General features: G+C 45.9%; 2 protein-coding genes and 1 long non-coding RNA gene across 4 annotated transcripts; 1 reads left to right on the forward strand and 2 right to left on the reverse strand.

Annotated features, from left to right (window-relative positions):
- Window positions 1–7,342: 7,342 nt before the first annotated feature.
- On the reverse strand, window positions 7,343–34,085 carry LOC123086855 (uncharacterized). Its single transcript, XR_006441147.1, has 4 exons — window positions 34,021–34,085; window positions 29,867–29,994; window positions 29,520–29,635; window positions 7,343–7,620 (listed from the first exon to the last, which is right to left on the reverse strand). It is a non-coding gene; the product is annotated as an uncharacterized lncRNA (long non-coding RNA).
- LOC123086853 (uncharacterized) lies at window positions 27,838–34,306 on the forward strand. 2 transcript variants are annotated; one of them, XM_044508671.1, is made up of 6 exons: window positions 27,838–28,091; window positions 30,909–31,070; window positions 31,430–31,602; window positions 31,719–33,735; window positions 33,820–33,957; window positions 34,042–34,306. In XM_044508671.1, the coding sequence occupies exons 1-6, from the start codon at window positions 27,963–27,965 to the stop codon at window positions 34,105–34,107; spliced, it is 2,685 nt and encodes an 894-aa protein (XP_044364606.1). In that variant the 5' UTR covers window positions 27,838–27,962; the 3' UTR covers window positions 34,108–34,306. The 2 variants fall into 2 exon arrangements, with proteins under 2 accessions (XP_044364606.1, XP_044364607.1); XM_044508672.1 differs by lacking the exon at window positions 27,838–28,091 and adding an exon at window positions 28,272–28,503.
- A 986-nt stretch (window positions 34,307–35,292) lies between these two features.
- LOC123086856 (uncharacterized) lies at window positions 35,293–36,446 on the reverse strand. The gene is made up of 2 exons (XM_044508673.1): window positions 36,013–36,446; window positions 35,293–35,914 (listed from the first exon to the last, which is right to left on the reverse strand). Exons 1-2 carry the CDS (start codon window positions 36,154–36,156, stop codon window positions 35,423–35,425), a joined length of 636 nt encoding a protein of 211 aa, XP_044364608.1. The 5' UTR covers window positions 36,157–36,446; the 3' UTR covers window positions 35,293–35,422.
- Between the last annotated feature and the right edge of the window lie 35,643 nt (window positions 36,447–72,089).

Here is a 72,089-nt window from a genome sequence, read left to right on the forward strand (position 1 = left end):
TGGTCAGCACCGCACACAAGCAGCATGTGGCGATAGCAAGCGGCGGCCGGGCTCCTCCAATGGAAGTGACAAATGAAGATGCGCTCCTCATCTGACTACACCACCACTCACAGTGGCGTACCTCCTCCAATGACAGCAACGAATGGCGTGCCGTATCCACAATGCCCCCAAACTGCTTCCACTGACCTCTCCAAGCCGTCCCCAAATTGTCTGCCCCTCTATACAGAGCTGCCATGCCACGTCGCTGCACACACCATGTTGGTCCAGATGGAGAACGCTCCTTCCTCTGACCAACAAGGCAACAACCAGCCAGCAGCGGCGGCGGCGACCGCTTGGACGGACAAGACGCACACTCTCGCACCCACCGGCCCCGCTGCAGCAAACCCGGGGCCGGTGGCGGCGACCGCTTGGTTGGCTCGGACGGACAAGCCCGGTGCAAACCAAATCCCTTCCCAATAGACCCCTTCTCCTCTGTAGACAACATTGTTCAGGCAATGGGGCGACACGTGCTGGGCGCCTTCCTCCACGCCGCCACGCCTCCTTGACGAGGAGAAACATCGACCACCCACTTCACACTGACCGACATCCAGCGTCCATCACACCCACCGCTGAAAGAAAGGGCCAACAAAATGGGCCAACTCACTTGGGAGGCTCAAAAACAAAACTTGGGCCGCGCTTGGATCCTTGTTTTCAAGCGATTTACATGCGTAACATATAAACAAAAAAACCAAAAAATAAAACGGCTGCATTTCATTCACCCGATTGGTTATTAGTCATTTTTGCATGTAGGAGTATTTTTTCACTTTTATTTTCCGGTTACACCTGTAAACCAAGGGTATTCCACCGGTTTTGAACAAGTCTATAGCGATCAGACCTCAAACGGTCCAATCTCTGTGCTCAGGTGTCATCTCTGGATTAGTAATGCTAACACCACACAGTACTTGAAGGATTTATAATAGATTAGCAATCACACACTTACTATATCGAGTGTCTCAAAATTGAACTTATCACAATAAATATGGCTTAAGGCCATCTAATAACGATAACAGTGGAAGGCTTGGAAGATAAGTGAGTCCATCAACTCCAACGGCATCACTGAGTATAGGACCACAACCTAAAAACTCCTTAATCATCGTCTGAAAAGTCTGCAACATTAACGTTGCAGCCCGAAACGGGTCAGCACATGGAATATGCTGGCAAAGTAACACATAGAGAGTAATGGGATGAAACAGCTATACTATATGCATATTTGGCTGGTGGAAAGCTCTACGGTTACAGTTTTGCGTAAAGTCAATTTTTCCCTACTGCAAAGGAATAAATTTATTTAACTATCATGGTGGTTGTTAAACATTGAGAATGGTTGACAGCATTCTCAATCCCAATTAAGCATCATCATTAAACAAAACCCAACGAATTAAATTTTAGAGTAACATGGTGAGATTCAGATGATAATCCAGGTACTAGATACTCAAGATGTCCATAACCAGGGACACGGCTAACCATGATTAGTTTATACACTCTGCAGAGGTTTGCACACTTTTTCCCACAAGACTCGATCTCCTCCGTTGGATTTCTCGCACTACATGGTGTTTGAGAAACGGATGACCGATACATAGTCTTTCAGAAGCGCTAGCACCTTACGAATGGGTAGACCGTACCAACCTACATCCCCTACATCTGCAAGTCTACCACTATAAGAGTTTGTATAACTTAGTCAACTATGCTAGAGCCCATAATAACTTGTGGCTGCACACGGAGTTTCTAGCATGAATAATCTCATGATCCCTTTGAGTCTGGGTGGCGGTCCATAAAGAAAAACAGGCAATCGTTGGAATACCCACGTGCCTCAATCCACCCAGATGTGTATTTAAGTTGCCACCTTAGATAAACCATTAATTAACAATCTCACATCTGTCATGGATACACTCACCCAATCCATGTCTACTAGCATAGTATGGCATAACAAGCAAACGTAGAAGTAACTCCCAAAGGTTTGTTAATAACAGGTAACAGGTACTACCTCATCTACTTCTCAAACCCACAATTTAATTAGATCCTAATCATGTAATGTGTGAGGATTGATCTAACGCAATAAAACTGGGTAGAGGGAAAAACATGATCAAAATATTACTTGCCTTGCTGATGATCCGGGAAACCTAGCGATTCGAAGTAGCAAGCGGCGCACTCCGGGTACTCTATCGCAAACAAACAAGCATACAATAAGTACTCAGCTAATGCACAGGTAAAACTCAAATAAGAGAACTAACCAGAAAGTTTAATTTAAGAACTCCGGTTGGCAAAAAGAATCAAATCAAACGAAGCAACGGAAGACAAACGACAAAAGAAACAGACTTTGTTTACTATTCTGGATCTAAGGCAATTTTTACAGTAGCAAAAACTTGTTTAAGTTGGCTAAGCAGAAAGAGGGTTTCGAGACGAAACTCCAGGCGCTTGAATCGCCTAATTCCGATAAACGAGCGAAAAGTTAAATTAAAACAAAAATCGGATCAGAAATCGCGATCAGAAAATCGCGGATTTAATCCGAGAAAAAGAAAAAACAACGAACAGTTTAACGAACGAACGTTCGTTAACTGTATCTAAACAAAGAACGCGTTCGTTAAAACGAACGAACGAGCGAACGCTCGCTAATTAACCTAAACCGAAAAAACCGATCTAAAGAAAAAAACGGAAACTAAAAAAAACCGAACGAAAAGCGGAAAAAACCGAACGGTTTTTTCGGGAAAACCGGCGGCGGGTCAACCTCGGTGGCTCGGGCGGCGGGACGGGCGGCAGCGGCTCCGGCGAGGCGGCGGCGTCGGCGGCGGCGGGGTCCGGCGGGGCGGCGGCGTCGGGCGGGGCGGCGCGGGGTTCAAGGCGGGCGGCTAGGGTTTCGGCCCGGGACGGGCTGGCGGCTTATAAAGGCTGAGGCCTGGAGGAGTCCGGACCTAGCACGGCTCGTAGGTCGGTTCAGTTTTTTTTAAATAGTTACGCTTAGAAAAAAACAAAAAGACTACTAAACGGACTCCAAAAATTCCGAAATAAATTATCCCCGGCTTCTAAAATCAAGCCGCACAGGATGAACATCTATTTGGGGCATAAATGCAATTTTAAAAAACGCACATTTTTCCTAAATTCAAATAAAATAGCAAATAAAACCAGAATAAATCTTATTTGATTTTTTTATTAAATCCTTAATATTTCTTTATTTTGGGAAAGTCATTTTATTCCCTCTCTCATAATTTTTGTAATAAAAATAATTGAAGATAAAATAAATAAAATCAAATGATCCTATTTTCAAAATTTGAGACAACTTAAATATGAAAATAACAAAATCCCCAACTCTCTCCGAGGGTCCTTGAGTTGCGTGAAATTTTTAGGATCAACCAAAATGCAATAAATATGATATGCAATGATGATCTAGTGTATAACATTCCAAATTGAAAATTTGGGATGTTACAGAGTCGTGGTCCGGTCAGACGATATGGCGCCGTAAGCGCGTTACCGTCGTCGTGCCGAAGAAGCGCCACCGCGGCTGCCCTGTATGCTTGCTGCTGCCGCTGTGGTGCCAGAGATGCGACACCATCGCTGCAACGTGGGAGGTGGTCTTGAGGGAGGCCCACGCCACCCTCCCTCCTTATCCCGTACGCCCTCCTCCTGATTCGTCGCACTGCGTCCTGTAACCCGCGACGACTAGCATCCATCGCCATCACCATGCTCCCCCGACTATCTGCGGAAGGGGGTCTTGGACTGCAGCAGCTGGCCACCGATTCGAGCCTCCTCATGGTCCTACGAGCGCAACAAGAAGGAATGGCGTGAGGCAGAGGCTTCCGTGGGGTGTCTCCTAGTTGTCTCTTCTCTGTATCTTCTATCCAAGCACGTACGGGATATAGCGTGACAAAAGGCACCCTTGTAAAATGCTGGTCTATTTTATAAGATGGTAAAATACATCGGTATATTTTTGATAGGCGTATCAGGTTACAAGGCTTCCAATCGGGGCCTTGCGAGGGACGAGTCAAAATTGATGTCAGAAATCGAATTCTCTACCTGAATTGTTCCCAGAAGTGGGATGAGTCAAAATTGATGTCAGAAATTGAATTCTCTGCTTGAATCGTTCCCAGGAGTTTGAACCCAGGAAGCTTACTGATTTAGGAGATTGTGATACATGATGGTTGAGGCTCCCACGAAGCTTAGTGATTTAGGTGATCGTGTTACATGATGGTTGAGGATAGTCAGTGAGGAAGACCTTTATGTTGGCTACATATGAACTCACTTTTTAGTGCTAATCCATTCAACTATTTTTAAGATCTTTACAATATAATTTTTAGCAACTTCATTCTAGAATCAACTGAAGACAAAAGTCTTAACTGTACTCTCTCATAAGTAAGATATGTTGCAGAGCACCTTGACGGTATACTTTACAATCAGAAGACATTCAGAGCAGGATCATTGCCCGAAGACAATCCCATACACTGTCGCAGATAAGATATGTTGCGTATCGTCTCAACGATACAACAGGGCAATCAGAAGACTTTCTACAGCAAACATACATGTATTTATTTTGGGCTGGAAGTCGATTTGGAAGGCATCTCTGCTTTCGGCAATGGCAGCCCACCAAACACACCCACCACTAAGAGGTGCTTAGACGATGAACTCATTTTCGGTACCGATGGCAAAAACAATGACTCTACCTGATGTTCATCACTGCGTATATCCCTCACCATAAGCTAAATGACCAGAACTATCTATACGATGCGTCTCTGGCTATGTAGCTTGCTAAGTGGACAAACATTGTCCAGGCAAAAAAGATTAAGAAATTTAACATATTTGTCTTTGTTTTTTAAGGCAAAGAAGGCCCACTATCAGCCACTGTCCATAGCCTTTCATAAGGCCAGTCAATCATTATTTTTCTTATGCCTTTTAAATATATAAACATCGCCTGACACCAAGTAACACCGAATAGAACCAAGCTATAATAAACTACCGTCATCACATTATTTCTCCTTCAATTGAATACTGCATGTTTTTTGTAATTGTCCCAAAAAATTATAGCTCCTAAGTTGCCTGTCATCGAAGCCAGTGGGAAAAATATGATGTGTCTTAAGATAATCATATCATAACTGAATATATCAAGCATGCTAATGGCATTATATTAACTTTCAAGCAATGTGACACAAGGTTTAACCTTCAATATTTTAGGCTTTCCTCATTTTCTGGCACCTTATAGTAGGAGACGATATCTGGTACCATGAATAGGTTTAAATGTCGCATGGCTTCCATTGAACAAAACCAAGATAGAAAACAATTGTGCATAAACTTATAACATAAACTGCTGCTGCTTTGTTGGTTTTATCGAGGATGTTTTCTTCAAGCATGTGCTAATCACATGCTATCTTCATTTTCCACTTTCATTATTCCTCCTGCTCAAATGATAGCCACATTATGAAAGGAGCAAGGGTTGACAACCTAATCTACAACAGCGACGATCCAGGTATGTACATATGTACTAAGCAACACCGCCATTGTCTCTAAATTGTGTTGATGACATGTATACTAAGTTAAATATTACATAGTGTGTCTGCAAGCAATCCATCACAACATGCTATTGCATAGTGTAAATCCCTCTGCAACTTCTCTGGTCTTGTGTTCAACTCTGCTTATAAAGCCTTGTGAAGGAGAAATATCATCTATCATGTATTTCTGAGTTGCTTAATTGATCGACTATAGTATAAAGAAATGTATTAGAAGAGCATAAAGGTAAATATATACAAGTACCTGTCAAAATATAATTTAGTATACCATTACGAAAGGTATATACCTGTACGTAGCTCAAAGGGCCAATACTTCCGTTCCTCCATTAGATGGTTTTTAGTATAACTGAATTAAAGAGTTAATAGGTTGCTTATTGATCTGCTGGTAATTAAGTAGGAAAACTAAAGGATTCTGTTTGTATTGGCTCGGTTAATATTTTTTGTCTTGGTCATTGTTGGAGTAAAGTAAATTAATATAGGTGCATGGCGAATGTACATAAAGATAGTTTAGTGTGGGCTGTAAAATTTGTTATGCCATCTGCTCTATTTTTTATTTGTAGCATATGATCAAACAGGTCATCTCCATGACGAAATTTGGGAAGATCTACTTTGTTTTAAAATTTTGTAGGCATAACATCAAACAAGTTGTGTGCATTACAAAATTAGCAAAGCAAGAAAAACTTGGGACCTATTTAGTTGAGTTTACCACACATAGTTTAATTCCCGTGAAAAATACATGCTTTCGAGCCTAATCACCGAGACCGAATAAAATATTTGCATAGCAAAACAAAAGAGCCGGAGAAAGCAAGGTGTAGGCAATCAGCATGAAGAGGATAACCGCAACTCACCTGCGCTTTTCTTGATTGATTAGTTTGATGATATTCAAATCTTAGGTGGAGTTGTAGAACAATCACTTGATTATATTCTTTAAGTTGGAGCTTATGAATTCCGTTCATATGAACTTTCCCATATAATAAGGCATTTAGCTAATGCCAAGTCTGTTTAAACTTGCCTATTGTCCACTAGGTGTAATTGCTTAATCAATTGACTATCGTATTTCCTAAAAATAGATGCGATTGTTTCCATCGCAGTTTACATTTAAAATTAGTTATTTTCCTGTACCTATCATTGATCGAGTAAAATCTTGGAAACCCGGGTTTTCCTTTTCTATTGCCAGTGTTATATACTTATTCGGTGCCTACTGTCCTCTATACCTGTTGATCCCCTTGTTTTCATAACCTGATATTTACATTTAAAGAAAAGAATGGTTGTACCTTATATTTTTAAAAAGAATGATTGTACCCTATATTTGTTTCCCATAACCTGATCACATAAATACTACAACATGAAGAGTGAGAAAATGAACACATGTTGATCCCCTGTTTTCATAACCTGATATTTACATTTAAAGAAACAAGTGATTTTACCTTATGTTTAAAGAAAAGAATGATTGTACCTTATATTTGCTACAATAACCTGATCTCATAAATGTTGTAACATCAAGAATGAGAAAATGGAATTTGTTTCCTACTAACAATGTGCATACTTACCCATACCTGTTAAATCCCCTGTTTTCTTGGTGCTTGACAAATAGTAAAACATGTATACTCTACAGTTTAGGAAAGCTCATGCCCTACTATTATCAAAAAATAGCTAAGCCAGCACATATCATTCAGTTACTATGAACATTGTGTATCTTGCTCGAATTTGATACATACACATATAATCATAAACTGCCCTAAATCACTGTATCTTCTTCACTGTCATCAGTCAGCCACAATGGAAAAAGTCAGGATCCCAACAAAGGACCTTCTGGACGCTATGATGCAGCAGCTTGGCCTTCCAAATGTAGTGTACTCAACACAGAAGGTAAGGACGGTTGGTCTTGACGCAACAATTCACTATCCATCAAGGCACCAATTGGACAACCGAATTCCAAGAAAATCAATATCCATCTACGTGTACGGTAAACTCAAAGAAGCTGAAGATCGACCGGCAGCTGAAGCTCTCAAGTAGTGTAAGTGAAGTGAAGGAACTTTACCGCATAATAGATACAAACTTCACAGCAAGATCAACACCCAAAGCCAACAATCTGAAACATATTTTGTCACAGATAAGATATATTGCTAATCGTCTTAAAGATATAAGTTTACAATCAAAATTCGTTATACAGAAAACAAACAAGTGTTATTGGAGCTTGGACGATGATATCGAAGGAATTTCTGCTCTGAGCAATGCAGGCCCTGAAGAGCAACATTTATGAAGACTTGCCTCAAAGAAATCGTTCTAAACATCCAGCGATACATTTGTCTAACATAGCTCTGCCTATCTACATGCCTTACTCATAACATTGTAAATGATCATTCGTAAGCTTTTTAGAAAACATGTATCATCAGCAACCATCTATCTGTCATCAATTCGTACTTATTTTCCATGTGTTTCCTTCTATGTCTACATATTTTGATGCACACTCTTTCAAATGTTGGCTTCCTTTCGGCCTTTGCGCCATGGGCGCAACGGGTCATCTAGTATTTCTTCAAGAGGAAGAGCGAGACCCAACAAATCGTCATCAACTTTGCAAATGAAGCTCAACGACAACACAATGCAAAGATCTTGACTATAAGAAGTGACAACAACTCCGAGTTCAAGAACTACACCTTGGATGAGTTTTTGAGTGATGAGGGGATCAAGCATCAATATTCCGCACCTTATACCCCTCAACAAAATGGTGTAGCGGAGAGGAAGAACCGGACGTTGATGGATGCGGCAAGGACCATGATGGCGTTCATGTCTCCCTACAACTTTTGGGCGGAAGCCATGAACACCGCGTGTCATGCATCTAATCAGCTCTACCTCCGCAAAGGCTTGAACAAGACTCCATATGAGATACTCACCGATAACAAGCCCAACCTCAAGTACTTCCGGGTGTTCGGGTGTAAGTGTTTCATTCTCAAGAAAGGTGGCCGTTTGTCTAAATTTGAGGCTAGAGCTTATGAGGGCATATTTGTTGGCTATGCTACAAACTCTCATGCTTACCGTGTTCTCAATAAGTCCACGAGACTTATTGAGGAAACGTGTAACATGGATTTTGATGAGAATAACGGCTCCCAAGTGGAGCAAAGTGGTACTTTTGATGTAGGTGATGAAATTCCTCCCCAAGCCATTAGAAGAATGGGTATTGGTCATATCCTACCCACTGAGGAACCCCTTGTGGCCGAAGGAGAAGGACAATGTTCCACTCAAGTGGAACCTGAAGGAAATATGCCCTAGAGGCAATAATAAAGTTATTATTTATTTCCTTATATCATGATAAATGTTTGTTATTCATGCTAGAATTGTATTAACCGGAAACGTAATACATGTGTGAATACATAGACAAACAGAGTGTCACTAGTATGCCTCTACTTGACTAGCTCGTTAATCAAAGATGGTTATGTTTCCTAACCATGGACAAAGAGTTGTTATTTGATTAACGGGATCACATCATTAGGTGAATGATCTGATTGACATGACCCATTCCATTAGCTTAGCACCCGATCGTTTAGTATGTTGCTATTGCTTTCTTCATGACTTATACATGTTCCTATGACTATGAGATTATGCAACTCCCGTTTGTCGGAGGAACACTTTGTGTGCTACCAAACGTCACAACGTAACTGGGTGATTATAAAGGTGCTCTACAGGTGTCTCCAAAGGTACATGTTGGGTTGGCGTATTTCGAGATTAGGATTTGTCACTCCGATTGTCGGAGAGGTATCTCTGGGCCCTCTCGGTAATGCACATCACATAAGCCTTGCAAGCATTGCAACTAATGAGTTAGTTGTGAGATGATGTATTACGGAACGAGTAAAGAGACTTGTCGGTAACGAGATTGAACTAGGTATTGAGATACCGACGATCGAATCTCGGGCAAGTAACATACCGATGACAAAGGGAACAACGTATGTTGTTATGCGGTCTGACCGATAAAAGATCTTCGTAGAATATGTAGGAGCCAATATGAGCATCCAGGTTCCGCTATTGGTTATTGACCGAGACGTGTCTCGGTCATGTCTACATTGTTCTCGAACCCGTAGGGTCCGCACGCTTAAGGTTTCGATGACAGTTATATTATGAGTTTATGCATTTTGATGTACCGAAGTTTGTTCGGAGTCCCGGATGTGATCACGGACATGACGAGGAGTCTCGAAATGGTCGAGACATAAAGATTGATATATTGGAAGCCTATATTTGGATATCGGAAGTGTTCCGGGTGAGGGATTTTATCGGAGTACCGGGAGGTTACCGGAACCCCCCGGGAGGTATATGGGCCTTAGTGGGCTTTAGTGGAAGAGAGGAAAGGTGGCCAAGGCTGGGCCGCGCGCCCCTCCCCCTATTCCGAATAGGATAAGGAGAGGGGGGCGGCGCCCCCCTTCCTTCTCTCTCTCCTCTTTCCCCCTCCCGAATCCTATTACAACTAGGAAAGGGGGGAATCCTACTCCCGGTGGGAGTAGGACTCCTCCTGGCCGGCCGCACCCCCCTTTGATCCTTTATATACGGGGGTAGGGGGCACCCCTAGACACACAAGTTGATCCTCGTGATCGTTTTCTTAGCCGTGTGCGGTGCCCCCCTCCACCATAATCCTTGATAATATTGTAGCGGTGCTTAGGCGAAGCCCTGCGACGGTAGTACATCAAGATCGTCACCACGCCGTTGTGCTGATGGAACTCTTCCCCGACACTTTGCTGGATCGGAGTCCGGGGATCGTCATCGCGCTGAACGTGTGCTAGAACTCGGAGGTGCCGTAGTTTCGGTGCTTGATCAGTCGGGCCGTGAAGACGTACGACTACATCAACCACGTTGTGCTAACGCTTCCGCTGTCGGTCTACAAGGGTACATAGATCACAATCTCCCCTCTCGTTGCTATGCATCACCATGATCTTGCGTGTGCGTAGGAAAATTTTGAAATTACTACGTTCCCCAACAGTGGCATCCGAGCCTAGGTTTTATGTGTTGATGTTATATGCACGAGTAGAACACAAGTGAGTTGTGGGCGATATAAGTCATACTGCTTACCAGCATGTCATACTTTGGTTCGGCGGTATTGTTGGACGAAGCGGCCCGGACCGACATTACGCGTACCCTTACGCGAGACCGGTTCTCCCGACGTGCTTTGCACAAAGGTGGCTAGCGGGTGACAGTTTCTCCAACTTTAGTTGAACCGAGTGTGGCTATGCCCGGTCCTTGCGAAGGTTAAAACAACACCAACTTGACAAACTATCGTTGTGGTTTTGATGCGTAGGTAAGATTGGTTCTTGCTTAAGCCCGTAGCAGCCACGTAAAACATGCAACAACAAAGTAGAGGACGTCTAACTTGTTTTTGCAGGGCATGTTGTGATGTGATATGGTCAAGACATGATGCTAAATTTTATTGTATGAGATGATCATGTTTTGTAACCGAGTTATCGGCAACTGGCAGGAGCCATATGGTTGCCGCTTTATTGTATGCAATGCAATCGCGCTGTAATGCTTTACTTTATCACTAAGCGGTAACGATAGTCGTGGAAGCATAAGATTGGCGAGACGACAACGATGCTACGATGGAGATCAAGGTGTCGCGCCAGTGACGATGGTGATCATGACGGTGCTCCGGAGATGGAGATCACAAGCACAAGATGATGATGGCCATATCATATCACTTATATTGATTGCATGTGATGTTTATCTTTTATGCATCGCATCTTGCTTTGATTGACGGTAGCATTATAAGATGATCTCTCACTAAATTATCAAGAAGTGTTCTCCCTGAGTATGCACCGTTGCGAAAGTTCTTCGTGTTGAGACACCACGTGATGATCGGGTGTGATAGGCTCTACGTTCAAATACAACGGGTGCAAAACAGTTGCACACGCGGAATACTCAGGTTATACTTGATGAGCCAAGCATATACAGATATGGCCTCGGAACACGGAGACTGAAAGGTCGAGCGTGAATCATATAGTAGATATGATCAACATAGTGATGTTCACCAATGAAACTACTCCATCTCACGTGATGATCGGACATGGTTTAGTTGATTTGGATCACGTAATCACTTAGAGGATTATAGGGATGTCTATCTAAGTGGGAGTTCTTTAAGTAATATGATTAATTGAACCTAAATTTATCATGAACTTAGTACCTGATAGTATCTTGCTTATTTATGTTTGATTGTAGATAGATGGCCCGTGTTGTTGTTCCGTTGAATTTTAATGCGTTCCTTGAGAAAGCAAAGTTGAAAGATGATGGTAGCAATTACACGGACTGGGTCCGTAACTTGAGGATTATCCTCATTGCTGCACAGAAGAATTACGTCCTAGAAGCACCGCTGGGTGCCAGGCCTGCTGCTGGAGCAACACCAGATGTTATGAACGTCTGGCAGAGCAAAGCTGATGACTACTCGATAGTTCAGTGTGCCATGCTTTACGGCTTAGAATCGGGACTTCAATGATGTTTTGAACGTCATGGAGCATATGAGATGTTCCAGGAGTTGAAGTTAATATTTCAAGCAAATTCCCGGATTGAGAGATATGAAGTCTCCAATAAGTTCTATAGCTGCAAGATGGAGGAGAACAGTTCTGTCAGTGAGCATATACTCAAAATGTCTGGGTATAATAATCACTTGATTCAATTGGGAGTTAATCTTCCAGATGATTGCGTCATTGACAGAATTCTCCAATCACTGCCACCAAGCTACAAGAGCTTCGTGATGAACTATAATATGCAAGGGATGAATAAAGACTATTCCCGAGCTCTTCGCAATGCTGAAAGTTGCAGAGGTAGAAATCAAGAAGGAGCATCAAGTGTTGATGGTCAACAAGACCACTAGTTTCAAGAAAAAGGGCAAAGGGAAGAAGAAGGGGAACTTCAAAAAGAACAGCAAGCAAGTTGCTACTCAAGAGAAGAAACCCAAACCTGGACCTAAGCCTGAAACTGAGTGCTTCTACTGCAAGCAGACTGGTCACTGGAAGCGGAACTGCCCCAAGTATTTGGCGGATAAGAAGGATGGCAAGGTGAACAAAGGTATATGTGATATACATGTTATTGATGTGTACCTTACTAATGCTCGCAGTAGCACCTGGGTATTTGATATTGGTTCTGTTGCTAATATTTGCAACTCGAAACAGGGACTACGGATTAAGCGAAGATTGGCTAAGGACGAGGTGACGATGCGCGTGGGAAATGGTTCCAAAGTCGATGTGATCGCAGTCGGCACGCTACCTCTACATCTACCTTCGGGATTAGTATTAGACCTAAATAATTGTTATTTGGTGCCAGTGTTAAGCATGAACATTATATCTGGATCTTGTTTGATGCGAGACTGTTATTCATTTAAATCAGAGAATAATGGTTGTTTTATTTACATGAGTAATATCTTTTATGGTCATGCACCCTTAAAGAGTGGTCTATTCTTATTAAATCTCGATAGTAGTGACACACATATTCATAGTGTTGAAGCCAAAAGATGCAGAGTTGATAATGATAGTGCAACTTATTTGTGGCACTGCCGTTTGGGTCATATCGGTATAAAGCGCATGAAGAAACTCCATACTGATGGGCTTTTGGAACCACTTGATTATGAATCACTTGGTACTTGCGAACCGTGCCTTATGGGTAAGATGACAAAAACACCATTCTCCGGTACTATGGAGAGAGCAACAGATTTGTTGGAAATCATACATAGAGATGTATGTGGTCTGATGAATGTTGAGGCTCGTGGCGGATATCGTTATTTTCTCACCTTCACAGATGACTTAAGCAGATATGGGTATATCTACTTAATGAAACACAAGTCTGAAATGTTTGAAAAGTTCAAAGAATTTCAGAGTGAAGTTGAAAATCATCATAACAAGAAAATAAAATTCCTACGATCTGATCGTGGAGGAGAATATTTGAGTTACGAGTTTGGTGTACATTTGAAACAATGTGGAATAGTTTCGCAACTCACGCCACCCGGAACACCACAGCGTAATGGTGTGTCCGAACGTCGTAATCGTACTTTACTAGATATGGTGCGATCTATGATGTCTCTTACTGATTTACCGCTATCGTTTTGGGGATACGCTCTAGAGACGTCCGCATTCACGTTAAATAGGGCACCATCAAAATCCGTTGAGACGACGCCTTATGAACTGTGGTTTGGCAAGAAACCAAAGTTGTCGTTTCTGAAAGTTTGGGGCTGTGATGCTTATGTGAAAAAGCTTCAACCTGATAAGCTCGAACCCAAATCGGAGAAATGTGTCTTCATAGGATATCCAAAGGAAACTATTGGATACACCTTCTATCACAGATCCGAAGGCAAGACTTTTGTTGCTAAATTCAGAAACTTTCTGGCGAAGGAGTTTCTCTCGAAAGAAGTGAGTGGGAGGAAAGTAGAACTTGACGAGGTAACTGTACCTACTCCCTTATTGGAAAGTAGTACATCACAGAAACCTGTTTCTGCGACACCTACACCAATTAGTGAGGAAGCTAACGATAATGATCATGAAACTTCAGAACAAGATACTACTGAACCTCGTAGATCAACTAGAGTGAGATCCGCGCCAGAGTGGTACGGTAATCCTGTTCTGGAAGTCATGCTACTAGATCATGATGAACCTACGAACTATGAAGAAGCGATGGTGAGCCCAGATTCCGCAAAATGGCTTGAAGCCATGAAATCTGAGATGGGATCCATGTATGAGAACAAAGTATGGACTTTGGTTGACTTGCCCAATGATCGGCAAGCAATTGAGAATAAATGGATCTTCAAGAAGAAGACTGACGCTGACGGTAATATTACTGTCTACAAAGCTCAACTTGTCGAAAAGGTTTTCGGCAAGTTCAAGGGATTGACTACGATGAGACCTTCTCACCCGTAGCGATGCTTAAGTCTGTCCGAATCATGTTAGCAATTGCCGCATTTCATGATTATGAAATTTGGCAGATGGATGTCAAAACTGCATTCCTGAATGGATTTCTGGAAGAAGAGTTGTATATGATGCAACCAGAAGGTTTTGTCGATCCAAAGGGAGCTAACAAAGTGTGCAAGCTCCAGCGATCCATTTATGGACTGGTGCAAGCCTCTCGGAGTTGGAATAAACGCTTTGATAGTGTGATCAAAGCATTTGGTTTTATATAGACTTTTGGAGAAGCCTGTATTTACAAGAAAGTGAGTGGGAGCTCTGTAGCATTTCTGATATTATATGTGGATGACATATTACTAATTGGAAATGATATAAATTTCTGGATAGCATAAAGGGATACTTGAATAAGAGTTTTTCAATGAAAGACCTCAGTGAAGCTGCTTACATATTAGGCATTAAGATCTATAGAGATAGATCAAGACACTTAATTGGACTTTCACAAAGCACATACCTTGACAAAGTTTTGAAGAAGTTCAAAATGGATCAAGCCAAGAAAGGGTTCTTGCCTGTGTTACAAGGTGTGAAGTTGAGTAAGACTCAATGCCCGACCACTGCAGAAGATAGAGAGAAAATGAAAGATGTTCCCTATGCTTCAGCCATAGGCTCTATCATGTATGCAATGCTGTGTACCAGACCTGATGTGTGCCTTGCTATAAGTCTAGCAGGGAGGTACCAAAGTAATCCAGGAGTGGATCACTGGACAGCGGTCAAGAACATCCTGAAATACCTGAAAAGGACTAAGGATATGTTTCTCGTTTATGGAGGTGACAAAGAGCTCATCGTAAATGGTTACGTTGATGCGAGCTTTGACACTGATCCGGACAATTCTAAATCGCAAACCGGATATGTGTTTACATTAAACGGTGGAGCTGTCAGTTGGTGCAGTTCTAAACAAAGCGTCGTGGCGGGATCTACGTGTGAAGTGGAATACATAGCTGCTTCGGAAGCAGCAAATGAAGGAGTCTGGATGAAGGAGTTCATATCCGATCTAGGTGTCATACCTAGTGCATCAGGTCCAATGAAAATCTTTTGTGACAATACTGGTGCAATTGCCTTGGCAAAGGAATCCAGATTTCACAAGAGAACCAAGCACATCAAGAGACGCTTTAATTCCATCCGGGATCTAGTCCAGGTGGGAGACATAGAGATTTGCAAGATACATATGGATCTGAATGTTGCAGACCCATTGAATAAGCCTCTTCCACGAGCAAAACATGATCAGCACCAAGGCTCCATGGGTGTTAGAATCATTAGTGTGTAATCTAGATTATTGACTCTAGTGCAAGTGGGAGACTGAAGGAAATATGCCCTAGAGGCAATAATAAAGTTATTATTTATTTCCTTATATCATGATAAATGTTTATTATTCATGCTAGAATTGTATTAACCGGAAACATAATACATGTGTGAATACATAGACAAACAGAGTGTCACTAGTATGCCTCTACTTGACTAGCTCGTTAATCAAAGATGGTTATGTTTCCTAACCATGGACAAAGAGTTGTTATTTGATTAACGGGATCACATCATTAGGTGAATGATCTGATTGACATGACCCATTCCATTAGCTTAGCACCCGATCGTTTAGTATGTTGCTATTGCTTTCTTCATGACTTATACATGTTCCTATGACTATGAGATTATGCAACTCCCATTTGCCGGAGGAACACTTTGTGTGCTACCAAACGTCACAACGCAACTGGGTGATTATAAAGGTGCTCTACAGGTGTCTCCAAAGGTACATGTTGGGTTGGCGTATTTCGAGATTAGGATTTGTCACTCCGATTGTCGGAGAGGTATCTCTGGGCCCTCTCGGTAATGCACATCACATAAGCCTTGCAAGCATTGCAACTAATGAGTTAGTTGTGAGATGATGTATTACGGAACGAGTAAAGAGACTTGCCGGTAATGAGATTGAACTAGGTATTGAGATACCGACGATCGAATCTCGGGCAAGTAACATACCGATGACAAAGGGAACAACGTATGTTGTTATGCGGTCTGACCGATAAAAGATCTTCGTAGAATATGTAGGAGCCAATATGAGCATCCAGGTTCCGCTATTGGTTATTGACCGGAGACGTGTCTCGGTCATGTCTACATTGTTCTCGAACCCGTAGGGTCCGCACGCTTAAGGTTTCGATGACAGCTATATTATGAGTTTATGCATTTTGATGTACCGAAGTTTGTTCGGAGTCCCGGATGTGATCACGGACATGACGAGGAGTCTCGAAATGGTCGAGACATAAAGATTGATATATTGGAAGCCTATATTTGGATATCGGAAGTGTTCCGGGTGAAATCGAGATTTTACTGGAGTACCGGGAGGTTACCGGAACCCCCCGGGAGGTATATGGGCCTTAGTGGGCTTTAGTGGAAGAGAGGAAAGGTGGCCAGGGCTGGGCCGCGTGCCCCTTCCCCCTAGTCTGAATAGGATAAGGAGAGGGGGGCGGCGCCCCCCCTTCCTTCTCTCTTTCCTCTTTCCCCCTCCCGAATCCTATTCCAACTAGGAAAGGGGGGGAATCCTACTCCCGGTGGGAGTAGGACTCCTCCTGGCGCGCCCTCCTCCTGGCCGGCTGCACCCCCCCTTTGATCCTTTATATAACGGGGGCAGGGGGCACCCCTAGACACACAAGTTGATCCTCGTGATCGTTTTCTTAGCCGTGTGCGGTGCCCCCCTCCACCATAATCCTCGATAATATTGTAGCGGTGCTTAGGCGAAGCCCTGCGACGGTAGTACATCAATATCGTCACCACGCCGTCGTGCTGATGGAACTCTTCCCCGACACTTTGCTGGATCGGAGTCCGGGGATCGTCATCGAGCTGAACGTGTGCTAGAACTCGGAGGTGTCGTAGTTTTGGTGCTTGATCGGTCGGGCCGTGAAGACGTACGACTACATCAATCGCGTTGTGCTAACGCTTCCGTTGTCGGTCTACAAGGGTACGTAGATCACACTCTCCCCTCTCGTTTCTATGCATCACCATGATCTTGCGTGTGCGTAGGAAAATTTTGAAATTACTACGTTCCCCAACAGAACCTTCACCAACCCAAGACCCACACGCTTCCGAAGAACAAAGTGAAGGCCCTCAACCTCAAGAACAAGACCAAGGGCAAGGTCAATCTCAAGATGGTGTTGTAACATCAAGTGATGCCCAAGGTCAAGTTCACTCCTCCGAGCAAGTTCAAGATCGAGAGCTTCCTCGAGATCAAGAACAAGCTCAAGACGACGCTCAAGATGATCAAGTGACCACTCCTCGTCTCACCCCCGTGGAGGAATTGGAGCATCGTGCCGCCAAGATTGCTTCCAAGCTCTCCACCAAGGATCATCTCATGACAAATGTGCTTGGAAGCTTAAGAAAGGGGGTAAGCACTCGTAGACAATTAGCAAACTATTGTGAACATCACACGTTTGTCTCGTGTGTTGAACCCCAAAAGGTCTATGAGGCGCTCGCAGATCCGGATTGGCTCACTGCCATGCATGAAGAACTCAACAACTTCGAGCGCAACAACGTGTGGAGATTGGTTCCATGGCCAACAGGGAACCACAATGTCATCGGAACCAAGTGGATATTCAAGAACAAGCAAGATGCTCATGGGATTATCATTCGCAACAAGGCTCGTTTGGTAGCACAAGGCTACTCCCAAGTTGAGGGTATCGACTATGGTGAAACCTTTGCTCCCGTTGCTCGTCTTGAATCCATTCGCATGTTGATTGCATATGCTTCTCATCATAACTTTAAGTTACAACAAATGGATATGAAGAGTGCTTTTCTTAATGGTCCTATTAATGAATTGGTATATGTCAAGCAACCCCCTGGGTTCGAGGATCCCTACTTTCCCAATCATGTGTACCAACTCGATAAGGCACTCTATGGCCTTAAACAAGCCCCACGTGCATGGTATGACCACCTTACCGAGTTGTTATAAGACCGTGGTTTTGAAGTTGGGCTAATCGACCCCACTCTTTTTACTAAGAAGGTCAAAGGGGAGTTGTTTGTGTGCCAATTATATGTTGATGATATTATCTTTGGTTCTCCTAACAAAGCTTTCAATGAGGAATTTGCCGCTCTCATGACCTCAAAGTTCGAGATGTCTTTCATGGGAGAGCTGAAGTTCTTTCTCGGGTTCGAAGTGAAGCAAAGGAGAGAAGGAACCTTCATCAACCAAGCCAAATACACTCAAGACATGCTCAAGAGATTCAAGCTAAGTGATGTCAAGCCGGCTTCCACTCCCATGCCCACCAAGTGCCAACTTGAAATTGATCCCAATGGTAAAGCGGTGGATCAAAAGGTATATCGCTCCATGATTGGCTCCTTGCTTTACCTTTCTGCATCTAGACCGGATATCATGTTGAGTGTGGGTATTTGTGCACGGTTTCAAGCCGCACCTAAGGAAAGTCACTTTGTGGCGGTCAAGCGAATCTTTCGATATTTGGCTCATACCCCAAACTTTGGCTTATGGTACCCAAGAGGAGCAAACTTCAAGCTTGTAGGTTATTCGGACTCGGATTGGGCGAGAGACAAAGTGGATAGGAAGTCCACTTCCGGAGGGTGCCAATTTCTTGGTTGCTCTTTGGTGAGTTGGTCTTCCAAGAAGCAAAGTTGCGTGTCTCTCTCGTCCACGGAAGCGGAGTATGTGGTTGTCGGTAGTTGTTGTGCACAACTTTTATGGATGAGGCAAACTTTAAAGGATTACGGTGTCCCTTGTGACAATATGCCTCTTTGGTGTGACAATGAAAGTGCAATCAAGATTTCTCTCAACCCAGTGCAACACTTCAAGACGAAGCATATTGAGATCCGGTATCACTTCATTCGGGATCATATTAGGCGAGGGGAGATTGAGCTCAACTATGTCAACACTCATGACAACCTTGCAGATATTTTCACGAAGCCTTTGGATGAAGCAAGATTTCATGAGTTAAGGCATGAGCTAAATATCATTGATTCGAGCAATGTAACTTGAACCCTTGCACACCCCACCACACTCAACTTGTTGTCTAGTTTAGGTGTAGGCATGGACATAGGGGGAGTGTTGTTCTCTCAATGAACTTTCCCTCCCCCCATAATGCATAAATTAATCAAACTCTTTCACATTAGCCATTTTTGATGGTACTAGTGCTTCAAAGAGGAGTGTTGGTCATGGGCCCAAGGTTAAAATCTTTGCAGCGCCATACCTCTGAACTCAAACATAGGTGGCCTCGGCCACCGCCCTCTCTTAGAGAGGTGTGTGTTTTTCGTTCTTTTGTCGGTTTTGTGTGTGTGTTTGTCCTCGCTTTCGTCTCGGTTTCTTTTCTTGAGCTAAGCCTTTTGGCCAGTCCTTTTGCGGCAGAGCAGTACTACCGCTGTGTGCATGGTACTACCGCTGACAAGCGTCAAGCGGTACTACCGCTGCGGGGCGGGCGATGGGGGGGTTATGTCGGGGTAGGGGGAGTTGTTTCTCCCCATACCCATTCGCCCCCACTCGCTCATCTTCCTCGTCGCTCCAGTGATGCCTCGCCGCAGGAGGGCCTCGGCCGACCGCTGTTTTCGTGTCGTCCCTCTCCATTTCCTCCGGTGGAATCGATCCCCACAACGTCCTCTAGCCATGGATGCCGGATTTGCCCCCGATCCCGTTCTCTCTTTGCCTAGATCTTGCATCTAGTTTTTAGGGGCAATAGGCACTGTTTTTCTCGTCTTTTGGCTAAGTCGAGGCTTGAGTAGGATGGAGATGGCTTCTAGGCCCTTTGGATTGAAGTTTGGTCGGCTTATTTTTGAATTTGGCATCCGGGTAGTGCCGGATCTGTCCACGGCAGTAGGGAACCGCCGTTCCCCGTCTTGAGCAGTACTACTGCCCATCTTGAGCGGTACTACCATGCAAGCGGTACTGCCGCAGTTGGGTCGCGGTACTACCGCTAGATGCCCAGTTCCATCATTTCCTGCCACATTTTGATCCATGTTGCTTTGTTTGGTGGCTTATGCTCTTTCTTTCGTGTTGTTTCTTCTGCTCGTGTGTTTGGTTCTAGGTGATGATCATCCTGAGCAGCAGGTCCGCCGTGTCAACCCCGGTCGTGCAACGTCAAAGCGCTACCGCACATCTGAGTCAGCAGGTGGTTCCTCTAGTACTCCATCGCCGCCAGCGGGTGCTTCCTCAAGTGCTCCACTGCCGCCTCAGCTCACGAAGAGATTGACAAGCAAGCCAAAGGGAAAGACTGTGTCTGAGATGACTGCCAAGGAATTTTGGGCAAAGCATCGCCGCAACCCCTATGAGGAAGACCAAGATCCCACTTTGGTCAACCGCCCGTTTTGGAACCGCTTTCAGTTCGCCTCTTCTTTGATGTGATCAAGGCTAAGAAGAATCACCATGTTGATGTTCGTTCCATCGACACCGATCCTATGGAAAAGGACCCTGAGTACTTTGGCGAAGCCCTTTAGATGTGCACTTAGTTGAACATTGTCAGAATCATGCAGTTCAACAAGGACTTTGATGCTGATTTGATATGTCAATTCTATGCCAGTGTCCATCTTGGAACTGATGAAGAAAGGACTCTGACTTGGATGACGAATGGCAAGTTGCTCACTGTCAAGTGGAAGGCCTTCATGGAGTTACTTGGGGTGGAAGATCTCGGGCTTGAGAATCCAGTCGGCTTCCGCCCTCACCGTAATGTCACCTCCACTCACAAGCAAGGCCTCTGGCCCTACTGTTTTGAGAAGGTTAACCCCAAGACAAAGAAGGTAACCTATGAGCTATCTACCTATCTGGACATCCTTCACTGCGTCTTCCGAGAGACTCTTTTCCCTCGCATTGGGAATCTGGATATGGTCCACTCCTATCTTGTGGACATGCTTCTCTTCTGCCAGCATGAGAAGGAAGCAAACACTGGAGAGTCCCTGGACATTTCTCATGTTATGTGGTCTGAACTTCTTTCTGCCATTTCTGAGCGCAAGTGCCCGATCTATGGTCCATTCATCATGCTGCTCATTGAGAAGGCCTGGGCACATCACTATCCCAGGGCTGCGCTGGAAACTGGAGAGTTGATTTCTCATGATATGAAGCATTTGAGGAAGAAAGACAATTGGGGCACCCAGGCCCCTCAATCTGGTGGTCCACCTTCTGAGGCTGACATGGAGACCGAGGACGAGGCTGAGGCCGACAAGGATGAGGACTATGAGCCCTCCGGTGTGGAGCCCTCATGGGCTGAGGATTAAGCGCAAGATGAAGAAACTTTTCTGCATGGAGTCTCATGGCCAGTACATGTCTCATGTCTCCGAGAAGAAGGCCCGCAGAAGTCACAAGGAGCTCATGCGCCAGTTGGGTGCCACTGTTAACAGCGGATCTGAGGAGAGGATCACTGATGAGGAGGAGTGGGTTCAGCAGCATTGCCCGTGGATCGATTCAGACGCCGGGCAGTTTCGACCAATGACGGCGGTGCAGACGCTCCTGCTGGGATGTGATGTTCGAGATCCTCAGCTTGCTATCACCTGGAGGCGTAGCAATGCTCTTTGCCCTTTTGGTGTCTCGATGCCAAAGGGGGAGAGAGTTTAGGGATTTGTGTTGTTGCTGTTGCCGTGTTGCGAGTGTGTCTTTGTGGTTTGTGGTGTCGTTGTGTTTTCTCGCCGTTTGCTTTGTTTGGTTTTGTGCCAGTGAGACCTAAGTTCCAGACATATGGTGTGAGACATATGCTACCTTATCTTTATCTTATCATTATCTAGGTCTATCTAGTACTTTGGTATCTTATGAGTTGCATGCTTATCCTGTTATATACCATGCTCTCATGTGTCCTTTGCTTAGATCGTTGGACTATAAAATATAGGGGGAGTGTTGATCCTAATGTGTGTGTCTTGCATTCCAAAGGCACTACTAACTAGGTGCACACATTCAGGGGGAGCCCATCTATATTTTGTAGTTCTAAGTATCTTACTTTCATGTCTTATCCCTGTGCAAATCCCTGGTTGTCATCAATCCACCAAAAAGGGGGAGGTTGTTAAGGCATATATCTCTCGATGTAGTTTTGGTGATTGATGACAACATGTTTGCGGACTAATCGTGTGCTTTGAGCATTTCAGAGATTCATCCTTTGGCACGAGACGATTTATTTTCCCTCGGAGTGTTATTCAAGACGGTGTAGCTCTTTCGTTTCTTGTTTGGTGGACTAGTTTCGTAGGAGTCATCGTACTATCAAGAGGGGGTCCGCTTTGGTAAGGCTTGGGTGGAATCAACACGTACACATCCTTTCCTCACCCTCTGAGCCGTTCCGCTTCAATGGAGTGCTCTTTCCTCTTTTAGTGTGCTGTTTTGGGTCCAAGCGGTAGTACCGCGGTACCCAGTGGTAGTACCGCTTGTGGGTCTCAGCCGCAGTACCGCTGCAGTACCGGGCTCCTACCGCGTCGACTCGAGGGGGTCGCCTCTCGTGTCGAGTTGTGCGGCACTTGCAGTGGTAGTAGAAGCGGTAGTACCGCTAGAGAGCGGTAGTACCGCCCTACCACCGTGGCGGTACCGCACCGGGCTCAGTTCCTGCACCGCATGGTAGTACCGCGAGGAGGAGCGGTAGTACCGCTGGGTCCAGCGGTAGTACCGCTGCCCCCTGCGGTAGTACCGCCCTCTGCCGGGCTGTTTTGGGGGTAACGGTTGGATGGGTTCCCCTTGTATAAAAGGGGTCATCTTCTTCTTCGTTGACTTACCTCTTCCCCCAAAAGCTCCATTAATGCTCCAAGCTCCATTTTCTCCCGATCTCTCTCCCTAGCCAATCAAACTCGTTGATTTGCTCGGGATTGGTTGAGAAGGCCCCGATCTACACTTCCACCAAGAGAAATTTGATTCCCCCACTAATCCCTAGCGGATCTTGTTACTCTTGGGTGTTTGAGCACCCTATACGGTTGAGGTCACCACAAAGCCATAGTCCATTGTGGTGAAGCGTCGTGGTGTTGTTGGGATCCTCCGATTAAGTTATGGAGATTGCCCCAACCTTGTTTGTAAAGGTCTGGTCGCCGCCTCCAAGGGCACCAATAATGGAATCACGACATCTCGCATTGTGTGAGGGCGTGAGGAGAATACGGTGGCCCTAGTGGCTTCTTGGGGAGCATTGTGCCTCCACACCGCTCCAACGGAGACGTACTTCCCCTCAAAAGGAAGGAACTTCGGTAACACATCCTCGTCTTCACCGGCTCCACTCTTGGTTATCTCGTACCTTTACTTGTGCAAGCTTATTAGTGTTACTTCCCTTGCTTGCTTGTGTGCTTGTTGTTGTTGCATCATATAGGTTGCTCACCTAGTTGCACATCTAGACAACCTACTTTGATGCAAAGTTTAATTTGGTAAAGAAAAGCTAAAAATTGTTAGTTGCCTATTCACCCCCCTCTAGTCAACCACATCGATCCTTTCACCTAGCCCATTGATTAGCCGCGTCGATGTGAGACTTTTTCCCTTTTTGTCTTCTCCACATAACCCCCATCATCATATTCTATTCCACCCATAGTGCTATATCCATGGCTCGCGTTCATGTATTGCGTGAAAGTTGAAAAAAGTTTGAGATTACTGAAGTGTGAAACAATTTCTTGGCTTGTCATCGGGGTTGTGCATGATGAGAGCATTATTGTGTGAAGAAAATGGATCATGACCAAACTATATGATTTTGTAGGGATGAACATTCTTTTGCCATGTTATTTTGAGAAGACATAATTGCTTAGTTAGTATGCTTGAAGTATTATTATTTTTATGTCAATATTAGACTTTTTTCTTGAATCTTTCGAATCTTAATATTCATGCAACAATAAAGAGAATTACATTGAGAATTATGTTAGATAGCAATCCACATCAAAAATTCTATTTTTATCATTTACCTACTCGAGGACGAGCAGGAATTGAGCTTGGGGATGCTTGATACGTCTCCAACGTATCTATAATTTTTGATTGTTCCATGCTATTATATTATCTGTTTTGGATGTTAATGGGCTTTATTTTACACTTTTATATTATTTTTGGGACTAACCTATTAAACCAAGGCCCAGTGCAAATTGCTGTTTTTTTTTGCCTATTTCAGTGTTTCACAGAAAAGGAATATCAAACGGAATCCAAACGAAATGAAACCTTCGGGAACGTGATTTTTGGAACAAACATGATCCAGAGGACTTGGAGTGGACGTCAAGAAACGAACGAGGAGTCCACGAGGCAGGGGCGCGCCTACCCCCTGCCCCCCCCCCCCGTGGGCCCCTCGTGGCTCAACCGACCTACTTCTTCCTCCTATATATACTCATACCCTGAAAACATCGAGGAGCACCACGAAACCCTATTTCCACCGCCGCAACCTTCTATACCCAAGAGATCCCATCTTAGGGCCTTTTCCGGAGCTTCGCCGGAGGGGCAACGATCACAGAGGGCCTCTACATCAACTCCATGGCCCCTCCGATGATGTGCGAGTAGTTTACTTCACACCTTCGGGTCCATAGTTATTAGCTAGATGGCTTCTTCTCTCTCTTTGAATCTCAATATAAAGTTCTCCTCGATCTTCTTGGAGATCTATTCGATGTAACTCTTTTTGCGGTGTGTTTGTCGAGATCCGATGAATTGTGAGTTTATGATCAAGTCTATCTATGAACAATATTTGATTCTTCTCTGAAATATTTTATGTATGATTGGTTATCTTTGCAAGTCTCTTCGAATTATCAGTTTGGTTTGGCCTACTAGATTGATCTTTCTTGCAATGGGAGAAGTGCTTAGCTTTGGGTTCAATCTTGCGGTGCTCGATCCCAGTGGCAGAAAGGGAAACGACACGTATTGTATTGTTGCCATCGAGGATAAAAAGATGGAGTTTATATCATATTGCTTGAGTTTGTCCCTCTACATCATGTCATCTTACATAATGCGTTACTCTGTTCTTATGAACTTAATACTCTAGATGCATGCTGGATAGCGGTCGATGTGTGGAGTAATAATAGTAGATGCAGGTAGAAGTCGGTCTACTTGTCACGGACGTGATGCCTATATACATGATCATGCCTAGATATTCTCATAATTATTCGCTTTTCTATCAATTGCTCAACAGTAATTTGTTCACCCATTGTAATAGTTATGCTATCTTGAGAGAAGCCACTAGTGAAACCTATGGCCCCCGGGTCTATTTTCCATCATATAAGTTTCTAATCTATTTTATTTTGCAATCTTTACTTTCAATCTATCTCATAAAAATACCAAAAATATTTATCTTGTTATTATTATCCCTATTAGATCTCACTCTCGTAAGTGACCGTGAATGGCTTGACAACCCCTTTATCGCGTTGGTTGCGAGGTTCTTATTTGTTTGTGTAGGTACGAGGGACTTGCGTGTGGCCTCCTACTGGATTGATACATTGATTCTCAAAAACTGAGGGAAATACTTACGCTACTTGCTGCATTACCCTTTCCTCTTCAAGGGAAAACCAACGCAGTGCTCAAGAGGTAGCAAAAGACCATAGATGCATTTTGAAAACTACCGCATGGGCAGATAGGGTGGAAGACACAGTGGGACAATGGAGGTCGGCTAAGGCCAAACACCGCGGAGGACACATGCGATTCGCAGAGGAGATTCCCGCCCATGGATGTGACAAACGAGGTTAGGATGTCGGGGCGGTGTTGGCCTTCTTCGTCGGGTTTCGGCGCCACCGTCCATCTAGGAGTTGATTTGGACCTTCCTATGCCATCACCAAGGTCGACCGATTCAATTACCAGTGAAAATGGACCTCCGCAGACATCAGGCGGAGCTATGGGGTGGTGAGTTCGTCGATGGTGAAAAGGCGGATTCTAGCATCGGGAAGCAAGAATAAGGTGCAGGAGAGGGTGGCGGGGCTATGGAGTGGTCGCATGGAATCGGATTTATCGTCCCAGCCCAGCCGAATGATTCTCCTGTCAACAATTGGGGCTGTTGGTCCTGTTGGACCAAATCCTTGTCACGGGCCTACCCTGAGGGGATCCTATCATCACCGTAGGTCTGACTTTCTTTGGTTGTACCTGACGATGGTGGTTTACACTCCCTTATTGAAGGCATTGTCTGGATCCTACCCTATCTTTCTCTTCTAGGTTAAAACCCATTATCTCGCTTATGTGGTTGGATTTGGCGACAATGGCATTCATGCACCATCTCCTCGCTGAAGCCGTCGATGTTAGAGAACCTCCGGCTCTTCCGAATGTTGTCAATAGAGGTAGTACTAGTTGATATTTTGCTGCAGTGGGTTGTTGCCTCGCCAAACCCTATGGTTTTTTTTCCTTTTTTCCTTTTTTATTTATCTCTGCATCTTAGTCGTGCAGTGATTGAGTGTATACTCGTTGTGTTTTGTGTCCTTTTGATGCAACATCATGAGTCAATAAAGAGTGTCGTTTATAAAAAAAATTGTGAGTACAAAAGAGATTTGTTGGAGGGAGGATAGATGGTTGTTTACTTTTTCCATAGGAATGAGGGGTTTGGATGCTTGGCGATTGCATGGGAGCGGAGATGAAACTAAGAGTGTGTTTGGATTCTCACCACTCCTCAACTCCGCCCCCGGAGCCGGTGGAGCGATGCCGAACGCTCTAATTCCAGGGAGTTGAAAATGCGGAGTGGAGTGCAATCGTGCGGATCGGTTTTTCCTGGATCTCACATCTTTAAAATCATGGAGTTGATAAGATTTACGAAGGAACCGCCACCACCAAGTGAAAAAGATTCGAGTGGCCATGCCCGTCTCCCTCGGTTTTTCGGTATGGGAGCGGCGACAACGATATGTCGACGGCTCGTTCTAGCTGCAGCAATGGTCGTTCGGTGGTCCATGAACCTCGATGTAACTTTCATTATGTTTGGCATGTTTTGTACTTCTGATGAATCTTTATAATAAAACTGATAATTTTCAAAAAAAAAGGAAAAAGAAGACGGTCATTTCAAAATATTTAAATTTGCGAGGAGCAATTACTCCTCAGGAAATGGAATAAACTGCGAATCAATCTGTGGTTGAGTTGGTTAGGTGGACAGTGATATCCCCAACCCACCAGGGTTCAAATCCTGGTGCTCGCATTATTCTTGAATTTATTTCAGGATTTCCGGCAATGCGCTTTCAGTGGGAGGAGACGTTCTCGTCGACGACGAAGTGCCTATGGTGACCTCGTAAATCTCAAGATGATATGGCGGCTCAGTCTTTCGAAGGTGCTCATAGGGGTAGGGTGTGCGTGTGTGCGTTCATAGGGGTGAGTGTATGCGCGTGTATATGAGCGCTTGTGTCTGTACTGATGCTCAAAAAAAAAAGAAATGGAATAAACTCCCTCCTGAATTTTCCGAATACGTGCGCGTTTACATACGCAATCACTCCTCTGACGTGGCACCATAAACCGGCCAGCTCAGCGCCAATCCTCACGCTCCCTGTCGTAATCCCACCCGCGTTTCAATTTTCAACCCGGCCGGGAGCTCGGCATCAACAACGGCTACTTGTCCCCCGATCCCCTCCAGGCCTCCACCTCTATTTGAATCCCAAATCCTCCTCCTCCTCCTTCGCCGCCGCCCCTCATTCTCTAGAATCTCCGATCGCGCGATTCGCCATGTCGACCTCGTCTCCCACCTCGTCGCCGCCTCCCTCCGCCGACGGAGGCGGCGGGGCCCGCTGCATCTCGCCGACGCCCTCCCGTCGGAAGGTCTCCCCCGGCCGCAGCGGCGGGAGCTCCCGCAAGGTCCGCCCGACACCCCACTCCCCTCCCCCATCAAGCTCTGCTGCGGTCTCACTCTGTATGTCTCGTGCGGTTCGATTGGGGATTCTGCGGTTCCCCTTGTTGGAACTGTGGGCGGCCGCTCTGGTTTGCGACGCCGGTTTCGCACGGGAAAATTTTCGGGAGCCGTTGGGCGGGCGGTGGTTTGGTGCGGTGTAGATTATCCTTTGTTCGATTCGGCATAGTTTCTCTTCATTCAGGGCTTCGCAGCCTTTCTCCGCCGATATTGCTTCGCAATCGTGACAACTGAATCCCTTACCAAAACCCTAGTCCTCGTCGGGCCTGCCGCGGCGATTGCGTCCCATTACTCGGCATGTCCGATGTATCTGAACTCTGCGACATGAGGACTCTTATGGATAACTGCAACTTTGAGTCCGTGGGTGTTAATTCGTACAAAAGTCTGCAGTATCTTTACTTACCAGTATCCTGCGAATGTGATTTGGTAATATTTGCGGAATTGCTTGTACTAGTATGTTAACTGATGCCATACCGATGTGGTATTTCATAATGTGTGCTTGTACTGTTATGGATAACTGCAACTTTGAGTGTGTGGGTGTTAATTCGTAGAGTGCAAAAGTCTGCAGTATGTTTACTTACCGATATCCTGCCACTGTGATTTGGTACATTTGAGGAATTGCTTGTAGTGTGTGATATTTCATAACGTAGTTCTTGGAGACAGTAATTTATTGTTGGTTCCAGGTATGGGGTTAGAGAGCGAATGCATTGCGCATGACTCTTTGTTAATTTCAGTTCAAGTTTATGTCAAACATATGCCGGTATGTGCTCTGTTGGTTATTCCTTGCAAATAATGTAGTTACCTGGTCACCTTCCATTTCCTAAGTTCCCAAGTGATTAGCTAGTTTGGATATGAAGACTCATGTCGGAGTTGCATTGAGTTGACATTTGAAATGGTAGAGTTGGTACTCTTGTAAGTTTTGTTCATTGCTGGGGTAAACCAGTAGGATAGATCCCATCAAATGACGAAAGGTGCCACCAAGATTTATTAATGCTAGCAGCTTGAAAGGTGTAAGAATGTCTCCTGTTGTTTTGTTATTAGTAATAAGGCAACATGTGTTATATTACTGTTAACTGACCTGATATTCTAACTTATAGTTCAACTTTAAATGAATGTAGACATCTTTGTGAGCATTTTTATTTTATTTCTAGGCTATCATAACTCAGAAGTCTGTAAAACAAAAAATATTCTTTGAAACTGATTTAATCATCATAATAGACTCGTGATTATAAGAAGGAAACGAAAGGTGTGGATAGGCAACTTGAAAACATGTGTCAACTGAACAATATTCCCATACTGCTTTGGTCCTGACCACTCAAGAATGCTTGTAGTAATTACTTTAATTAAGGAAAATATTCATATGGGACAAAGCTGACCTGGGGTTAGCTGAGTAGAACTTTAAGGGCACCCGTGAGGATGATTAAGTTCTTAATATCGATAGTCATTAGTATTCTCATAGAATAACTTTACAGGCAACCAACGTTGATGTGTTCTGCACATGTGACTGTTAGAGTATTAGGTTTAGTCCAGTAAAAAGAAGAAGTCTGTCTCTATTATGTATTTTCAGATAGCTTGCAGGTTCAATTTGCTCAGCTTGAACAAAACCCAATTAGGCTTGTAGTGAACTGAACAATATTCTCATACTGCTTTGGTCCTGACCACTCAAGAATGCTTGTAGTCATTACTTTAATTAAGGAAAATAGTCATATGGGACAAAGCTGACCTGGGCTTAGCTGAGTAGAACTTTAAGGGAACCCGTGAGGATGATTAAGTTCTTAATATCGATAGCCACTAGTATTCCCATAGGAAAACTTTACAGGCAATCAACATTGATGTGTCCTGCACATGTGACTGTTAGAGTATTAGGTTTAGTCCAGTAAAATGAAGAAGTCTGTCTCTATTATGTATTTTCAGATAGCTTGCAGGTTCAATTTGCTCAGCTTGAACAAAACCCAATTAGGCTTGTAGTGAACTGAACAATATTCTCATACTGCTTTGGTCCTGACTACTCAAGAATGCTTGTAGTCATTACTTTAATTAAGGAAAATAGTCATACGGGACAAAGCTGACCTGGGCTTAGCTGAGTAGAACTTTAAGGGGACCCATGAGGATGATTAAGTTCTTCATATCGATAGCCATTAGTATTCTCATAGGAAAACTTTACAGGCAACCAACATTGATGTGTTCTGCACATGTGACTGTTAGAGTATTAGGTTTAGTCCAGTAAAATGAAGAAGTCTATCTCCATTATGTATTTTCAGATAGCTTGCAGGTTCAATTTGCTCAGCTTGAACAAAACCCAATTGGGCTTATAGTCAACTGAGCAATATTCTCATACTGATTTGGTCCTGACCACTCAAGAATGCTTTGCTAGTCATTACTTTAATTAAGGAAAATCTTCTTGCGAGACAAAGCTGACCTGGGCTTAACTGGGTAGAAATTTAAGAGCAGTCGTAATGATGATTAAGTTTTTAATATCGATAGTCATTAGTATTCTCATAGGTCAACTTTACAGGCAACCAACATTACATGTGTGCTGCACATGTGACTGTTAAGAGTCTTAGGTTTAGTCCTGTAAAATGAAGAAGTCTGTCTCTAACTCTCTATTATGTATTTTCAGATAGTTTGCACATTAAATTTACTCAGCTTGAACAAAACCCAATTAGGCATTTGCAAGTTTCGATTTCTTGTTTAATTTCCTACTTGTAAGATCTAATTCTATGAAGAATTTAGCTAACAGCACTTTCTGCATTTGTTTTCTGCAGAGTCCAGGTTCAAGAGAATTTGGAAACTCAGTACTGAAATCTGTCAATAAGTCGACATCCCAATTCAAAAAATCTGTGATTCGCAGAAGTGGTCCTTCGATTGATTGGTTCCCTAGGAAAAAAACTGAATCATACTTGAAAAGAAAGATAAAGCGTCTTCAGGTACTTACTGGATAGTGCAAAATGTTTAGCCACTCTTCGTTCTAGAGTAAATTGTATTTAAACCATAGCACGAGTGGATCCAGGATAATATTGCACATTAGACCAGGTTAGTTTACACTGTTCAGTATACTCCAGATTCCCACCTGCCAGTTAAAGTGCAGTTTACATTTTTATTCTCCTTCATGGACCTTTAAGATCTTGATTGTGCACTTCAATGCATTTCATGACGAGAAACTCGAAATTTGATGTCATTGCTGTCTCAGTTCTCTCTTCTCTGCCTGAGATAAGCAAAGTGGGAAATTGGATTAAATAATATTTTTTATGATGTGAATTAAAGTTATGCCTTTCGTCTTCTGCAGGAGACTGATGGTATGACCGCATCCCTTCATGATACTCTGGAAAATTCCAATCTTCATTATACTAGGATGGCAAGGGAGAAAATTGCAGCCAGTGAAGCGGCCAGAAAGGCGATGGAAGCTCGCAAGACTGCTATGGTTGAAGCTTCGTGGTGTAGAATTCTTCAAACAGCCAGGTGAGATTATGTTGTTCTTATTCTATCATGCCTGCTGTTATGCTGACTACACTTGTTTCATTCCTCTGATATTCTGACTGTCCTTGATATGTTATTTTATTTTATTTTTCTAATAGGATCCAAAACAAAGAAGCTGAAGAACTTATGGAAAAGGCCAAGTTGCATGCGACTGAAGCATTTGAATACGCTAGAGTAATAGGTATCATGATGTATGACAAGCCTGACTGTCCCAGTCAGCAGTATGAGGTGGAATCCTCGGCAAAAACTGGAGGAAGACCAACTCACAAGGTTACAGCGTCCTTTCAGACTGCTTTTGAGGTTGATATGGAGGTTGCTGCTGCAGTGAAGAAGGCATTTGTCAAACTTGCAAACTCTCCTGATTTGCCAAACCAAGAAGAGTTTAAGGAGCTATTGCGGAAAATTAGCCAAAATCCAGAGGCGACTGATAGTGATGTGAATTCTGAAGCTGAGCAGCAGCTTGGTGACTGTAACAATGAAGAAACAAACAATTTCAAATCCAATAACAATACCTCCAGAAAAAGCATCTTCCCATCTGATTTCAATACTGCTGATCTAGAACAATCCACTGATCTTGTAAACATTATGCTTGAAAGGATAAAAGCTCTTCATGAAGACGACCTTGCCTCTTTGGCGGTCATTGTTGCCACATCTGGCCTAAATGCAGCACTTCAAAGGGATAAGGGAAAATATCATGAAACGAAGCCTGTGAGCTACACTACTGCAGGGACACACAGACCACAATCAAGAAGATATTCCACTGCAGCCAGCTTTATTGATATACAAGGACCAAAGAAAGAAGTCTCATCTGAATTACCAAGTCTGGACAAGTTCTTGGTCAAGCATCATTCAAAACTAGAAAGAGAAGTTCAAGAAGCAAAAGAAGCATGCAGAAAAGTAACTCCAGTGAAACCTGTTGTACAAGATGGCCAGGGCCAACTTGCAGGGGGCAACACAACGGCACTAGAATCTGCTTCTGACCTGGGCAGCATTCTTGTGAAGAATATGTCTAGGCTTGAGAAAGAGATCTTGGAAGCCAAGAAGAGCAACCAGTGCACCGGTTCTTCTGAAGGGAACTGCAAGGATGTTACGGACGATGTGCAAGCCAGCACCGAAGAATCTGAATCTCTCAAGGGTCAGTCAGAAGTCTTGTCTGACAGCAATGTGATCAGGGGATCGGGTGAAGAAAGCAATTGCGTTCAAGCCTGTACCGATTCTTCACAAGATAAAGAAAACAGAATTTTAAGTTCACATAAGCTGCCACCCTTGGCTGCAAAGGGTAACCATGGTGGCAAAAGATTGACTCGAATTGAAGCTGCAAAGCTTGAAGCACTTCGAAGTTTCTGCACTAAGGATGGCAGCGAAGTAGGTGTTGGCCTCGACAAGGTCTTTGTTAAGCCAACCAATAGACTGGAGATGGAAAAGAGAAAAGCACTGGAGCAAGGACAGATCGACGTACAGAAGCAGAAGGATCCACAGAAGTGTTGTGATAACACACCAGTGAGTTTAGATGAGATTTTAGTGAAGCGTGTATCAAGACTGGAAAGGGAGAAAATGGAGTATGAGAAGAGGAATGCCTCGGGACAAGGACAGACCATTGTGTCGCGTGATCAGCGGAAGCATGGCAACATTGCCACAGCATCCGAGAGCTTGGATCAAGTCCTAGTAAAACGTGTCAGTCGGCTAGAAAGGGAGAAGATGGAATATGAGAAGAGGAATGCATCAGGAGGAGCAAGAACTGGTGTGCAGACTGGTAGCGATGACAAAGCATCTGATAGTTTAGACCAGATCTTGGATAAACATGTCTCCAGGCTTGAAAAGGAGAAGATGGAGCATGAAAAGAAGGGTGATAGTGACACACCACTGCTAGAGAAGAGTGATACACAATGTGCAGATGGAGCAGCCGGGGGTCTGGCTGACATCTTTGTCAAGCGTCCGACGAAGCTTGAGCAAGCCAAGCAGGCTGCTGCTGCTGCTGAAGGAAATTCGACAAGAGTCTTGAACCCTGCTGAAGAGCGCAGGAGAGCGAGGGAGAAAGAGCTTCTGGATGCATGGGGAGGAGAGGGGCTAGGGAGCTCGGTGAAGCCCCATCTGTCCAAGATTGAGAGTGACAAGGTAATTAATTGGTTCTATCACACCAACCTATCATCTGAAGATATGAAATGTACCAGCACTTAGAATGTTTCGACTACTTGGCAGGTTGAATGTAGGAAATCAGAGGGAGAACTGAAGCAGGAGCGCAGAAGAGCGAGGGAGAAGGAGCTTCTGGATGCATGGGGAGGAGTGGGGCTCGGCAACTCGATGAAGCCACATCTCTCCAAGATCGAGAAAGATAAGGTAACTGATTCTATTACACTAATCCATCACCCCCCCAAGAAACGAAAGCATATCAATCCTTACCCTTCTTGGACTGCTTGTCAGGCTGCTTGGAGAAAACTAGAGGAGGAACAGAAGCAGATATGTGCTGGTAGTACAAGGGAGCTGTGACTTTGCTGGGTCAGCACAGCAAGTATACTCTACTCGCTTCCGGGTCTGTTTGCGTTTCATATAGAAACTTCCTGCAGAACATGGATGTCATCAGAATCTCTCTCTCCTGTATATTGTGGACTTGTGGTCACATACCAAACATTGGAAACTTCCATTCCGGAGGAAAGTAAAGTAAGATGTGCAACTTTCTACCAGGCAATGAACTTCGAATTTTTGCTGCTGCTCTCTTTTAAGTGGGAGCAAGCCAAGTGATGTGCTCTCCTTAGCTTCTCTCTCTCTCTTTCTTATCTCGTTGCGTGTTACTCACATGCTTATCCTTGGAAGCATATGCGAGGATGAGAGCATCCCGGTGCTTCTTTTGACTTTGCCCAATGCCGCAAAGTTGGAAATTTTATCATCAGCTCATCAACAAGTTAAATATAAGTAGATGTTAGATGGTACCCCGGCATATATGCTGGGTGCTGCTATTTTACTTCTTTATTGACTTGATGCAAACCAAGGGGTAAAAAGTATAACTGAAACTGACTGTTTTTTGAAGATAAGATGCCGAGGTCTTACGGAAATTGGAAAAGCTTCATGTAATAAGTCTGCTACTCCCTCCGTTCCTAAATATTTGTCTTTCTAGAGATTTCAGCAAGTGACTACGTACGAAGCAAAATGAGTGAATCTACACTCAAAAATATGTCTATATACATCCGCATGTGGTAGTTCATTTGAAATCTCTAAAAAGACAAATATTTAGAAACGGAGGGAGTAGATGTGGATGGAATGTTGATTCTTTTGTAAACAAATGAGGGCAGTAGATTCTGCATATTATTGAATTTCTTCCCTTCAGCAGCACAACACATTCTTGAAGTGTTTTTATCGGGGCTACCATGGTGCACCCTTTTACCATTTCGTTGCGTCTAGTTGCCTTGCTATTTTCACCCTCGTTGGACCATATTTGCTTAGAAGTTAGAACCGCGGATTAGTTCACACTGTTGTTTCCCGTTACTTTTTCAGCAGTTACTTTGCACGCATTGCTTTGTTTCTGCTCTGGAAGTTTGGTGAAAAGATGAATCATGAGTGTGAAAAGGGGAGAGTGACAATAGAACCAGAACCTGAGGGGGTTCACTTCTTCTAGCCGGCAGATATTTATGGCATATCTCCTTATCCCTGGTCGTTTTTCCGTTGACGCATATCATATGCCACAAATGATGAACATGCCAGATTCAGTCAGATTCAAGCTAGTAAAAAACACTTGTGATCGATCTATTTTACCAGCAACCACTCGGTGAAACTAGTATACAGCACAGTGGTCTCCTCAAATAATCGATCAAGCCATCCTAAGGCTGAGACAGCGCACCAGCCATTGCGGCTGCTTCGACACCGTCACCCCTCCCCGGAGATCACACGGCGTCGCCCTCTGGTGGCGGTGCTGCACCGGGCGGAGCGCCTCGTCGGAGTCGGTCGACGAAGACGGCGTCTGTGGGCTTCTTCTGCCGGAGCAGTCCGTCGCGCTCTCCCGCCTCCTCCTCTGGCTCCTTCTGCTCCCGCCGTGGACGCCGCCGCCGCCGACGGCCAGCGTCAGCTCCAGCTCGTCCTCGCTTTCCGTGGACGGCGGCGTCGCTAGGCGGCCTGTGCCGGCGCTGACGACGGTGTGCTCGTCCTCGTTGTCGTCGACAGGGAGCTGCAGGCTCAGCTCCGGCCGGCGGGGGTGCTGCCTGCGCCTCTGCACCTGACGGCAGGGTAGCACTGACGACGGGCGCCCGCTCTGGTCGCCCATGAGCTGCTTCTGGACTCGGTACAGCCGGTGCAGATCATGCACCTTTCGAGCCGATCATGGCAGGGATTTTGTTTGTCAGCTCGGGAACAAATCCAAGAATACGCAATTGAAATAGAGATGGATGTGTTTGGTCTGGCTACCTGCTGCCTGAAGGTCTGCTCGTGCTTGAGCATGGCCATCTTCATGACCTCCATGTCGCACTGCCGCACGAGCTCCTCCATCTGCGTCATATGCTTCTCTTCTTGGTCTCCTCGTCTTGTCCTTGAGGGATTATAAGCTTGCATGAGACAAATGAAAGGAGAGGAGAGACGGCAAAGGTGTGTTGTGGACTTCTGGTAGGCACTACTAGAGGAACTTGGGTAGGGGGTGGCCGGGGTTTATAAAAGAAGATTGGCACGAGAGAGTGCAAAGCAACGGCATGGATTGGAATGGAAACGCTGGCCTGGCCGCAATGATGCCACAAGAGAATATTGGGCCTTTCCGCATGGCATGGTATGCCAAACAAACTAGGCCGGCAGCGGCGATGGGGTTTGGGTACATGCTCTGCACGAGATGCCCCTCCCGCAGCAGACAGCTTTGGCAGGACTAGTCTTTTAAACCCGTGTCTAGAGGCTTTTGAGCATTTCTCTGCGCGGCGTGGGCGATGCGTGCGACTGACAGTAGTGTTAAATTGGTCAATTAAAACTACTAGCAGGACACGCTAGCTGTTGTAAATACGTACTCTCCTTCTTGGCAAGGCTGACAAGGGTTACAAAATGGTCGTATGCTTTGGCTGCTTTTATCATTGCCTGGCCCCTACCATAAGTGTCAGCACGCCTTCAGAATACAGATAAAGTGTAGGTATGCATCCACTGGAACCGGTAAAGAGACTTGAGAATACAGATACGTGTAAGAAGTGCATGCATTTTGAAGTACCTTGTCACTGAAAACAAGCAAAGGACACACATCGGGGTAGGAGGAGTACGTGTGGATTGACACTCATTGGGCGACACCGACACATACACGCACGCACGGTGTACGAAAGCTATATACATGGATCCATCGATGTTTGATGCGTCGCGTACATGCATGCATGTATAGATGTGGTGGTGTGCTGACAAAGCAATCCACTCTTTTTGTTAGGAAAACCAAGCAGCAAAAGTGAGAGAAAACAAACAAACAAACAAACAAACTGGAAAGGCCGGGATGCCGATGCGTGCTAATCATCGCTTCGAGAGCAAGCAAGCAAGCAATCATCTGTGTGTACTCTACCATCGTGTAGCTTAGTTTAAGAATAATCATATTCTTATTTGCCCCACCGTGCCCCCACCGACCAAGGATTAACTAGCACTAATCGTATGCGCTTTGAGTCTTTGATCGATTCGATCATCGAACTGTGCAGTTCTGAGTGACCATCGTCTCCCATTGCTCGTAACACAACGAGGCGTTGTGCGAAATTTCCATCTCCATGGTGCGACATTGATTGAAGAAGAGAGGAAGATAGGAGGACCATGCTCGGAGCTAGGACCGGGGCATGCAGAAAGGTGAAGTGGAAAGGAAGGAAGGATGAGTTGGAACAAGTTCGGATGGGAATGGATAAGACCGGTCGTACCGTATGCATGGGCGGCTACTCCACGGGGCGAGACAACGGCGCACGCGCTGCCGGCAGTGAGAGGCGCATCCGTACTCAGTGGCGGCCCACCATGGACGCATAGAATCAACACCATTGCCCGACATGAGCTGACCAGACCCGGCGCCTCCCTTGTTTATTGGCTTTCTCCGCGGGAAGAACTGCCGCAAAAGCTGAGTTGCCCTCCCGTACCACGTTATGTTTTTTTGGCGAGGGTACCGCTTTATACTGTCCTCCCTCCATTTCATAATATAGTGCTTTCTTTATTCCCGTGCTTTAAATTTGTCCATAAATTTAACTATCAAGACCGTGCAGCGGGAGCAAAAGTTATATCAGTGAATTCGTATTCGAAAGAAGTTTTTAATTATGTAATTTTTTCTCCCGCCGCAGTCAGTCTCGTTCGTCAAGTTTATGGTCAAAATTTGACCTCGGAAAACCCAGGCGCACTATATTTTGGAATGAAGGGAGTAGTCTTTTTTTTACAAGTTAGCGGAAGAGCTGCTAAAAATCCCATTGCAGAAAAAGAAGCGATGGCTTGCTCGATTTATTTGGGGGAAACAGGGCGAAAATCTGTACGACAGGCACACCACACCTAACTTGTAGCGACCCGACTCGGTAAGAGTCGAAGTCTCTGTGCTTACCGTGCTAGTCCCTGGATCGACTTGCTAGCACACACAGTACGCGATGAAATAACAGAAATAACACACATATCTTTATTACATCGATAGTCCAAGAGCAATACATTCATTACAAAATAGGGCATAGAGCCAATAAGCAAATACTGCGGAAGCAAAGAAGTAAATGAGTCCAACTCCACGAGCAAGGTTGAGTGTAGAACATCGACCTATCGCACCTTAATCCTCGTCGGATATATCTGCAACGTGATAAGTTGCAGCCAAGTGGGTCAGTACATTGAATGTACTGGCAAGTCACATCATAGTGTAATGAACCTGCTTTTACATGCAGTTTGGCTGGTGGAAAGCTCTAAGTTTAGTTTTTGCATAAAGCTAGTTTTTCTCTATTAGAAAAGATTGTTATTCTATTACTACACATTTGCATAGGATGAGTTGGCAAATCCAACTCCATCCGTCCCCAAGTTTCATTTAAAACCCAACTGTTTAATTAAAGGTGAGGAGATCTCCCGGCATTTCCACTACTAGATGCTCAAGTGGTCCGTAACCGGGGACACGGCTAATCGATTAGGTTGAAAACTCTGCAAAGATTATGCACTTTTCCCCACAAGACTCGACCACCTCCATGATCGGAAGATCGAGACATAGTCTTTCGAAAATGTTTCCCCTTAATCCACGGATAGGCCGGTACACCTACATCATTCTACATCTGCTAGCCCATCCCGGAAGAGGTCACACTAACTACTCAACTAAGCCAGAGCCCATATTGGCCTGTGGCTGCACACGTAAGCTTCTAGACATGGGAATACGATTGATCTCTTTGAGCCTGAGCGGACGGTCCACTAGTGGTGCACCACCATGGATTTCCCATGCGTGCCCCACTGTACTTCGCCACCATTCCCACAAATTTCCGCCCAGATAGTTCATTATTTAACTTAGGTCTTATTTACTACATTGTCACTCAAACTTTACAATGATCACTCCCCAATCCACGTCTACTTAGCATAGCAACATAAAGTAAAACGATGGTGACAAAGTTATATGGTTCAGACCTACCTCAATGAACTACTGGGTGAAAAGCAAAGTCATGTGGCACCAGTTTCCTACCATGCAGTCCTACCGCAAAGAACTAAGTGCATAATAAAAACATAGGTAATGAAACATGATCAAGATGCAACTTGCCTTGGTACTGCTGGTTGAATTCTAAAGACTGATAATATTCTGCTTCGCACTCCGGGCAATCTATCGCAAAGAAGATAAACAAACATAAGCAACATTCCAGAGACCAAAAGAACATGCATAGCAAAAAGTCTCGGAAAAACCAAATGAACATACAACACACTAAGCTACTACAGAAATACTCTAAGTGCAAAACAACATAGGCCTATGGTTCAAGAGTGATGTGAAATATAGTGCATACTATGCATACTAGTAAAAATATTAAAGGGCAGAATCTAGTGTGTGAAAAATTATTGTGACAAAGGTCCAGGTGATAGGGCTTTGCTACGGTGACAGCATGCAAAAGGAATCAACTTAATCGGAGCTACAGTTTGGGAGATATGGCTATTTAAAGTTCGATTTTGAATCTGAATAAATTCAAATTCTTTGAATCTGACAAAAGTTTGCAAAAACTATGCTACTGGATAGATCTAAACAATATGAAGAATTTGTTGCTGGTTTCATCGAGTTTGGATCTACGGTTAAAAAGTTATGGCTAATCTAAGATCAGGGACTAATCTGCTATTTACAGGGACTAAATGGTGAAGAAAAACTACCACAAACATGTCCCTGGCCACGTGGCGGCTCCTGGCTGGCCGAGCAGCGTCCGCCGCGGAGACTATACGGCGAACGGCCGCCAAATAAGAAAAAAAACAACGACCGTGGCTAAATAAAGAAAACCGACGCTTGGTTTAAATAAACCGCACGGTCTAAGGGAACCGCGGTTAACCACGTACCCTTTCATGAAATAATAAAAAAACCGGACCTAATCTAATCTGGGCCGTGGATCTTCGATCTACGAACGAGGGGAGGTGCAGCGGCTTACAGCTGCTGGCGACGTCGGCGACGAGCAGAGGACGGCGACACGACGTAGGTGACGGAGGGGGCAGCGGCTGTGGTGGTCCTCGTCGACGGGGAAGAAGACGGGGAGGTGCGGCGCGTCGAGGGCATCCGGATGGTGGCGTCGGGGTGCGTCGGCGGCGTCCGAACGGGGCAGGGCGAAGACGGCGGCCTTCGGTGCTCCGGCGGCTCCGGCGTCGACGGTGCGGCGTCCCCGACGGGACCTAGGGGCAAAAATAGTGTCAAAAGGATGCGCCTCGGTGGGCTAAGAAGTTTTACAGAAAAGGAAGGGTCGGAGAGGACTACAGGCGACGAACTGCTCCGGCGAGATGCGAACGGGCAGCACGGCGGCTGTGAGCGGCGTGGGGAGAAGCAGGACGGCGAGGTCGACAGAGGGGAGCTCGGGGCATTTATAGGCGAGGGGAGGGCGTGCGGGTGCCGCGGATATGCATTATCCGCGAGGGCCTCGCCCGGCGGTTGCGGGAGCGCGGCGGCGAGCTCACCCGAGCGGGGAAAGCGGGAGGTTGGGGGAGATGAGGTGGAGCGGGGCCCACCAGTCAGTGGCGGTGGCGTTAGCGAGCGAGGGGGGCTGCGGGCGGTCGACCGGTGCGGGGAAATTCGGGTGCGCGGGCGGCCTTGGGACGAAATGGCCAGCTGGGCCGGTCGGGCGCTCCTGGGCCGAACCTGGTTTCTGGTCCAGGCTGCGTGCGTGTTTTTTTAACTGGAGATTAAGTGCTCACAACTAATTCAAAAGAATTTCTAAAAACACCAAATAAATTTCTAAAATAACTACATAATATTTAGAGCATAATGAACATTAACTTAAGCACAGAACAATTTGAAAATAATTTCCCTAATGCAACTAATGCACTTTTCGCAAATAAAATAAATACCAAACAACTCCAAAACTTAAAGTAATATTCAAAATAAAATTTCCCACTCTTTTTATATTTTGAGTAAGTCATCTTATCCCCTCTCATTTGTTTTTCTCGGGTGGGAAAACTATTATTTGAATATTTCAAAAACTCCAAAATGCAAAGAAATATGATATGCATTGAATGATTCTATTAACATCCAAATTAATAAAAATTGGGATGTTACAAACCTACCCCCCTTAAGATGAATCTCGTCCTCGAGATTCGGGTTGGCCAGCAAAAAGGTGCGGATGGTCCTGCCTAAGATCTTCCTCTCGTTCCCAAGTGGCTTCCTCCTCGGTATGGTGACTCCACTGAACTTTGCAGAACTTGATGATCTTGGTACGAGTGATTCTCTCTGCAGTCTCAAGAATCTTAATAGGCTTCTCCTCATAAGTCAGATCATTCTCCAACTGAATTGCCTCGAGTGGCACTGTATCTCTCAAAGGAATGTCCGCCATCTCTGCATGACACTTCTTCAGCTGGGAAACATGAAACACATCATGAACTCCCGACAAAGCCTCTGGTAATTCCAACTGGTATGCAACCTCTCCTCTACGTTCCAGAACTTTGTATGGTCCCACAAATCGTGGTGCTAACTTCCCTTTGACTCCAAATCTTTTAATACCTCAAAGTGGAGACACTCGAAGATATGCTCTATCTCCCACTTCATAGATCACTTCCTTGCGTTTAGCATCGGCATAACTTTTCTGCCTTGACTGGGCTATCTTAAGTCTGTCACGAATCAATTTGACCTTCTCCTCAGAATCCCTGATCAAGTCAGGTCCAAACAACTTGCGATCTCCAACTCCATCCCACATCAAAGGTGTCCTGCATTTCCTTCCATACAATGCCTCGAAAGGGGCCATCTGCAAACTGGCTTGGTAGCTGTTGTTGTATGAGAACTCTGCGTAGGGTAAGTTATCATCCCAACTAGACCCATAGTCTAGCGCACACGCTCTCAACATGTCCTCTAGAATCTGATTGACTCTCTCTGTCTGCCCATCAGTCTGTGGGTGGAAGGCTGTACTGAACTCTAGCCTGGTACCCAAAGTTTCGTGTAACTGTTTCCAAAACTTGGAGGTAAACTGTGTTCCTCTATCCGATACGATGCTCCTTGGAACTCCATGCAGACATACGATCCTGGTCATATATATCTTTGCCAGCTTAGCACTTGTATAGGTGGTCTTCACTGGAATGAAGTGAGCAACCTTGGTCAAACGATCCACTATCACCCAAATGGAATCATAACCTGAACGGGTCCTGGGTAACCCCGTGATAAAGTCCATACCAAGTTTATCCCATTTCCAATCAGGTATCGGCAACGGCTGAAGTAATCCTGCTGGTTTCTGATGTTCTGCCTTTACTCTCTGACATACATCACATATTGCCACATACTCGGCAATTTCTCGCTTCATACCGGCCCACCAAAAACTTTCCTTCAAGTCCAAATACATCTTGGTATTGCCTGGGTGTATCGAATATGGTGAGTCGTGAGCCTCCTGAAGAATCAACTTCCTGATCTCCGGGTCATTGGGTACACAAATCCGTTGCTCAAACCATATGGTTCCATGTTCATCCTCACGGAATCCTTCTGCTTTCCCTTTGCTCATCATTTCTTTGATCTCAGCAATACCTTGGTCCAACTTCTGGGCTTCTCTGATTCTTACCAACAAGGTGGAATGCACCTCGAGTGCGGCAACATAACCTCTTGGAACTATTTCCAATTGAAGGTCTCTAAGCTCATCACATAACTCCTGAGGTAAACCTCCTGCTGTAAGGGTATTAACATAACTCTTACGGCTCAAAGCATCTGCCACAACGTTGGCTTTTCCTGGATGATAATGCAGACTCATGTCATAATCCTTTATAAGTTCCAACCATCTCCTTTGCCTGAGATTCAACTCTTTCTGCGTGAAGATATACTTCAAACTCTTGTGATCCGTGTAAACATCACAACGATTCCCAATAAGATAGTGTCTCCATGTCTTGAGTGCATGCACTACATCTGCCAACTCCAAATCATGCGTGGCATAGTTCAACTCATGAGGTCGAAGCTGTCGTGAAGCATAAGCTACAACTTTCCCCTCTTGCATAAGAACACCTCCAAGTTCCTGACGTGAAGCATCACAATACACCTGAAAGTCCTTGTGTACGTCAGGCAGGACTAACACTGGGGCTGTAACCAAATGCTTCTTCAACTCTTGAAAGCTGGCTTCACACTCTTCAGTCCAAACGAACTTGGTGTCCTTTTTCAACAATGATGTCATGGGCCTGGTAATCTTGGAGAAATTTTCAATAAATCTCCGGTAATATCCTGCAAGTCCAAGAAAACTACGAATCTCGCCAACTGTGGTGGGTGCATTTCATTCTGTGACTGACTCTACCTTGGTAGGGTCCACTGCAATCCCTTCACCTGACACCACATGTCCAAGGAATCCGACTTCCTTCAGCCAAAACTCACACTTGCTGAACTTGGCATAAAGTTGATGTTCTCTGAGCTTCTCCAAAACTAAGCGCAGATGTTCAGCGTGTTCCTCCTCATTCTTGGAGTAAACCAATATGTCATCAATGAATACCACAACAAACTTATCCAGGAACTCCATGAATACTTTGTTCATCATGTTCATAAAATAGGCAGGGGCATTAGTCAAACCAAAGGACATGACTGTATACTCATAAAGCCCATACCTTGTGGTAAAAGCTGTCTTGGGTATATCCTTCTCACGAATCTTCAACTGGTGATAACCCGATCGAAGATCGATCTTGGAGAAAACACTAGCTCCTTCTAGCTGGTCAAACAAGTCATTGATCATCGGTAGGGGATACTTGTTCTTGATGGTCACCTCATTCAAAGAGCGGTAATCCACACACATTCTCAAGGTTCCATCCTTCTTCTCCACTAAAAGTACTGGGGCTCCCCAAGGTGATGAACTCGGGCGAATATACCCTTTCTCTAGTAACTCCTTAATCTGTTTCTTGACTTCCTCCAAATCATTAGCAGGCATTCGATACGGCCTCTTGGAGATAGGCCCTGTGCCTGGCAGCAACTCAATCAAAAACTCAATCTCCCGATCTGGCGGCATACCCGGTAACTCATCCGGAAATACATCGGGATAATCCTTCACCACTGGTACTTCTTCCTGGACAACTCCCGTAAGAGAGTTCACCTGAGTCCTCTTAGGCTTAAGCCTGGATACGTACTTGATCCCCTTCTTCTCTGGGGTGGTGAGAAAAATCGATCTACTAGCACAATCAATGTTTCCCTCATACTTGGACATCCAATCCATCCCTAGGATTACATCCAACCCTTGCGATTCTAGTATAATCATATCTGTGGGAAAAACATGTCCCCCTATGTTCAAAGGCAATTGGAAACATCCCTGACTTGCCATAGACTCGGCTCCTGGGGAACTCACTAGAATGGGTGCCTTAAGAGCTATGGTAGGCAACTTATGTTTATCCACAAATCCCCTTGATATGAATGAATGCGATGCACCAGTGTAAAAAAGAATGAGTGCTGGAAATGAATTAACCAAGAACTTACCAATCACTGCGTCAGGCTGCTCATAAACCTCTTCCACATTGACATGATTCACATGTCCCTTAGTGAAAGGATTGGGCTTCTTGCCTCCAGAATTCCCATTGCCATTGCCATTTCCATTCTGTGCCTCAGGGCACTCATTGGAGTAGTGACCTGTCTTCTTGCACTTGAAGCAGGTGATGTGACTCAGGTCCTTCTTCATCGGTGTGGAAGAATTGAAATGCTGCTGATTGCCATTTCCTCCATTACCATTGCCCTGCTTGTGACCATGGTGGTTGTGTCCATTCCCTCCATGATGAATGTGGCCCCCATGGTTATGGTGATTCCCTCCAAACTTGCTAGTGCCTGATCCAGAACTCCCTGAGTATGGGCTGTAGCGGGGTTTCTGTTGAACTCCCGAGTTATACTTCCCGTGACCGTACTTCCTCTTACGATTCTCCATCTGCTGGTGCTTGCCTTCAAGAATGGTAGCCTTATCAACCAGCTCCTGATAGTCCGAAAATGTTGCCACAGTCAACTGAACTCCCAACTCATCGTTCAGTCCCTCCAGAAATTTTTCCTGCTTGGCTGCATCGGTGGCCACGTCCTCTGGGGCGTAACGGGCCAACTTACTGAACTCATCAACATACTGAGATACCGTGCGTACTCCCTGGCGCAAGCTGCGGAACTCCTTCTTCTTCAGAGTCATGGCTCCAGCTGAAACATGAGCAGTGCGGAATGCCCGCTGGAACTGATCCCAAGTCACATTCTCCATGGGGTACATGGTGGTGTAGTTCTCCCACCAAGCAGCGGCCGGTCCATCCAGCTGGTGGCCAGCAAACTTCACCTTCTCAGCATCATTGCATCCTGCCGTGGCCAGCTCCCTTCCTATCTTGCGGAGCCAGTCATCTGCGACGATCGGCTCCGTGCTGCTGGAGAACACGGGTGGGCTCAGCCTCAGAAAACAGGTAAGATTGTCAACCGGGGTGGCGGCGGTGGGTTGTTGTTGTTGTTGTTGTTGTTTCTGGTTCTGGTTCTGAATGAGCATCTGCATAAGAGCATTCTGTTGCTGGATCAGTTGCGTAAGCTTCGGCGGAAAGTTGAATCCGGGGTCACGTCTTGGAGGCATCTGGTGGGTTTCAGAGTGGATGAGGAGTTAGAATAGAACAAGGCCTAGCGAGTAAAATCACACTACCCATATGCACATGATAGCAATAAAACTTCAAATCACTCCAATTCAATTTCAAACAAAGAGGTTCACATGAATAATCAAACCTAAGGTAAGCCATGTCACAAGATTTGACAAGGTCTTACAAATGAAATAAAACTAATAGGATAACGAAATGTAATTTCTAAACTCTCATGGTGGTATAAAATCTAACTCGCATCAGATGAGGACCAGTCAACCATTTCGACATCGGGTGTCCTTGCATCGCTCTTCGTGTCGTCATCTCTGAGCTCATCATTTTGGTCCCTCTCCTGGCTGACATAGGCACCATACGAGTGATCCTCTTGGATGTTTTCTCCCTCATCCAGCTTCTCCTCGGCCTCCTCGAGCTCAAGCTTCAGGTCGTCTATCTTATCTTGCAGTGCGTCCAGCTCTCCTTCGTGCTCGATGCGAGCGTCCTGGAGCTCCTCCTCTAGCTCGGCCTTGCGGGTCATGAGGTTCTTGATGACAACCATGTTGTCGGACAGCTCCAGCTCCATCATACGAATGTGCTCCTCCATGTCCTGGATATGGGATGCTATCGTCTTGTCCTCCAGGGTACACACCACATGCCCATCTGCGTCGCGGTGTCCATACATCACGAAGGAGGTCCTCTTGAGGTCTTCGTCATACACCTCCCGAATGCGTCCGAGAGCAATGTGAGCAGCGATACCCCTGCCCAAGCCCCATGTTGCGGTATCCACATGGAAATCAATGGGCTTGGTGCGGTTTCCGAGGATGCGTCCGGGGATATGAGCATCGATCCTCCAACGTGTCTCCTCGGGCAGGGTGGCTGTGAAGGTTCCAGTGAATGTGGGAAGCCCAATCTTCAGGTGCTTCGTGATCTTCACCAGCTGCCTTCCAAAGGGCATGGTCTCATCGGGCTTCTCGAACTCAACAAGGGCGGACGACATCTACATTTTGAAAAAGAGAAGAAATTAGTATTGAAGCAGAGAAGGTACGAGACCAAAGGATATATGCAAAAAATGAAAAATATAGTTTTTATCCTATGGCTTTTCTCCATTTCTAGGGGTCGCATCCTACAGTCAACCTGGCTCTAATACCATCTTGTAGCGACCCGACTCGGTAAGAGTCGAAGTCTCTGTGCTTACCGTGCTAGTCCCTGGATCGACTTGCTAGCACACACAGTACGCGATGAAATAACAGAAATAACACACATCTCTTTATTACATCGATAGTCCAGGAGCAATACATTTATTACAAAATAGGGCATAGAGCCAATAAGCAAATACTGTGGAAGCAAAGAAGTAAATGAGTCCAACTCCACGAGCAAGGTTGAGTGTAGAACATCGACCTATCGCACCTTAATCCTCGTCGGATATATCTGCAACGTGATAAGTTGCAGCCAAGTGGGTCAGTACATTGAATGTACTGGCAAGTCACATCATAGTGTAATGAACCTACTTTTACATGCAGTTTGGCTGGTGGAAAGCTCTAAGTTTAGTTTTTGCATAAAGCTAGTTTTTCCCTATTAGAAAAGATTGTTATTCTACTACTACACATTTGCATAGGATGAGTTGGCAAATCCAACTCCATCCGTCCCCAAGTTTCATTTAAAACCCAACTGTTTAATTAAAGGTGAGGAGATCTCCCGGCATTTCCACTACTAGATGCTCAAGTGGTCCGTAACCGGGGACACGGCTAATCGATTAGGTTGAAAACTCGGCAGAGATTGTGCACTTTTCCCCACAAGACTCGACCACCTCCATGATCGGAAGATTGAGACATAGCCTTTCGAAAATGTTCCCCCTTAACCCACGGATAGGCCGGTACACCTACATCATTCTACATCTGCTAGCCCATCCTGGAAGAGGTCACACTAACTACTCAACTAAGCCAGAGCCCATATTGGCCTGTGGCTGCACAGTAAGCTTCTAGACATGGGAATACGATTGATCTCTTTGAGCCTGAGCGGACGGTCCACTAGTGGTGCACCACCATGGATTTCCCATGCGTGCCCCACTGTACTTCGCCACCATTCCCACAAGTTTCTGCCCAGGTAGTTCATTATTTAACTTAGGTCTTATTTACTACATTGTCACTCAAACTTTACAATGATCACTCACCAATCCACGTCTACTTAGCATAGCAACATAAAGTAAAACGATGGTGACAAAGTTATATGGTTCAGACCTACCTCAATGAACTACTGGGTGAAAAGCAAAGTCATGTGGCACCAGTTTCCTACCATGCAGTCCTACCGCAAAGAACTAAGTGCATAATAAAAACATAGGTAATGAAACATGATCAAGATGCAACTTGCCTTGGTACTGCTGGTTGAATTCTAAAGACTGATAATATTCTGCTTCGCACTCCGGGCAATCTATCGCAAAGAAGATAAACAAACATAAGCAACATTCCAGAGGCCAAAAGAACATGCATAGCAAAAAGTCTCGGAAAAACCAAATGAACATACAACACACTAAGCTACTACGGAAATACTCTAAGTGCAAAACAACATAGGCCTAAGGTTCAAAGAGTGATGTGAAATATAGTGCATACTAGTAAAAATATTAAAGGGCAGATTCTAGTGTGTGAAAAAAAATTATTGTGACAAAGGTCCAGGTGATAGGGCTTTGCTACGGTGACAGCATGCAAAAGGAATCAACTTAATCGGAGCTACAGTTTGGGAGATATGGCTATTTGAAGTTCGAATTCGAATCTGAATAAATTCAAATTTGAATCTGACAAAAGTTTGCAAAAACTATGCTACTGGATAGATCTAAACAATACGAAGAATTTGCTGCTGGTTTCATCGAGTTTGGATCAAAGGTTAAAAAGTTATGGCTAATCTAAGATCAGGGACTAATCTGCTATTTACAGGGACTAAATGGTGAAGAAAAACTACCGCAAACAGGTCCCTGGCCACGTGGCGGCTCCTGGCTGGCCGAGCAGCGTCCGCTCCAGAGACTATACGGTGAACGGCCGCCAAATAAGAAAAAAAACAACGGCGGTGGCTAAATAAAGAAAACCGACGCTCGGTTTAAATAAATCGCACGGTCTAAGGGAACCGCGGTTAACCGCGTACCCTTTCGCGAAATAATAAAAAACCGGACCTAATCTAATCTGGGCCGTTGATCTTTGATCTACGAATGAGGGGAGGTGCGGCGGCTTACAACTGCTGGCGACGTCGGCGACGAGCAGAGGACGGCGGCACGGCGTCGGTGACGGAGGGGGCGGCGGCTGTGGTGGTCCTCGTCGACGGGGAAGAAGACGGGGAGGTGCGGCGCGTCGAGGGCGTCCGGATGGTGGGGTCGGGGTGCGTCGGCGGTGTCCGAACGGGGCGGGGCGAAGACGGCGGCCTTCGGTGCTCCGGCGGCTCGGGCGTCGATGGTGCGGCGTCTCCGACGGGACCTAGGGGCAAAAATAATGTCAAAAGGATGCGCCTCGGCGGGCTAAGAAGTTTTATAGAAAAGGAAGGGCCGGAAAGGTCTACGGGCGACGAACTGCTCCGGCGAGGTACGCGGCTCCGGCGAGATGCGAACGGGAAGCACGGCGATGTGAGCAGCATGGGGAGAAGCGGGACGGCGAGGTCGACAGAGGGGAGCTCGGGGCATTTATAGGCGAGGGGAGGGCGTGCGGGTGCCGCGGATATGCATTATCCACGAGGGCCTCGCCCGGCGGTTGCGGGAGCGCGGCGGCGAGCTCACCCGAGCGGGGAAAGCGGGAGGTTGGGGGAGATGAGGTGGAGCGGGGCCCACCAGTCAGTGGCGGTGGCGTTAGCGAGCGAGGGGGGCTGCGGGCGGTCGACCGGTGCGGGGAAATTCAGGTGCGTGGGCGGCCTTGGGCCGAAATGGCCAGCTGGGCCGGTCGGGCGCTCCTGGGCCGAACCTGATTTTGGTCCAGGCTGCGTGCGTGTTTTTTTAACTGGAGACTAAGTGCTCACAACTAATTCAAAAGAATTTCTAAAAACACCAAATAAATTTCTAAAATAACTACATAATATTTAGAGCCTAACGAACATTAACTTAAGCACAGAACAATTTGCAAATAATTTTCCTAATGCAACTAATGCACTTTTCGCAAATAAAATAAATACCAAACAACTCCAAAACTTAAAGTAATATTCAAAATAAAATTTCCCACTCTTTTTATATTTTGAGGAAGTCATCTTATCCCCTCTCATTTGTTTTTCTCGGGTGGGAAAACTATTATTTGAATATTTCAAAAACTCCAAAATGCAAAGAAATATGATATGCATTGAATGATTCTATTAACATCCAAATTAATAAAAATTGGGATGTTACATAACTATACCAGATCTAAACCACCACAAGACCTACAAAATCGTCAAAAGGCCAAGCAAACACAACAGAAACAGAAAAGGTACATCACCAAGGAGGTCGGCGTCATCGTACATCGTCATCCGCGCTCACGGCCCGACGACCTCGACCTCATTACAACTTCACTCAAGAGCAACATTTTGTCGTATCGACACCATGACCGCCAGAAGCATGTTTGACGTCCTAATCGACATCCGAGAGAGAAGACATATCCGATAGAGGAGCGGGCATCTTTCGCCCCGGTCCCGAGAGGACGACCAACTTGACTTGTCTGGCGCCGCCCCATGCCAGAGTGCTCTGATCCCACGACACCACTCGCCAATAACCGACCCCAGACTGACGCATCACCGCAGATACCATACTGAAAGTGCAATCATGCCCTTAGTGATATTTGATGTTAATGCCAATATACATATAGCTAGGGGGTAATTATGTTTGTTAAGTGAATATACATGTTATTAGTCCCTTTGGCATCTTTGTGTACGGATAGTATCCACCAAAAATGTGTATAACCCAAGCATGGTGAAAACTATAAAAGAAGCGTAGTTTTTTGGGTTAATCTTTGAATTATAGGGATCCACACTATTAAGAGGGGATCAAAGGGGACCGTGAAAGGTTTGCTCAACTCAACATTTTCACTACGTCAATACTACTCATATACTTCCTAAAAAGTCTTAGACAAAACTACCCGCCATAAATATTTAGCCAAAATAGCCACCTTACATTCACAACCGGATCATCTGGTTGCTACCTGGATCATCTGGATGGCGTCCCAGATGTCTGGATAGGCCACCAGGAGCTAACATAAAAAGAACATCAGAGCCAGATCATCCAAGGTCCAACCTAGACACCCGACAACAGCCCGAAAGCGCTGCTCGAACGCCTATCTAGAGAGTATTTTCATTTGGGGTGCCTCGGACGTACCGTACTTCATCTCAGATCATCCGAGCAGCTCACTACCCACGATGAAAGGTTTTAACCGTAGCCAGATCATACCTGTCGTCCGGGCCATTCTGGGCGCCTTGACCGGATGATCAAACAAAAAACCATTTCTTTCGACTACAATGCCTCCTGCCTCACAGTGGTTGACTAGGCCGGATCTTGCGAGTACCCACGGACATCCAGGCTTCACCCGAATCATCTGGGTTGCTACCTGGATGTTCGGGCACCTACAACAAATGGCTCAAACGGCTCCTTTTCTTGTGATCTATATATACCCCTCTACCACTTCGGTAGAGGGTCAACCACTTCATTCGAAAAACCCCAATAACACAAGTGCTCCATCTCACTCTTTTTTTTTGAACATGAACTCACAGTGGGACAGGTCCCACTGAATTTATATTAACAGCAAATAATCACAGGGATTTACATGTTTTTGGCCACTAGCCATAGCCCCTCCAAGGAACCTAACCCCAATATGGGAATTAGTGTGCCAAGGAGCAACACAGAACAAGGGTAAGGAACAAAGCATAAGTTAGATCAAAGAACTAGAAAAGGATTCAACAAAAGGAACCAGAGAGGATTTAACCCTATGAGCAAGAAGGGATATATATATATATATATATATATATATATATATATATATATATATATATATATATATATATATATATATATATATATATATATATATATATATATATATATATATGTCCTCCCTGGACCTATTCTTTCCATGATCCAGTGCTGGGGGGATTCTCTTGAAGTTCTTCCCGTTATGCTCTTTCCAAATACTCCATGCAGCCGTCAATAGCATTTCCATAAACATTGGACGCATCCAGCCTCCCTGGACATGTGATCTAGGCTGAGGCGATTGTTAGTCCCATCAAAATTCATACCCACTACACTCCAATAATCTTTACTGAAGGGGCATGTGAAGAACATATGTTCAACAGTTTCTTCAACAATTCAATTGCACAACACACAATTAGCATCATCATCTACATGGTAGTGTCTCCTACGTAGCATATTCTTTGTGTTAATCCTTTCAGCTAGGATAAGCCAAGCAAACACTTTTAGTTTCATTGTGCATCTCGATTTCTAGATCCACGAGAAGGACTCATCGGCGTCAACATCATTGAAGTAAAACTCGTAAAAATTTGCAGACATGTACTTGGGTCCCCAGGGCAAGTCCAGACATCCCTCGCTGCATCATCTGGCCTAATATTTTCGTACATTTGATGTAGTTCTTGCAATGCATCCCTAGCCTGCAGTGACAACGAAACATGGAATCCAGCATGGACAATGGAGATCCTCGGAAATTTCATTAACAGAGGCATCCTTTAGCTGCGTATAAGAGAAGGTGCACGGATACAAGTCCATGAGGATTTGGTCAAGTCACAGGACTTTCCAAAATAAGGTGGTCAACCCATTGTCGATAGACATACGAGTAATCCCATAGTAGATCTCACTCTCCCTTTCCGCAAATCTTAGATCCCAGAGACATTCGTCAGAATTCTTGAGAGAAATTCCACTAAGTGATAGATCCACTCCCTTTGCCTCGTTTGACCAAAGAAAATCATGATTTGAGCAAGTCTTATAATTTTTCACTTAGTTATCCTTGGAGGTTGGAGACTCCTATGCGGTAGAAGTTCTTGAGAGAGGAATCAGTTGTTGTGATTCACCCCAAAAAGTTTGTGAAGGTTTGGAGACCACGAAGGTCTACCACTAGTGGAGTATCACATTCGTTGTGATACCTCAAGGGCAACAGGGTGAGCCTTCGTGGTGTTGATCTGCCTTTGTGTAACACCCATCCCTCCAACGGTGACTAGCTTTCCTCCAAGAAAGTGAACATCGGGATACATCCTTATCCCGAAGTTCCAGTTATCCCTAACCTTCTTACTTGTGGTTACTTTGTCTCCTTGTCATTTACTTGATATACTAATTTGTTATTGTTCATCTTATTGTTGGCACTAGAATCACCTTTGCAATTGTTAGCCTCACTTTCACATTCCATATATTTCCTAAAATAGCTAAGTAGTAATTAAAATTTATAATTGTACGCATTCACCCTCCTGTAGGTCCATCTCGATCCTTTCAATTGGTATCAGATCCTTGTGCTCTATTCTTGTGGGTTAACTACCCTAGGGAGAGACGGTCGAAGGTAGGAATAAGGTCCTTGTTAACCCCCACGAATCTAGGTAACTCCTCATCTAAAGATGATAGATATTTAGCTCTGAGAATCTACCTAAAAAGCTAGCCAGATGAAAACTTGAACTAGAAGCTCAAATTGATCTAAGGGTGGAAGTAAGGATGGTTGCATTGATCCAAAGTAGTGTACCTATCACCAACGTAGGAGATACACCATTGGAGGCCAACACAAGTCATTTCTCCTCCCACCCAACCTTCAGGTGCAAACCCCATCAGGTATGGATGGATTTAGCCAAAACCTAAAATTGAGAAACCTAAGTATAACCTCTCTGAAATTCCTCCTTTGTTTGATGACAAGACAAATATTTCTCATGAAATATTTTGATGCAAGATCATCTTAGGTTTACCTTTGATGAGATGTGGGATATTGTGGAGAACAACTATAATCCCGGCGCTCCTCCGGTGGCGGGGAGTGCTCGTCGGTGAGGTAGGCCGGATCCCCTCGGCTGCGCGGGCAGCGAGGTCCCGGTGGGCGCAGGTCATGGCGCGGGGAGGCCCCGGGCTCCCCTCGTCAGATAGGAGGCGATCCTGGTCTGCTCGTGATGCATGACCTCCGGCCGGCCTGGATCTCCAGCGTACACGCGCTTGCTGATGTTGTGGCTGGTTCGGTGGTGGAGGCAGGGCGCTTGGCCGGGGGAAACCCTTGGCCGCCGGTGGCGGTCACGGCGTCGATGGCGTCCCGGACGCCATTCCCTCCTTGGTGGCGGCGCCGAGGCTAAACCTCCCCTGCCTACCCCCTTCCCCTGCGCCCGGGTGAAAACCCTAGCCCTGGTGGCTAAGCGGTGGCGGCGCCACAGCGTCGTCACCTTCTTGAAGGCGCCGACTTGGGCATGGGGATGCTGGGTGTGCATGGCGAGCTTGTCTGGTTCCTGGTGGCGGCCCGCCTGACTACTGCGTCGCAGCTCCGGGTAGTGTCTCGGGGCTGCGGTGCTTCTCTTCCGGCCATGTCTCCGATGGGGACCTCGCCCTTCCTCACCTTGTACATGCCGTGGTGGAGCGGTACTTCATCTCACTCATTGATGGCGGCGAAGATCGGCGCCATGGCGCTGTGGAGGCTCGCCGCCCGATGCGCGGAGATGGACTCGCGCAGGAGGAGGTTGCTGTCTGGCGTCATGGTGACATCGATGGCAGAGTGGCCAGTCAAGGTAGAAGCCTCAATATGATCTGAAGACGGACCTGTGGAAGATGGCGGTGACGACACACGAGTGCGTCTGACCGGATTGTGCCCCAGACCCGGTATGTGGCTCGGCTGGGGCTTCCGAATAGGTTTCGGTTTCCGGCTTTTGATGTTAGGCTTAGGTGAGTGGTTTGGGTAGTGGCCCAGCTAGCACCCCTTCATCATTTTGGATAGAAGTAGCGGCATGTGTTGACAAGATGGTGGATCTAGACTCATTGTTGTAATACTTTGTAAGGTCCTGAGAATAATCAATAAAGTGGCCGTATGCATCTCCCAGATGCAGAGGCCGGGGGTCATCCTCCTTTTCTAAAAAAACACAAATGATCTTACACTACAAGAGGTCTACGATAGACACCTTAACTCATCCAGATGTATGCTAATAAGGAAGGGTCTCTTGGAGAATGAGAGGAGACAGTATCTTAATCTCACAAGTGCTAAACAACTATGGGTTAACCTTGTGGTGACCAACAACGATAGTACTGATCTTCAACAATCAAGATATGAGAGAGTTAAGAGTGAGTTGCATTACTTTTGTATGGAAAAGGACGAGTCACCTCAACGTCTTCATGAACGTATCAAGGCCCTTGCTGTAGAAATTGAGTGCTTCAAATTGTGACAAGACTCAAGATGGCTTCAACATGACAAACTGGTACCTTGTTGACAAGTTGTTGATCGCTCTCTCATCTTACCATGATCAGATGGTTTGGGACACAAGGTGTGAGCATCGTTTCAAGACCATGACTCCCGATTATGTGGTTGCTACCTTCTTGCAATATGAAGAACACAAGAGCAATGGGAGAATGGTAAAATGGATGCAAAATGTTATTGCAGATGCGACGATAGCAGTGCAACCCCTCAACAAATGATCATCTTTTTTACACTTGAGACAACACATGTTTGTTTTCTTACTTTTCACGAGTGCCTTGGATGTATGAACATGAGAAGATGGAGCGTGAACAATGGTCTGAGCTGGTACCGGAGGTGTCACCACACCAGGAGCGATCAAGGCAGACGACAGCGCGGGGGGAGTGACCGTCGGAGCCCCGACATTGTGAGGTTTCTTCCTCTTGTTCTTTTGCCAGTGGGTATGACTGGGTTTCGATGCTGCAGACGATGATGTGCTGAATTCCACCTGACCATGAGTAGCAGGCTAGCAGCCAAACCCATAGAGAGGGTCACGGCCAAAGGTGCATCATATCGAGGCGGTCCAGAAGCCCGATCAAAGACTGCGACGGTAGAGACCTCTCATGGCCTCATGTAGAGACACACGCGATGATGCCCCACCAACCCTCAGCCGTGGCTATTGGTACACCGAGCGCGCGGGATTCTCGTAGAGGACGTCGAGACGACCACACCCGTCGTCGATTCCTTACTAGTGACTCAAGCCAAAGATTTGTGGATCATGATCTGCCTCCGTCACCATCGCCGGAGAAGAGGCTCCCACCGGCATGAACATGGCTAGCACGACGTGTTGCATCAAACGAGGGCCGACGCGGGAGGGGCCTGTTCCATGGGCGGATGTCAACTCCGCGAGCAGACCGACGTGATATCTCCCGTTGTTGCGGTCTAGTGACGCAACAATCCAGTGATGGACGTGGATTTTTTAAGCTCGGGCTTCCAAAAACCTCTTGTCCTTACCCTTCAATGTTGCTTTGAGATCTGTGCTACACAACAAACTTAGTACATGAGATTTTCTCTTCTTTGTTTCTTCAAAACAAAACAACATATGAACTTCAAACTTTGCAGGCAACAAAACATTCTTACTACAATGTGGGATAAAACTTTCATATCTTTTGGTCCAACTTAAATATACAAAATGAGATTTGTTTGATTAAAAATTCATATTTTTAGTATTTATGATGCACGAAAAAATTTGGAAGTTTTTTTTCACATTCTAGCTAGAATGTTTTGTTTTACTACAAAGTTTGAAGTTCATATGTTGTTTTATATGAGAGAAAATAAAAAAGAGAAAAACACTTGCACGAATCGAGATGCAGAATTGAATGGCTAGATAAGGGGATGCCCAGGAGCCTAAGCTCCACAATATGTTTTCTATGTGATCCTATACATGCACACGGTGAGCGATCAACCAAAATAGAATTGCCGCTGACCTTACCAAGAGAAGTCGCCGAAGAGAAAGACCCATGCCGCTCCGAGACGTGTGAGGATAGCGTTAGGAATTCTGGGGGGATTTAGGCTTCGCTCCTAGAATTCCAAGACAAACTCTTCTTTTGATTTCCTCCTCCTCTACACCATAATCAATGACCGCCATCATCATGCTCCTTGCAGGAGAGAGCTTCGCTGACTACACGCACCGCAACGGTGTCATCGACCTGTTATGCATCAACCTCATCGTCGGTGAGTGGAGCGAAGCGAGATCTAGACACGACCGGAGAATCCGGCAAGAGTCCGCCCCGAGCGAGGGTGAGGCGGCTGCAATTCAGGAACAGACCGCGACCAATGCGTATGACGGAATAGGTAGAGGGAATCGAGGAACACTTAATGGAACAGACGGAACATACCACAACTCAAGAAGAAGAAATTATGGGGACAATCGAGGTAGAGGGAACCGGGACGCCACTCGGATCTTTCGTCAAGAAAAGTAGAGGAGACAGTCGCCGTACACCGGAGTGGCGGGGGAGGCTTCGATGACCTAGACCTAGGCAATTTCTCTCAGCGAGTGATCCGCGTCTGCGCACCAGCCCAAAGTTTCGGCCGGTTGCGCCCTAGCCGCAGGATGCCACTACTCCTAGTCGTTTGATCTAGCAAAAAAACAATTCTCCCCAGATCTTTTTCCTCCCCACGCATCTCGCGCTCATGCAGCTCTGCGCATCTCACCGTCTCACGCTGCTCCCCTTGGTGCCTCATGTCCCCTCCGACGGACGTCCTTGTCGCCGGTCCCCACCTCGCCAGCCGTCCTCATCGTCGGTCACCACCCTCGTCGGCCGTCCTCGCCACTGCCTCGACCCATACAATAGCTGCACCTATGGTTGCAGCTCTCAGCAGCGATGGATGTAGCTCTGGTTGTAGCTCCGCCACTGCCCCTCGCTGTGGATGCTCGCTGAACGGAATTGCTTTGACGACGCCCACCAGTCAATCAACGCCGTTGAATGGATGTAGCAAAAAACTTGGCCGGTCGTAGCAAAACCGACTACTGTTGCAACAAATCACCATCGTCGCCGTCGCGAGGTCGCAGCTCTGCCTTGATGGATGTAGCAAAAAAATTCACCGGTAGTAGCAAGAACCAATTACGATTGCAGCAAATCATCATCGCCGTTGTCGTGAGGTCGCAACTTTGCCTTGATGGATGTAGCAAAACACTTCGTCGGTAGTAGAAAAAAACAACTACTGTTGCAGCAAATTGTCATCGCCACCATCGCTAGGTCGCAGCTCTGCCTTGATGGATGTAGCAAAATACTTCATCGGTAGTAGCACAAACCAACTATGGTTGAAACTTTAATATCTACGATTGAAACATTTTTGTCAGTAGTTGCAATTATTTTCCACTTGCGCGGTGTCGGTCACAACTCCGGCCGTCGCTCATTGCACCCCTTGGCTTGCAGGTCGCAGCATCCGGTGCTCGCCCCCATCATGCTCGGCCATGGCGATAGGCGTGGGGCGCGAGGGCGCTGCCCTGGCGACGAGGTTGCAACAAAAAAGGCGTGGGATTGGGTTTCTGTGCTGGTTTGCAGCGGGCGCGAGGGAGCGCAGGGCCACGCATGAGCCCACTGGCTGGTGGTGCTCGCCGGGGAAAGAGGAAGGGAGGTGGTCGGTTGAGGTTGAAGGAAGAAGATAAGACAAAGAAAAAATGGACATGAGAGGGCGTGGGATAGATGCACGATCCTTGTAGGTAGATTGAGCGCACGCGACGCGGCCGGCTGAAGGTTCAGCCGACGCGTCGTTCTGAAACATTTCCCATTTCTCCGCCGGTTTGCGTTGTTGGTTCACCAGTGAAGTGGGGCGACACAATGCAGCAAATCACCTTTCTCCCGGCTGGGATATGTTTGGTGAAGCAAGTTGAATTTACAACATGCTTCGTTGGTTTTCTCTATCTCTATGCTTACCTCTACTTACTTAAGAAGAACGTAAGGTTCTCATTTCACCTTTCTTTCCACCACCCCTTCATCCAACTTTTCATGTATATGATAATCAATCATCTTAATTTACTTACATTCTGAACCAATTCCACTTTAATTTACTTACCAAACTTCTAATCAAAATACATAATTCATCGGCAGAATTTGATGAACATTTATTTACACAATCGCACTATTATTGACAGGTAAATCACAAACTAAATGACACGTCCATTTTGCATCATGCTTTTATATCGATATTTATTGCATTATGGGCTGTTATTTCACATTATGTCACAATACTTATGTGTATTCTCTCTTATTTTATAAGGTTTACATAAGGAGGGAGAATACCGGCAGCTGGAATTCTGGGCTGGAAAAGGAGCAAATATTAGAGACCTATTCTGCACAACTCCAAAAGTCATGAAACTCCACGGAATACCTTATAATAAATAATGAAAAATCCTCGCCAAAGATGAAGACCAGGGGGCCCACACCCTGTCCACAAGGGTGGGGGCCCCCCCTAGGGCGCTCCCCCTACCTCGTGGGCCCCCTGGTGGCTCTCCAATGACCATCTTCTGCTATATGAAGTCTTTCGTCGAGAAAAAAACCCAGAAGCAACCTTTCGGGAGGAAACTCCGCCGCCACGAGGCGGAACCTTGACGGAACCAATCTAGGGCTCCGACAGAGTTGTTCTGCTGGGGAAACTTCTCTCTCGGAGGGGGAAATCATCGCCATCGTCATCACCAACGCTCCTCTCATCGGGAGAGGGCAATCTCCATCAACATCTTCATCAGCACCATCTCATCTCAAAACCCTAGTTCATCTCTTGTATCCAATTCTTGTCTCCAAGTCCGGGATTGGTGCTAGTAGGTTGCTAGTAGTGTTAATTACTCCTTGTAGTTGATGCTAGTTGGTTTAATAGGTGGAAGATCATATGTTCAGATCCTTTATGCATATTATTACCTGAGGGAGTCCTGAATTAGGGGGTGTCTGGATGGCCGGACTATATCTTCAACCGTACTCCTGGACTATGAAGATACAAGGTTGAAGACTCCGTCCCGTGTCTGGAAGGGACTTTCCTTGGCGTGGAAGGCAAGCTTGGCGATACGGATATGCAGATCTCCTACCATTGTAACCGACTTTGTGTAACCCTAATCCTCTCCGGTGTCTATATAAACCGGAGGGTTTTAGTCCGTAGGACAACATACACAACTACAATCATACCATAGGCTAGCTTCTAGGGTTTAGCCTCTCCGATCTCGTGGTAGATCTACTCTTGTACTACCCATATCATCAATATTAATCAGGCAGGACATAGGGTTTTACCTCCATCGAAAGGGCCCGAACTTGGGTCAGACTTCGTGTCCCTTGCCTCCTGTTACCATCCGGCCTAGACGCACAGTTCGGGACCCCCTACCCGAGATCCGCCGGTTTTGACACCGACATTGGTACTTTCATTGAGAGTTCCTCTGTGTCGTCGCCGTCAGGCTTGATGGCTCCTACGATCATCAATGGCGATGCAGTCCAGGGTGAGACCTTCCTCCCCGGACAGATCTTCATCTTCGGCGGCTTCGCACTGCGGGCCAATTCACTTGGCCGTCTGGAGCAGATCAAAGGCTATGCCCCTGGCCGCCAGGTCAGATTTGGAAGTATAAACTACACGGCTGACATCCGCGGGGACTTGATCTTCGACGGATTCGAGCCACTGCCGAGCGCACCGCACTGTCACGACGAGCATGATCTAGCTCTGCCGCCGAACAGTGCCCTGGAGGCCGCACCCGCATCGGCTTCGACCCTTAATTCGGAGCCAACTGCGCCGATTGAGGATGGGTGGTTGGACGCCGCCTTGGGGGTTGCGATCCTAACGGCGATCGAGCCGAACACCAGCCCCGCACTCTGCGAGACTCATGATTCCAAGGAGCAGGACTCCTCTCCGGACTCCGAACCATTCGCGCCTCTGCTGGTCGAATCCGATCGGGCGCCGATAATGGAGTTTACTGCTGCGGACATCTTTCAGCACTCGCCTTTTGGCGATATTATAAAATCACTAAAGTCTCTCTCTTTATCAGGAGAGCCCTGGCCGGACTACGGTCAGCGAGATTGGGATGCGGACGATGAAGAAATTCAAAGCCCACCCACCACCCACTTTGTAGCCACGGTCGACGATTTAACCGACATGCTCGACTTCGACTCCGAAGACATCGATGATATGGACGCCGATGAAGGAGACGATGAAGAACTAGCGCCTATTGGGCCCTGGAATGCCACCTCGTCATATGACGTATACATGGTGGACGCACCAAAAGATGACGACGAGGAGCGGAAGGACGCACCGAAGGCTTGTTCCCTCGAAAAACAGTCAAAGCGGCGACGCAAGCGCCGCCCCAAATCTCGCCTCGACAGAAATAGCGATCACACAGACCCAGCGCTGGAGCAGGGCGAACCGCTGCCGGACAACGTCAATCCGGATAATCAAACCGAACAAACAAATCCTATCAAGGATAATGGTCCGGACGACATAACGCCGGACAGAAATCCGGAGCAGCAGACTGCCCGTAAAAGGCTTGTTGCCATCGCGAGGAGTCTGAAAAAGCAGAAGCAAAGGCTTAAGGCCGTGCAAGACACACTCCAAATCAGATGGAGTAAAATACTCAACACTGCAGCAAGGTACGGCGACAATCACCCCTCCAAAAGCTACCCAAAGTGGAAGCTGCTACCCGAATTCGATGAGGAGGCCTCAGAACCCCCACAACCAAATATCAAAGCAGCCACCTGGTCGGATAGACGACCCCTCTACCAACACAGAGCGGCATACAACGCCGCTCACAATACAATACGCGACCCATGCAAGGTCTCGCACCCAATGGACAGCGCAACAAGATCCATCTATGGACCACGCAAGCGCGCCCCAGCATACAATGCAACACAACAAACATCCGAACAACACGGTAAACCCAGCTATAGGTGTGTTGCACACCCCCTATGTTTCACCGATGAGGTGCTGGACCACGAATTTCCAGAGGGATTCAAGCCCGTAAACATAGAGGCATACGACGGAACAACAGACCCTGGGGTCTGGATTGAGGACTACATCCTTCATATCCATATGGCTCGAGGAGATGATCTCCACACCATCAAGTAGCTACCCCTCAAGCTCAAAGGGCCAGCTCATCACTGGCTCAAAGGCCTCCCCGAAAGCTCCATTGGAAGTTGGGAAGAGCTCAAAGACGCCTTCCGGGAAAATTTTCAAGGGACTTATGTCCGACCTCCGGATGCGGACGATTTGAGTCATATAACTCAACAGCCCGGAGAGTCAGCCCGAAAGCTTTGGAACATATTTCTTACTAAAAGGAACCAAATTGTCGACTGTCCGGACGCCGAAGCCTTGGCAGCTTTCAAGCATTGTGTCCGTGATGAATGGCTCGCCAGACACCTCGGCCAAAATAAGCCGAGAATGATGGCCGCATTAACAAACCTCGTGACCCGCTTTTGCGCGGGTGAGGACAGCTGGCTAGCCAGATGTAGCACCAGCAAGCCCAGTACATCTGAAGTTAGAGATGGAAACGGGAAATCACGGCGCAACAACAATAACAAACGCCGGAATAAAGAAGACAACACGAAGGGCACGGCAGTAAATGCCAGATTCAAAAGCTCTCAGCCAGGTCAAAAGCCGCCCCCTAAAGGCACCAGGGATGAATTGTCCAGCCTCAACAAAATTCTGGACCAAGTATGTCAGATTCATGTACCCCTGGTAAACCTGCTAATCATACCCACAGAGAATGTTGGGTCTTCAAGCAGTCCGGCAAGCTCAACGCCTTACACAAGGGGGAGGATACACCAAGTGAAGACGAGGACGAGCCCCCCAAGCAAGACGCGGGGGAACAAAAGAAATTTCCACCAGAAGTCAAAATAGTAAACGTGTTACACGTAATCAAGGGAAAAAACAATGCGGCACTCCCAGGAAAATATACCCAAGTGGCTGTCACCACGAAGTCCTGCCACTGGTCATCTCAACCGATCACTTTCGACCATCGCGATTACTCAGCAAGTATCCAACACACAGGTTGGGCTGCCCTGGTATTAGACCTAGTAATGGGCGGATATCACTTCACAAGAGTCTTGATGGACGGCGGCAGTAGCCTAAACCTAATATATCAAGATACAATCCGTGGGATGGGGTTAGACCCAACACAAATTCGCCATAGCAATACTACACTTTAAAGGAGTAACGCCAGGCCCAGGGGCTCGTTGTACGGGCTCCCTCCTACTACAAGTTATATTCGGCTCCCCCGATAACTTCCGTCGCGAGCATTTAACTTTCCACATCGCTCCCTTTCAAAGTGGCTATCAAGCACTACTCGGACGCGAAGCTTTCGCTCGCTTTAATGCAATACCACACTACGCCTCCCTCACACTCAAGATGCCCGGTCCACGTGGCATCATCACAGTGCACGGAAATATCAAGCGATCTCTGCGCGCCGAAGAGAGTGAGGCTGCCTTGGCAGCCGCACACTAAAGGCGCCCGAACAAGCGAAAGCATCCAATAGGTCGTCAATACCTCAGATACAACTAATCGAGTCCGGTGCCGCTACTTATACCGAATAAATGGTCACACCCCTATTTGTCAATACAAGGGGCTCAACACGCGCAGACGAGTGGCAATTTCTTATCATCTTGAATTATACATGGTTTCTTCAAAAAATATCTTTTTGCACGGCAACTTTTTTACTTAACTTCCTCTCTTTTACAGACGATCATCGTGCTACACCCGTCCAGGATACGGCACAATGGAGACACAGGCGCAGACGTGCAGCAGGGACCCGCTCCAAAGATTCTTTTTAGATTAAGACCCTGCGTAAACCTTTTTTACTGTCTCTTGTTGATACATATCCGCCGTTGAGAAGGATGCTGACGTCTTGGCATGTGGCCACGCCAGAACAATGCACGTACCTGGACACAAGGGGCTTCTTACAAAGGCCATTATTTAGGCCCGGTTTATACCACAAAGACTGAATACCTTAGGGAGTGTTCGGCGTCGCGAGTTTGGCCCTATATGCATCGGCTCCGAATCATTGTCTTTGGTCAAATGTTGGGTTTGCCCGGCTCCTGTGTTTTGGTGCCTTACGTTCCTCTTTACCGGCTAAGGTAGCACCAGGAGAACTACTGCGATTGTGCCCTGGTTCATCCGGACGTGCACCTCAGTAGAGAAAGCCGAAAACTGACTGTCATGATATAGCGTGAGACTGGTCAACCACTCGATGACCTGTGGGAATGTTAGAATTCCTCCGCCTTAACGAAGGGCCGTTTTTCGGCCAGGCATGTACGCACCCCGGAATCGGGAGAGTGCGGAGCCACCAGGGGCTATCTAGTAGCCCCACTGTCAAACTCCTATGGCTAAGTGAAAGTGCTAAAGCATTATAGTCCGGTTGCCTCGCTCGCTCCGCTATCACCTCCTTAATAGGACCAAGACGTTGGGTTAAGTGTGAACGCATGTTTTTGCGAGCACCTCCGCATTATATGTGTGGGGGTTGAAGCTGACGACTGCAATCTTTCAGGTTATACACATGTATACATAAACGGCCGCCCAGGAGGCATCATATTACTTTCAGGCAAAAGTATAAAAATAGCCTTATAAAAATTTATAAAAGCATTTCACTTACAATGAGATTACATATCACTCAAACATAATATTTTTTGAGCACTGGGTCTCTATCAAACGGGCACCCTCAAGAACTTCTTCAAAGTAGTGCTCAGCAGCCTTTCGACCTATAGCCGAATCCCGCGCTGCAACATTGGTAGCATCCATCTCCGCCAAGTATGCCTTAACACGGGCAAAGGCCATCCGTGCGCCCTCTATGCACGCCGACCTCTTCATCGCATTAATGCGCGACACCACGTCAAGGAACTGCTGCACCAAGCTGAAATAGCTGTTCGGTTTTGACCTTTCCGGCCATAGCTGATCCACAACAGACCTCATGGAGAGTCCGGACAACCTATTTAGTTCGGCCCATTCGGCTAATTGGTCAGTCAATGAAAGTGGACGCGCGGGAGAATGGAATTGTCTCCAAAACAGCTGGTCTACTTCACTTTCCGTCTGACCCTGGAAGTACTTGGCCGCATCGGCAGCGCTCGCCGCCAAGTCCATATACACATCCTCCGAACTCCACAGCCGATCCAGAGGGGCATACCATGGATCTCCGAACTTCCTCCGCAACATAAAGGATTTCCCAGCTACAATATCCCCGGCTTCCCGCAGCTCCTCCTTCTTTGCCCTCATAGCAGAGCGGAGGTCCTTTTTCGTCGCAGCAGCCTTCTCAAGGTCCGATGCCTTCGCTTGGTTTTCCTTTTCAAGAACCCGGCAACTGTCGGCGACGGCTTTTAATTCTATGGCCATCTTGTCCATCTTGTCTCGGCTCTCGCCATGCGCGGCCTTCTCGGCTTGCAACTCTTCGGCCGCCTTCAAAGCAGCCGCATTACCCAACCTCGCTTGTTCCTTGGCTCGGGCAAGTTCTGCCCACAAGGCTTCAACAGTGGCAGCTCCATCTGCAGTCACAACATATTAAAGATACTGGCATCATGCTGCTCTTCCTATGTGGCGTTTACCAGATAATGACACTTACCCTGTGCCTCGTCAAGCCTTTTGTTAACAAGATCGATGTCGGCGTCTGCCGCATCCAACTGCCGTTCTAAATGGGCAAACTCGCTAGTCCGGCTAGCCACCGGAGCTTCCATCACCTGCACATAGAGGCAGTATGCTTATTACCTGGGAATGTGATCCTCTGTTCGTCGTCGTTTCTGACGAGAACCAGAGTCTCAGGGGCTACTATCTACACAGGGCACACCTAGCATGTGCAGGACTATCATACATTCTTTTACGTACCTCAAAGCCTGTCAGTAGACTCATAAAAGCTTCATGCAATCCGCTTTCAGCGGACGATATTCTCTCCATCACCGTATTCATCAGCACACAATGTTCATCTGAGATGTCCACTTGCCCCACCAACTCCCTCAGAACATCCGATCGCACACTAGACGGTGCCGGACTCTTTTGTCTGCTCTCTTCGGGAGCCGGACACTGGGAGCTTCGGGGGTCAATGGGATTATCTTCTGGCCTCACCAGACTCGAAGAGGCCCTCCGCGACGACACTTCAGGGTCGCCCGCTTCCGGAGCGGAGGAGTCTGGAGCAGGCGTTTCGCTCTCCATCATCTCTGGAAGAAGATCCCCCGAAGACGAGCTCATTTGAGAGGGGCTAAGGCTCGAGCTGCAAAAATATATGCGGTGGTTATTTTCTCAGAAGAAAAAGATGGCATATCTGTACTATTAAAATATTTCGGGTCACTTACGACTCGCGGGAGAATTGATCCCCCCGCGGACTTTGTGCGGCAACAATGGCCCCCAAGGTAGGACCCTCTGTGGGAGACTTCTTCTCCCGTTTGGAAGCTTCGGCTTCCGAATCCTCGGGCACAGTCCATTTCCTCTTCTGGTCGTCTTCCTTCATGGAGACGCTCGCTCCCTCGGCTAGAATGGGCAGCATTGGGGGCCCGCATCCCCCCGCATTATCCTCCGCAGTATCTTCCTTCAAGGGCTCCGTGCAAGGTGTGGTCCGGAGCATCTTTTCTAATACCGGATTTTCCAAACCCTCAGGGAGGGGGGCCGAACACTGAATCAACTTCGCCGTTGTCAGCCAGTCCTGGTCAAAAAGCGAACTCTCAGAAATAACTTCGTAACAAAGGAGAGATAGTATGTTCGTCTGGAAGATGCCTTACCTGTTCGGCGACACGGTTACTACTCAGGCCCACGTCCTCGGTGATTTCCGGACACTCCACCTGAGGTCCGAAGAATGACTTGTACATCTCCTCGTGCGTCAGGCCGGGAAAATTTTGAATGACACGCGGTCCCTCGGGATTGAACTCCCACAGGTGAAGAGGCCGGTGTTTGCAAAGCTGGACTTGACGAACCAGCATAACTTGTATTACCGCAACCAAACTGAAATCTCCATTGAAGAGATCTCGAATGCGGCTTTGCAGTATAGGCACGTCCTTGGCTAGACCCTAGCTCAGACCTCTGCTGATCCATGACATCAGCTATGGTGGAGGGCCCGAGAGGAAAACAGGGGGGGCGCCCACTTGGCACTTCTAGGAGCCGTGATGTAGAACCACTCCTGTTGCCACAATTCAGACACCTCTGGGATGGAACCTTTGGGCCATGAAGCTCCCGTCATCTTGCGTATTGAGGCACCCAGATTTGCAAGGAGTTTGCCAAAGGCTTGCTCATTCGAAAAAAACCTTCATTCGGTGATGCACAGAGGTGGCAGAGTCTTGTTCCTGGAGTCGCTCACAACTTTTGGGAGCACCGAGATCCTGAATAAGATGCTGCACGAATTGGCTGAGGTGTTGGGAGCCCACACGCTGCATGTTGCCCCTCGATCATCTTCGGCTTCACTTCAAAGGTCTTGAGCCATAGGCCAAAGTGAGGGGTAACCCAGAGGAAGGCCTCGCACACGAAGATAAATGTCGTGATATGAAGAAAGGAGTCCGGAGCTAGATCATGGAAGTCTAGCCCGTAGTAAAACATCAAACCCCTGACGAAAGGATCCAGAGCAAGGCCTAGACCTCAGAGGAAGTGGGAGACGAACACGACATTCTCGCTGGGTTCGAGGGTGGGGACGGCCTGCCCTCGGAGAGGCAACCGATGCAAAATTTCGGCGGTCAGATATCTGGCCTCCCTCAACTTTTTGATGTCTTCTTCCGTGACGGAGGAAGGCACCCATTGGCCTTGAAGGCTAGATCCGGACATGACTGAAGGTTCGGAGCACCTGACCTGAACATTGGGCGCTTGAGCTTGAGGTGGGGGAAGGATTCGATTGAGCACGGGAGGGAAAAATAAAAGCCTTGTCCCTTTATAAAGAGGGTGAATATCAAGCGTCCTCTCCGTGTCCGTTTGGACTTTCCTATAATCTAGGAGTCCTAGAAGCGGTTGGGTTACCCACGCCCGTATTGATGAGAATCCCGGAATAAGGGGACACGATCTCTGCTTTAACAAGACATGCCAAGGAAACAGCCTCGCATGACGCGCTGAGGTGGGATAATGAAACGAGTGGGATAAAGGCTTGGTCGTGGTGTGTCACACTACAGAATACGTTAGCAGATTAGATTTGTGTAAATATTATTCTCTCTATGGCAATATGTGGGAACTTATTTTGCAGAGCCGGACACTATCTTTGTGTTCAAGATCTTCTATGAAGTACTTGGAGGAGGAACCCACCTTGCAATGCCGAAGAAAATCTGCGCGCCGGACTCGTCGTCATTGAAGCCTGGTTCAGGGGCTACTGAGGGAGTCCTGGATTAGGGGATGTCCGGATGGACGGACTATATCTTCAGCCGGACTCCTGGACTATGAAGATACAAGATTGAAGACTCCGTCCCGTGTCCGGAAGGGACTTTCCTTGGCGTGGAAGGCAAGCTTGGCGATACGGATATGCAGATCTCCTACCATTGTAACCGACTTTGTGTAACCCTAACCCTCTCCGGTGTCTATATAAACTGGAGGGTTTTAGTCCGTAGGACAACATACACAACTACAATCATACCATAGGCTAGCTTCAAGGGTTTAGCCTCTCCGATCTCGTGGTAGATCTACTCTTGCACTACCCATATCATCAATATTAATCAAGCAAGACGTAGGGTTTTACCTCCATCGAGAGGGCCCGAACCTGGGTAAAACTTCGTGTCCCTTGCCTCCTGTTACCATCCGGCCTAGACGCACAGTTCGAGACCCCCTACCCGAGATCCACCGGTTTTGACACCGACATTACCCCTCTGATTATGAACATGAATATGCTTTGCGAGTAGTTACGTTTGTTCCTGAGGACAAGGGAGAAGTCTTGCTATTAGTAGTCATGTGAATTTGGTATTCGTTCGATATGAGATGTATGTTGTCTAGCCTCTAGTGGTGTTATGTGAACGTCGACTACATAACGCTTCACCATTATTTGGGCCTAGAGGAAGGCATTGGGAAGTAATAAGTAGATGGTGGGTTGCTAGAGTGACAGAAGCTTAAACCCTAGTTTATGCGTTGCTTCGTAAGGGGCTGATTTGGATCCATATGTTTCATGCTATGGTTAAGTTTACCTTAATACTTTTGTTGTAGTTGCGGATGCTTGCAATAGAGGTTAATCATAAGCAAGGTTGAAAAAGCGGTAGGCGTAAGCAAGGCGGTTGGCCTTCGCCTAGTGCCTAGGCGGCGCCTAAGCACCCTAGGCGCGGCCTAGGCGGTAATATAGTTTTTACTCGTAGTGTATTTGTGATTATTATATGTGTGTTGATATTAGTTTAGGGCACATAAATAAGTTAATTACCGTCTACTGCCATTGGAATATAACCTATTTGGCATAACAATACAGTATGTTGCATGATTTCTTACTTGGGTAGGCAATTCCTTACTTGCCCTGCCTAGACCTCCATTTATGCCCTAGGCGAGGCGTTTGGCCATTGCCTAGCGCCTTGGCGTGCCTAAGCGCCTCCTAGGCACTGCCTTTTCCAACAGAGATCATAAGTGGGATGCTTGTTCAAGTAAGAACAGCACCCAAGCACCGGTGCACCCACATGTCAAATTATCAAAGTACCGAACGTGAATCATATGAACGTGATGAAAACTAGCTTGACGATATTCCCATGTGTCCTCGGGAGCGCTTTTCCTTATATAAGAGTTTGTCCAGGCCTGTCCTTTGCTACAAAAAGGATTGGGCCACCTTGCTGCACTTTATTTACTTTTGTTACTTGTTGCTCGTTACAAATTATCTTATCACAAAACTATCCGTTACCACTTATTTCAGTACTTGCAGAGAATACCTTGCTGAAAACCGCTTATCATTTCCTTCTGCTCCTCGTTGGGTTCGACACTCTTACTTATCGAAGGACTACGATAGATTCCCTATACTTGTGGGTCATCAAGACTCTTTTCTGGCGCCATTGCCAGGGAGTGAAGCGCCTTTGGTAGGTGGAATTTGGTAAGGAAAAATTTATATAGTGTGCTGAAATTTACTATCACTTGTTACTATGGAAAGTAATCCTCTGAGGGGCTTGTTCGGGGTATCTTCACCCCGACCAGTAGAGCAAAGAGTTGCTACTCAACCTACTGAACCTATTGAAAATGAAATTCCTTATGAGTATCCTTCGGGTATGATAGAAAAACTGCTAGCTAATCCTTTTACAGGAGATGGAACAAAGCATCCTGATGAACACCTAATATATGTGGATGAAGTTTGCGGATTATTTAAGCTTGTAGGTATACCTGATGATGTTGCTAAGAAGAAGGTCTTCCCTTTATCTTTGAAGGGAGACGCATTGACATGGTATAGGCTATGTGATAATACGAGATCATGGAACTATAGAAGATTGAAATTGGAATTTCATCAAAAGTATTACCCTATGCATCTTGTTCATCGTGACCGCAATTATATATATAATTTTTGGCCTTGCGAAGGAGAAAGCATCGCTCAAGCTTGGGGGAGGATTAAATCAATGTTATATTCATGCCCCAATCATGAGCTCCCAAGAGAAACAATTCTTCAAAAAATTTATGCTCGGCTTTCTGAAAATAATCGCACCATGCTCGATACTTCTTGTGCTGGCTCTTTTATGATGAAGACTACTGGATTTAGATGGGATTTATTGGATATAATTAAACACAACTCTGAAGATTGGGATCTCGACGAAGGTAAGGAGTTAGGTATGACACCTAAGTTTGATTGTGTTAAATCTTTTATGGATACCGATATTTTCCGTAAGTTTAGCACTAAATATGGACTTGATTCTGAGATAGTAGCTTCTTTCTGTGAATCTTTTGCTACTTATGTTGATCTCCCTAAGGAGAAGTGGTTTAAATATCATCCTCCCATAGAAATAAAAGTAGCTGCACCTATTAAAGTTGAAGAAAAGACTGTCACTTATAATGATCCTATTGTTCCTACTTGTTATGTTGAGAAACCACCTTTCCCTGTTAGGACAAAGGATCATGCTAAAGCTTCAACTGTGGTTTGTAAAAGCAATATTAAAACATATACACCTCCTAAGCAAGTTAAAGTAGAACCTAATATTGCTATTGTTAAAGATCTCTTGTCTGATAATATAGATGGGCATGTTATTTACTTCTGTAATGAAACTGCTAGAATTGCTAAACCCCGTGATACAGATAAACCTAGACCTGTGGTAGGCATGCATGTTATTTCTGTTAAAATAGGAGATCATTGTTATCATGGCTTATGTGATATGGGTGCTAGTGCTAGTGCAATACCTATTGACTTATACAAAGAAATTATGCATGACATTGCACCTGTTGAGTTAGAAGAAATTGATGTCACTATTAAACTTGCTAATAGAGATACTATTTCACCAATGGGAATTGTTAGAGATGTTGAAGTCTTGTGTGGGAAAACTAAATATCCTGCTGATTTTCTTGTTCTTGGTTCCCCACAAGATAGCTTTTGTCCCATTATATTTGGTAGACCCTTCTTGAATACTGTTAATGCTACCATAGATTGCACAAGGGATGTTGTTATTGTCGGCTTAGATGATATGACTCATGAGTTTAATTTCTCTAAATTTAGTAAACAACACCGTGAAGAAGAATTGCCTATTAAGATGAAATTATTTGTCTTGCTTCTATTGCCGTACCTCCTAGTGATCCTTTAGAACAATATTTGCTAGACCATGAGAATGATATGTTTATGAATGAAAGAAGGGAAATAGATGAAGTATTCTTTAAACAGGAACATATTCTGAAACACAATTTGCCTGTTGAAATCCTAGGGGATCCCCCTCCACCTAAGGGTGATCCCGTGTTTGAGCTTAATCCGTTGCCTGATAATTTTAAATATGATTATCTTGATGAAAAGAAGATATATCCTGTTATTATTAGTGCTAACCTTCCAGAGCATGAAGAAGAAAGATTATTGAAAACTCTGAAGAAGCACTGTGCTGCTATTGGATATACTCTTGATGATCTTAAGGGCATTAGTCCCACTCTATGTCAACATAAAATAAATTTGGAAGCAGATGCCAAACCAGTTCGTGATCCTCAACGACGTCTGAATCCTAAAATGAAAGAAGTGGTAAGAAAAGAAATACTAAAGCTTCTAGAGGCAGCTATAATTTATCCCGTTGCTGATAGTCAGTGGGTAAGTCCTGTTCATTGTGTCCCTAAGAAGGGAGGTATATATGTTGTTCCTGATGATAAAGATGAATTGATTCCACAAAGAATTATTACAGTCTATGGGATGGTAATTGATTTCCGCAAATTAAATAAGGCTACTAAGAAAGATCATTACCCCTTACCTTTTATCGATCAAATGCTAGAACGATTATGCAAACATACACACTACTGCTTTCTAGATGGTTATTCTGGTTTCTCTCAAATACCTGTGTCGGCTAAAGATCAATCAAAGACTACTTTTACATGCCCTTTTGGTACTTTTGCTTATAGACATATGCCTTTTGGTTTATGTAATGCACCTGCTACCTTTCAAAGATGCATGATGGCTATATTCTCTGACTTTTGTGAAAA

This window comes from Triticum aestivum, chromosome 4A (assembly GCF_018294505.1).
Source record: "Triticum aestivum cultivar Chinese Spring chromosome 4A, IWGSC CS RefSeq v2.1, whole genome shotgun sequence".
Lineage (NCBI taxonomy): Eukaryota > Viridiplantae > Streptophyta > Magnoliopsida > Poales > Poaceae > Triticum > Triticum aestivum.

Bases quoted from the DNA above. Each gene is read 5' to 3' on its own strand.
- LOC123086853 (XM_044508671.1), top strand. From the start codon at position 27,963: ATGTCGACCTCGTCTCCCACCTCGTCGCCGCCTCCCTCCGCCGACGGA. The intron at 31,071-31,429 runs GTACTTACTGGA...CGTCTTCTGCAG, and splicing joins GAAAGATAAAGCGTCTTCAG to GAGACTGATGGTATGACCGC. The intron at 33,736-33,819 runs GTAATTAATTGG...ACTACTTGGCAG, and splicing joins CCAAGATTGAGAGTGACAAG to GTTGAATGTAGGAAATCAGA.
- LOC123086856 (XM_044508673.1), bottom strand. From the start codon at position 36,156: ATGCAAGCTTATAATCCCTCAAGGACAAGACGAGGAGACCAAGAAGAG. The intron at 35,915-36,012 runs GTAGCCAGACCA...TCGGCTCGAAAG, and splicing joins AGCAGACCTTCAGGCAGCAG to GTGCATGATCTGCACCGGCT.